At 46.1% G+C, this 71,010-nt stretch overlaps 1 protein-coding gene across 1 annotated transcript; it reads left to right on the top strand.

Annotated features, from left to right (window-relative positions):
- Positions 1-16,933: 16,933 nt before the first annotated feature.
- Positions 16,934-60,065, top strand: NT5C2 (5'-nucleotidase, cytosolic II). Its single transcript, XM_074158855.1, has 17 exons — positions 16,934-17,048; positions 28,340-28,413; positions 45,484-45,601; positions 46,998-47,093; positions 48,418-48,509; positions 48,682-48,739; positions 50,048-50,141; positions 51,151-51,204; positions 52,392-52,475; positions 53,206-53,247; positions 54,854-54,961; positions 55,298-55,364; positions 55,986-56,156; positions 57,002-57,053; positions 57,309-57,369; positions 57,926-58,102; positions 58,314-60,065. The coding sequence occupies exons 1-17, from the start codon at positions 16,948-16,950 to the stop codon at positions 58,569-58,571; spliced, it is 1,707 nt and encodes a 568-aa protein (XP_074014956.1). The 5' UTR covers positions 16,934-16,947; the 3' UTR covers positions 58,572-60,065.
- The last annotated feature ends 10,945 nt before the right edge of the window (positions 60,066-71,010 follow it).

Raw genomic sequence — 71,010 nt, 5'->3', positions numbered from 1 at the left:
AACTATTTCCTATTGTAATATGTCTGTTTTGTGCTACTAAAGAAATTGTTATTATTATGTGTCATGGTTATGATGCTCGTAGCAATGAGCTGTATTTTGCTTTTTAATCATTATGACTCCTTAACTGGAATGGTTCCTAAAACCTTGGACTGTGTACTCTACATAGAGAGCATGTATAGTGTGACTCTGCTTTCTTAACACAACCACTGAGAGAATCCAGCATGTACAATAAATAGAACTTAATGTACAGTAAATAGACCTTAAGCAACATCTGGAAAAAATTGCGTAGATTTTTAAGGTAGCCACTGTAAGCAATTGATAATCTAAACCCACCTACCTAAGTCTCAGGCATGTGTTTGCAGGGCTAAAAAGGTGCTTGGGAGACCTGTCTGTATGAAACCATAGTAGGAGAAATACATTTTTTCTATGACAGCACGAGGTTAAAAAGGGAACCTGAATAATTCAGCCTTAAAAAACACACAGCAGCCTGTGTCGGATCTTACTACTACCTGAGCGTGTAGCAGTGCCTGCACCTCACTGTAAGGTCAAAAGCAGATTTGCTCTTGCTTCCCGGAGAGTTGGGTCCCCAGAGGTGGGAGTAGTGACCGGCTGTGTGCCAGCCCTCTCAGTCCTGTCACTTTTTCAAGTCTGGTACAGGATGGTAGAGGCTAAACTTGTTGCTTACTGGTGACCTTAGCTTATCATCCTCCTTGCTGTGGGATTTACCAGCACAGCCAGCCCTTTTTTAGTAGTTTCATTAGAGAGAAAGTTCTGACTAAACTGGGGAGGCTGGAAACCCCACTGTGATTATCTGCGTGCTACCTTCTCTTAACACGTAAGCAAGAACACAAGTGGATTCTTACCCTGTGCATCGAACCAGCTAAAATTGCTTTAAAATCTGAAAAGGTGTGAGTCCATTAAATGCAGAGAGCAGGAGCTGCAGTAATTAGATACCTATAGAAATGATGCTGAGATGTCAGCAACCTGTTGATTGCTTTTTTGAAATTAAAGGATATGTGGGCACAGCTTTTGTAGGTGGATGGAAGAAGAAAAGGAGGCCCAAGGAGATGTGATTCTTTTGAGATTTGAAGGTGGCTCCAAAGTGAAGTAAGTTAGTAGAAACAAATGTGTGGGAGCAATGTACTCTAGTACTGCTTGTGTTGTACCCATCCTGGTGACATGGAGGAGACAGTTTCGGTCTCCAAAATTACCATTCCATCTCTTTTCACCACAAGTGATTTATTTAAAAACAAAGGTTCCTTGAAGTCATTATGCAGTCCAGTCTTAGTTTAATTTAGTTCTAGAGGATTCACAGCTCCCAGCTGCCTTCCAGATATTTTCAAACAAAGGCTTACTATTTTGCATATATGCTTGCTACAAGATTATCATTTAACCTTACTTGGCACAATTGGTTCAGAGGAAAGGGTAAACCAGAGATTTCCTGTACGGGTTTCTGCAGGAGGCTCTGAAGTAGAGTGGTTTTCCACTGTTTACTTAAGAGCAGGCCTTTGGATTAGCTGGCTTTGACCCAGGCCTTGCAGTGCTCCCTGTTAACATTGGCATAATACATAAAACACTTCAGATATGTTCTTGTTAGATTTTCAGGAAGCAAATTCTCGCTGAACCCTCCAGGAAGGTGCACTTCCCCAAAATACTTTCCAACTGAGGTGGTCCAGCTTTGGCAGTTACGGTGGCCAGATCTGGATTATGGGACCTTCTGGGTGGGTTGCCCCTTTCTTGTGTGAGCTGCTGCCATTGCCCCGGCAGCAGCTGCATCCCAGCTGCGTACCCTGGGTTCAGGAGGAAGCATTGAGCTGTTCAGGCAGTGTTTGCTGCTAAAGTCAGTATTCCTTATCTGCTTTGGAGAATGGTAGCTGTGGGTGGGAATCAACTTGTATTTTACTAGTTGGACCGTGCTCCTCTTGGCATTTACATCAAATGTAGTCCTTCTGGCCATGGCGTATAACAAGAGAAACTTTCTAATCGGCTTCTAAAATAACCTAGGAAGGAAAGTAAATTCAAAAGAGAGAAAACGGATGGTTTAGAATGAAGTGTACTAAAATCTCTAGACCAGCTGAATTCAGCTGGTGTTTGGGTTGATTCAGTTGGTGATGAGTTGCACATGGGCACGTACGGCAAATAATTAGGAACGTGGGGTCAGAGAAGAGCATGTGAATGTTCTGCCCACGGAAACCCGAAGAGGTGCTGAGTGAGATTTATGCCAGTGCTTTGTAATCATAATGCAGCAATTACCAATAATGACATCTAAGAGTAAGTGCTAGTAAACGTCAAGCTGCTTAGGTAATTTTGGAAGTCAGTAAGTAGAACCAGTTGCAATTAAAAAGAAACAATCTTTTTAGATGATGATTTCCTTTGCTTTCTCCATCTGAGATACCTCCCCCCCCCCAAAAAAAAAAAGGTGGGGGCTGAACATATTGGCAGAGGTATTTCAAATGTTTCTTTCTGATCTTTTCAAGCCACCTTTTTGGATATCACAAAGCAGTTCAATATCAAGACTATGCAAAGACATATGTTTCCTTTGAAGTGACAAGAAAGGGCTGTGAGGTTTGGTCCCAAGCGTTAAATCATGTCATTTCTGACATCCTCTGCAGTATTCACTCACACCTTTTAAGAACAGATACCCATGATAGCTGCATAGTTGTTTCTTTTTCATTGCTTGTTCAGTTCCACTTTCATAATGTTATTCTCTGTGTATGCTTTTAGGTCAGGATGGGAAAAAACCTTGATCAGTTGAACATAAATTGGAGGTGCTCTGAGCACCAGTGAGCTTGAGGCTCACCCTGGAAACTGCTCTTCCAGTTCAGTTCCTGTAGCGTTCCCATCATTGAATACAAGTGGCTGAGTGAAGCCGGGAAGAGGAATTTAACGTAGAAGCAAGCCAGACTGGTAAATCATCTGTTAGTTCTGCTGTCTGGAAACTGAGGCAGGAGTCAGATTTCATTTTCCGCTTCGTGTTGCAAGCATCAGTCAGTTGGTGCACCAGTGATGAAGGGCAGGTCAGCGAGGCAGTGCCTGCTTTGAGTCTTGCCGTGTTTTGGGATGCTGCTTTTCCACATTGTTGTCATTTGTTAAAAGAAGGAAAATAAAACGTTGCCTGAAGGGAAATACAAACACGTGAACAGGTTCCCTCTGAAGGGAGAAGTGGTCAGCAGACCAAAATTCCACCTGTAATCAAAAGCAGGGCTGCAGCTGACAGGGCTGGAATAAGCTCTCCTAGGGAAAAATGATAAAAATGAGCATTTACTACCTAAAGCTATGAGGGTTTCAAGTAAGTAGACACAAACCCCCTCTTCTCTGTTCTTCAAAATGCTTGCTCTATCTGAAAGCATCACTGCTAAGCAGGGACTAGCATACCAGACAATCTTCTGCGAAGTCCTTTTTAGTTAATAATAGGAGTTTAGCCTCTAGAAGGCATTAGCTTGCCTGTACCTTTAAGCACTTGGTGACTGCAGACATCCTGAGCAGAACGTGTCTCACACGTGTTCTGGTGTTCGTTAGTATCCTCCTTATAATGGTGTTGAAATGGGATGATTTTATAGAGAGTATGTTAACAAATGTGGGTGATATTTTATGAGCAAATTTTACACGAATTGGAAAGAGCTTACTTGCTGCGATCTGAGATGAAATATCCATCTGTAGCCTTCAAAAATTTGGGGATTTTTGTCACTTCTGATCCAGGGAGATAACACTGTGGCCTTTCTAAGAATTTGTTTAAAACACGTTTGTAATCTAACCTTTCCTGTATTTTTTTCACATGATAATAGGTTAGGTAAGTTCTTAACCTCTTCTTTTACATGTATTGTAACTTCTCTTGCAATATTAAACTGGCAGTTTTATGAGCCAAGGCCAAAAAACCCTGCTTGCTAAACCTGAGCAATCAGGAGGGAACGGATGATGAAAAACAAACAATGTTTTACTCATCTACCACTCATTTTTCTTCACAGACATGTAGCGAGTCGATATTAACAAAGACAGTAATAAAAAGCACTTTCTGTCCTCATAAATCGATGTGTGCTGGTGGGGTCAAGAACAAATATTGGAAAGGTTAGGACACGTAGAGAACTGTCTTCCCGTGTTGTGACGCTCGGAGCCAGGCTGGAATTTTTTTTCAATTGCTGTTTTGAAAGCAATTAGAAGGAGGCCTCATTCAGCACAGGAGGTTTTGTGCTGGCTGGGCGCGTGGTCAGCTTTTTTTTCTACCAGCTACAGCAGGTCAGGTAACATGCTGGAAAAAAAGGAGTCCTTCTCAGTGTATCAGGGCTGTCGTACGGCTCTGCTCGGGACAGACATTTTTCAAGGTGTCTCAGAACCCAGGAGATTCAAACTGTTCTCTCATCTGCAGCAGGAGCACAAGACTCTGCTGTTGAACGAGTCTTCAAGTAAACACTGACAAGATACTCGAGGTTGCCTGAAGAGAGAAGTCCCGACCAGAGGGAAGGTTCACTGTCAGGAACTCTTGGCACTGATTTTGGCATAATGGAGACCTCCTGACGATGCCTTCTTAGTTGTTTGTTAATGTTTTCTCACCCTTCAGGCTGACGGGTTTCTTCCAGGTCACAGCTGATGGGAGTGGGTCTGTCGCTTCATCCGTGTTCCTTCTGAGCACCCTCTATGCTGAGAGGAGTACAGAGAGAGCACTGTGTGTGTCCTCCTCTGCTCCTGCCAGAGAACAGGCTCCTATGTCAGCAGGACTGATTTCACCTATTAAAAGTGATGTGCTAAAGGGACAGTGGAAAGACGTTTTCCTCAAATGAACTCGGTGGTTTGTGTTTTGCTTGGACGGGGTAGTAAGAAGTTTCTAAAGAAAATAAGTTGATACAGTTGGAAAACAGTATGAAGTAGGCCTTTGGTATCACTCGATAAAGCTGGGACAGTTAGGTTATCAAAGAGAAGCCAGAGACTTAGCGAAAGCTCGAAGTTGTCACAGACGTTCAGTTATTTTACTGATGAATTATGTTACATAGGTTGCCTAAGAAATACCGTATGAATTAGCAGTCTCTTGGAAGAGCAGGGGAATACTGCAGAGAAAGTATTTGTAAAATTAATTTACTTGTCGAGTTTCCTGCAGTGGTGCCTTGGTACTACACATCTGTCAAGATTAAATGAGATTTGGGGGCTGATAACACCTAGGTGAGGACACTATTGTGCCCTAAGGGCAGACTTGTAATTTCATTTGTAATCAGGCAGACTATAATTACTATGTTTGCCTCTGATTAAAAAAACAGGTCAGAAAAGGAATGAGTTGTGCTCTGTGCGTGGAGGGGAACTTCACGCCGTAAGAGCACTTCCAGACACCTACAGAACATGAGTGTTCCCTGATTTTTCATCTTTGTGCTTGGTCGGTTGGTAGGTCTGTGTGGCTTCTCATCAGCCAGGGGCTGCTGTGTGGAGCTGCTTGCTAAGGAGAGAGCACAGGAAAGGTTTTGGGTACGCGCCTTTCTGATCTCCACCATGAGCGATAAGCACGTGTCCAACCTCTGGTTTGGGGAGAAAGAAAATTTCTCTGTGGCTCAGGTGAGGGGTACCTGTGGTTACTGAACAAGGAGGAACATAGAGAAGGAGGGAGTTGTACTTCTGGCCTTTCTGAGCGTTTCAGGAGCGTGAGAGCCAGCCCAGGAGCATTTTGATGAGCTGAGCCTGGATGCAGAAGACTCTTGCGGTTCCCAAGTGAAAGGCTACATCAGCCTCAGGGAAGGCTTCTTGGAAGAGAGATGGGTAACCATTATTAAGGACAAAAGTAGGAAGCCCATGAAATCTGTAGTAGGCTAGAATTCACGTGGAGCCTTATAAGTTAGGATAACTGAGAATAAAGATCCTCTTTACTAAATGATCTCTGTATTTATCTTCACAGTGCCCTTGATTGCTGAGGAGTATCGTTATTTTATCTTGTTTGTGTTTTGTGGACAAACAGCAACTGGAAAACTGGCTGAGTTTTGCATGTGAAGTCTGTGGCCTTGCTGGGTATTAAGGCTTTCTCTCCTTTGTCAGGCTGAGTTCCATAATCCTCAGCTCATCCTTCTTCTTTTGGAAAGCTGGGTTTATTTGTCAGTGATCTGCCTGTTACTGGTGGGTAAGGAAAAAGGAGGAAAGGCCGAGTGAGTATGTGAACGTTTGCTAAGCTTTTTCCTTAAAGAAGGTGGGAGAAGAGAATGGTGCTGGGGAAGAAAACTCTTAGCAGGAAAAAAAAAAAAAAGTTCTCACTGTTTTTGACAGAGCAGCTCTCAGAATTACCGGATCGTCTTCAGCTGTTGATCTCAGTGTTTATTTTCAGTAACTTTTTTTATGAAGGAGGAGCCAGTGTTCCCCAGTTCAAGTATGCCAGCTTCTTTACTCAGCAGCACGTCCCTTGGCAAGTGTTGTGGCCAGAGCCCTGGGACTGGGGCTGACCAGCCAGCTGGCTGTCCGCACCTGGCCTGAGCTGGGACCTCTTTCAGCCAAGGCTGGAGGGACACGTGAAGTCATGTTTCCAGCCTGTGGAGATGGTTCAGGTGCTGATTCTGTCACATCTGTTTGTGTAGCCCATAAACACATAGAGAGGGCCCATCCAGTATGGAAGAGGGTTCAAGTGTCTTTCAAAAATCATCCTTATTCTTCCTTTTACTTTCAAAGATTAGAAAAAAGACAGAATAAGTTTTCGGTATCTTTGCTTTTTCTATAAAATATTAATGAGGCAGGGACCGTGATCTTCAGAGACAAGAGGGTTTTGTTACCAGGAAGCGCAGTCAATAAGGAAAGCCAATAAGAATGTCCTCCCTCACCTTCAGTGTTTAGAAGATAAAGAGAACTTTTGGCTGTTTGCGTTATCCAAGCTGACCCAGTTGCGTGCTCTCAGGATGGCTGCGCTACGCATCGGAGTTGGGCATCTCAAACGCTTTGTTGGTTGCCACTGCGCTTCTGGGGAGGCCCATTAAAGTCTGTATTTGCTTCCTGAAACACAGTGGAATCTAATGAAAAGCGTCATTGTTTTGAAACACCCTGATCTGCTGCCAAAAGAGCTACTGTTGTATAATCCTTAATAGCAGGTTAGAGTGGCAGTTACTCCGTGCTTGGAAATCGGTATGTGGAAGGATGGCTTTCCAGTTTTCTCTGCGGGGATGGCATGTCTCATCTTGTTCTCTCCCTTTGGGAACTGTAACTCACGTGGAGGTGTTCAGCTCTCCTGAGTTGGTAACAGAGCCTCGCACAGGTTTGAGCACCAAGAGTGTTACTTAGAGGTGACAAGCTGAAGGGGACAGAGGGAAGTGGCAGTCTCCTTTGAGAAGGGGGAGCAACGCTTTGGCTGCTGAGTAGCCAGGGGTTATATTTGTCAACTCTTTCCAGTGAGTTTATTTGTTACTAAGGATGCTTCAGGTTGTTCTGATGTAAAAGAACAGAGTTGGAACAGAAAAGTTTATCTTAACTTTCCTTCCTGATTTGCAGAATTGAGTGTGTTCACTTCCATGCTGACGTTTCTGCCTTTCGTGCTGTTTCTGTTAACCTGCACCTCGGCCAGCACGCTGTCATGCTTCAGCTTCTTAGCAATGATATTAGTATTTGCAGATATCAGTCAAACGTTAAATTCCTGTTGTGGTGGGCATTTGCATCAAATCTTACCTCCCAATTTTCAGCTAAAACAAATATATAGGAATTCTTAAATATTTTCTTTAGGTTAGACTGTATTACAGCAGAGGGATCAAATTCATCCCTAGTTTTTACTCTTTCAGGACCCTGTGCAACCAGAGCAATTGCTTACGGGAAAACAGCGTGAGTAAAATATTTGAATTATCTTACGAGTTTCTTACTGGAATTTAACAGCTGGAAACAAAAAAAGCAGTGAGAACAACATCTTCTTAGCCAGGTCCGTGCTTGCTATTGGCAGGCGCTCGGTTGGCCAGCAGTTTGGGAACCTCTGCAGCAGAGGTTGCTGCAGGCTGCTGAAGACCTTTTTCCAAGGAATTGAGTTTCCCAGGGCTGTTAGGGTGCACACTTCATGCTAGTGTTGGCTCAGAAGAGCCTTTCTTTGTTCGTTCACCCTCTCTCCAGGTGAAACCTATCTCTGGAGGTTTCTTTTCGATCTTGTTTGTGCTTCAGTCTCTTATTCACTGATACAGAATCACAGAATGATACGGGGTTGGAAGGGACCTCTGGAGATCATCTAGTCCAACCCCCCTGCCAAAGCAGGTCCACCCAGAGCAGGTTGCACAGGAACATGTCCAGGTGGGGTTTGAACGTCTCCAGAGACGGAGAGTGAGGAAGAGTCACCTGAGGCATGATACTCAATTTGACTGACCCTCTGTGGAGCTCAGGCTGTTTGACTTCTCTGCATTAATTCTTGACTCTGTGAAAAAAGGCTGATTTAAACATCACCCCCTCCCTTTCATTTAGAGCCCTGTGGTGATGGAAAAACTACTTCGGAAATTTGTTGTTTCATAATTAACTGTCCTCTCTGTTAATATTTATTTGTGTGGATTTATTTAATTTCCGGTCATGGGCTCTTGTGCTGTCATTGCTAGACTGAGAGCCCTCCACAGTCACGCTGCGTTCCTGTGCATAAATGCTTCTAGACTATTTTCAAATCACCTGCAGAGTCGCTCTCTGTAAATTGGCAATCTTCCACTCCAGCCTTACTCTCTTTCACAGCTTTATTCCTTCCTCAATATAATCAGTATCGTTCTTGAATGGGGACAGCTGGCTGAAGACAGTTTTCCAGCAGCGCTTGTAGCAGTGACAAAGAGGCTCATGGAGTCCTGCTTGGTAGCCTTGTACATCCAAGGATCTTACTTGACCTGCAGTTGCAGCATTTCTTTGAGAGCTCATGTTTGGTGGTGTAGCTTGTGCTCTTCTGGATCAAGTCTCACATTCCTTATGTATAACCCTTTCCTTTTAGCGGTGGGACAATACGGGGCACTCTAGGCTTAGGGAAGTGGAGAACCAGCATTGCCTCTGACAAACTGTTCATGTAAGAAGCAGTATGATGGAAACGACCTAACTAAAGTGGTAATTCTGCAGGAAATATTGAGAAGCATGAGCTATATGGAAGCTAGAAAATATGCTAATTAGCTCACTGGAGAATTGGCGGTTCCTGTTTCAAGGCAGTAAACTCAGTTGCAGATAAATGAGGAGACTGGATCATCTCACGGTACTCAGAGAGGGTCAGATTTGAGGTTTGCTCCTCATAGCATTGTGGATTTTATAATATTACAAATTCCTTTCTAACCATCCATAAAATCGATGATAATTAAATAATGCTTAAAATATTTTAAATAACTAGTGCTCCTTGCAGTTCCTGAATGAATAGAACTCCTTGGATAGACATGGATGGTCACCCAAAGAAACTCCAAATTTATCTGTCTGTATTTTTTGGTGTGTCTAATGCATTTGGGTCCTGGATTATTACTGGAGCTCTAGGCACTGTGCAGCGACTCTGTGGGTATGGCTACCAGTAGAAATAGTCTGATAAAAAAATCCGAGCAGGGGTTTGTTAAATATATTTTACAAGGTATTTTGATATATAGCCATTAATATAGCATGGGGTTTTATGAGAGAGATAAAATTCAACCTGAAATTAAATCAAATCCTATAATAAGCCACATGAGTAGCATTCTCCTTTCTTATACCTTACCCGTTGAGAAGTAACCCTTGAGTTACCGTCGTCTGTCAGTCAGACCATAGTCAAATAAATGTGTGACTAGGAATGCTTTACCAATTTCACTAAAAGCAGGCTCTTGGAAAAGGCAGCTTCGTTGATGTCAGCACATCTTTGTGCCCAAGAGAATCAGCTGCCCCCTTCCTGTGGGAGGACCCAGAGCCAGCGTCTGCAATTGCAAACTTGGAGGTGGGAGGGTCAGTACAATCTATGGGGCAAGGAGAGTGTTATCAATCTAATGTGATCCAGTGGGTCTTTGTATACCGCAAGCGGGATCTACTGTGAGCTCAATACACGTCTGTGGTTAACCTTAACAGGTTCTTAACAGCAAATCTCTACCTCTTTAATACCCTGTAATGGGCGTACGGAATTATCCTGCTTAAAGCCAACCTCAGGTATTAATTATCTTGAGCACGCTTTGAAGTGTCTCTTGAAAGTAATTTAATATTCAAATAAGAAGAGCATATTTTGTCCTTCCTGCTATCATGAACCTGAAGCTTTGCTGTCAGAGGGGCAGCCACCCAGAAGTGGAAGTTCTTCAAGTGAAGAACTTAACTTCAGTAACAAAGAGAAAAAAAAAAAAAAAAGGTCAGTTTTCTGATTTAGATCATTTACAAGCTTCACTGCTTATATTTGGAAACTGTGGGCTTTCCAGTGTTGCCAGAGATCTCAAGTCATGGACATACTAATTTTCCAAAAGCATCACTAATTGAAAACACCTTTTAGAAACAATTTGCTATTGGTATCAAGCAGAAGTGTTGGCAGTAAAACACAAGAGTGGTTTGATTTGTCATCCCAGAGCTGTGGGGGAGAGGAACTGTGTGAAGGAACAGAGCTGATGTGTAAGGCTGCAATTCAGAATAAGATTGGAGCATCGTTGGGCATCCATGCAATCCCCGCAGCTTGGAGCGAATCAGAAGCTGCTGCTTTGGGGCATGTGTCATGTGTAAGTACAGGTAGTTCTCAGTCTTCAAGAATTCGTAGACGTGATCTAGATACCTAATGTAACTGATGGTATGCAACTGATCCAAGACCATGGCTTGGATGGGAGTACTCTCCACTGGGTTAAAAACTGGCTGGAGTGCTGGGCCCAGAGAGTAGTGGTGAATGGAGTTAAATCCAGTTGGTTGGCCGGTCATGAGTGGTGTCCCCCAGGGCTTGGTATTTGGGCTGGTTCTCTTTAACATCTTTATCAATGATCTGGACAAGGGGATCAAGTGCACCCTCAGTAAGTTTGCAGATGACACCAAGTTGGGTGGGAGTGTTGATCTGCTGGAGGGTAGAAAGGCTTTGCAGAGGGATCTGGACAGGCTGGATGGATGGGCTGAGGCCAATGGGGTGAGGTTCAACAAGGCCAAGTGCCAGGTCCTGCCCTTGGGTCACACCAACCCCATGCAGCGCTACAGGCTGGGGGCAGAGTGGCTGGAGCTGCCTGGCAGAAAAGGACCTGGGGGTGTTGGTCGACTGTCGGCTGAACACGAGCCAGCAGTGTGCCCAGGTGGCCAAGAAGGCCAACAGCATCCTGGCCTGGATCAGGAACAGCGTGGTGAGTAGGACTCAGGAGGTGATGGTCCCCCTGTACTGGGCACTGGTGAGGCCCCACCTCGAGGGCTGGGTCCAGTTTTGGGCCCCTCACCACAAAAAAGACATTGAGGGGCTGGCGCGGGTCCAGAGAAGGGCAACGGAGCTGGTGAGGGCTCTGGAGAATAAGTCTGATGAGGAGAGGCTGAGGGAGCTGGGGGGGTTCAGCCTGGAGAAAAGAAGGCTGAGGGGAGACCTTCTCGCTCTCTACAACTCCCTGAAAGGAGGGTGTAGCCAGGGGGGGTCGGTCTCTGCTCCCAAGTCACAGGCGATGGGACAAGAGGAAATGGCCTCAAGCTGCACCAGGGGAGGTTGTGGTTGTGTTGAAGAGGAGACTGAAGTGGTTGTGCAGCAAACAAGGGAATAGTTTGGGAGTGTGGGTGCAACACGGGAGAGCCAGGGGTGAATGCAGGGTTCGAACAGGGAGCAGAAGTCAGGCGTGCTGAGGAACATGTAGAGATTTGAGCTTGCTAAGACTTTACCAGTCTAGGTTTATTCCTACTGTGCAATTTAAACCAGAGCAGGTATATGAAGGCATGCTTATATTTATGAAGCTGGCAATGTTAAGCATGTAATTACATTTCATATACTTTTTAGCTGACCTCTCAGTGTCTGCCAGTTGATGCTAAGTATTGAAATTTGAATTTGTGTTGAAGTGTGCTGTGCAAGGAAGATGCAACGTATCTCTGCTGTTCATCCTGACAGCACCAGGAACTCAGACTGGTTTTTAGCACAGAGACTGAATAATTAATACTTCTGCATTTGATTCTCACTTGCTCTGTGTTACTACGCTCAGTCCTGGCCACCTTCTGCAGTCCATCCCAGGATGTCAGAGGATATGATGCTAACCTGGGTGGGTTAGCTGTTCCAAGTGTCTAGCCTAAACTAGATGCAAGCTATTTCTGCTCTTGGTGGAGGGAGAGGGACGCTCCTGGAAAGTGAGTCACTCCCTTTTCTTAACATCCTTACATGGACAGTCCTCTCAGCTGCAGAAAAAACCTGCTTTTCCCCTCCCTGTTTGTGAGACCATGCCATGACCTGGACCACGAATTTGATTCACGTTTTGAACAAACCAACCCCGATCCCGCTTCCCTTCCTTCTTCCCTTTCTCAGGGTTTTAACATGGTTCATTCCTCCCTTGCTGAGACCCCACGAAGCCACCTGCAATGGAGCAGCGTTGCAGTGGGGAGCCAGGAGCCACTGCAGGCTTGGCAGGGGCACCACGAGACCCGTCTGTACGTCCACAGCCTCTGACTAAAAGCAAAGCTTCTAAAGTATCTAATGTTAGGTGTGATGATTTTACTCCCTGTTTGCTTTCTACTATGCGCATACGCGTGTGGGTCGTACTGACAAGGTATTAAGGATTCTTGAAGCAGAAGGTGTGAGAAGAGACAGATGTTGTGCGTGGCAAATTAGTGTGAGTACGCTACAACGTGGGGATTGGTTATTGATGCTTTTGTTTCCTGCCACATAAGCTCTCAGAGAACAGCCTAGAAAAAGTGGGACTGTCACTGCTATTTTGTTCCTGTCTACATTCAGCGTGTGTGCCTCTGATTTGACATTGCATCATCAAAGTGTTAAAATCAGAAAAAAATACACAAAAGTGCATTTTACCTGAACACATCAAGTATTATCAGGTGCAGAAATTTCTGACTATTTGTTTGTCAAAAAAAGAAAAAGAATAGTCAAACTTGAAGGGGAATGCTTCTGGACATGTTATTTTATGTGTATGAGTACTTGAAAAAAAATGCACTATGGATAATACTTGAAATCAGCCCAAACCTGACAAAAGAAGCAAATGCACTTATTTCAAAATATGTGCTAAAAATCTCATGTTCTTTTGGACCAAAGCATATGTGCTGCATAGTAGCTCTGTATCAAAGCTTTGAAGCTGAGATTTTAAATACTTTTTCAAAATTAACCCTGTGGCATAAATGCTATCAGATGCTTAATTAAGACTGTGCTAGTAAGGAGCATGTTTGCAATAAATTATGGGGAGTTGTTCTGACATGCTTTATCTATGTAAAGATTTCTATTTTTATGTGAAGCTATTTACAGGTTATTGATTTCAAAAATAGATCTGTAACTAAAGAAAGATGCATCGTATTTCAGTTGCTCGGAGTTGAGAATCTTGCCTGGCTGGCTGCCTGCTCTCTTAGATGTTTATTCCGGTGGGTTACAGGTGCATGGAGTGATTCAGCCCTTCTTATTTTTCTCTCTCTATTTGGAAGAAGGAATTTGTATTCAGGGATCAAGTCCCGTATCTCTTACCCACGCAGGTAGGCTGATTTTCACACCTTTAAAGCATCAGAACAATTTCATTGAGGTCCATGAGACTTTTTGTGTAAGACGTTTGGGTGGGGAACATCCATCCCAATATCTACATCCATCACAATGTCTTTTGTCAGTTGTTACTGTTTTATTTCAGAGTGGTAAGCTCTTGTCACAGTGCCAGCAGAGCCTGCTAAGCTGGAAGAGCGCCTTTGAGTTCACGTAATACAAAACCCCAGCATAAGATTTTTTCTATTTTATGCTGTGTGAACATTAAAAGAAAGATTTTAATAGATAAATCCGGGCAAAGCCTGAAGGTAGAGGTAGTATCTTTTATTAGAGCAACTGATAGAGTTTGAAAACTTAGACAAGCTTGTGTGCCCAAGAGCTTGTCTATTTTTTCCAGCCATACCAGTTGGTCTAATAAAAGATACTGCCTCTGTCTACAAACCTTGTCCTGCCTATGAACTCTGTTCGTCACAGCTACAGCAAAATACTGCTAGAATCTTAAAATAATTCAGGCCTTTCTTGCTTAATTATGGAAAGTCAGATTTTTGTGGTTTCCTCAGGTCTCAGCTTTTTGAATCCCAGCACAACAGAATGATGCAGTCTGGTGTCTCCTACTTCAGGGGAGAATTTATCTCATAGCAGCTCAAACTGCTTCGCTGATCCCTCATTTTAGAAAGGATGTTACTAAAGGTAACCTGCTAAAGTTCTTCTGCCACCTGGATTTTAGGATATTTTGTAGGATACTGTTCGTGAACAATCAGATGTCTGGCATGGATGGCTGTTGGGGGCAGTCCTGTCCTAGTACCTGTGTCAGCATCTCTGATGTGGTGTGATGGTGATGGGAAGCAGATGAAGTGGGACGAAGAGGCTGGCAGAACGGAAAGTCTCTGGCTTTGGCTGTGGGTGTAAATCTTTGAATCTTGCTGTGTGTCTGGCTGGGTAAGCAGAATAGTGTGGCGCTTCTAAATGGCAGGAAGCTTGGATTTGGACTTGTTTCAGCTGGAAAACTTAGGCCCAGATCTGTCTAAGAGTCGTAAGACCAGCCATGCAACAGTATTTTCAGAGCTATTAACTTGCCTCTAAAAGTAGAGGCCTTAAATGTATATGTCTTTTGGATCTGAATCTGTAGCCCTAGGTTAGTAGCTTTAAAATAGCTCCAGATAAGGCCAAGGTGGTGATGATCTGGACCATCTTGAAATATCCATGGGGCAGATGATTTTCCACCCTCTGGGGACACAAGCCCTCTCTGTAGTTTGCAGTCTCAGGGTGGTACCAGAACCCTCATCTGCTGAGCTGGAGTCTGTCCCTCTGGCGTGGGCACCGCTCCTCTCCTGAGGACCCTCTCCTCCATCAGGACTGCTGCAGCCCTTCGGAGCGTTCCTGCAGGCAGTGCCCTGCCTTTGAAGTGGAACGGGTTGATGCTTGCGGGCTGTTCAGTTCTGTGCCCTGTGCTGCCTTCCATCTGTCTTTGGGCATGGCTTAAATAGCTGGTAATTACTTATAAGCCCTTGGTGGCTGGGGCCTGGGTTATTTTAGAAGCTGCTTCTCCCTGCATGCCCTGTTGTGGAAGTTGGGGCTGGCTGGAATGGCCCGTCGCCCTCTCGCTGCGGTGACCTCCTCTCCTGGGTGTGTTGCAGGGAATTCGAGGGGGGGAGAGCTCTCGGCTCTGGCATGCGGTCCCTTGGGCTGCCTGCCAGGGCCTAAATTTGGTGACCTTTAGGATGTAGGAGAAGATGCATTTGTAAACCTTGGTTATAGTAACTGGGAGACAAGCAGAGAATGCTGGGGGAGGGAGGAACATATTTTTTACAGAGAAGCTGTTTGCCGTCTGTTTGATTTTTATGACCAGCAACTAGTAGGTAAATAAACTAACAAGTGGTGTGATGATTGCAACTGTTGCTCTTTAATCAAATTAAACTAAAAAATTACACAGATTTCCCCTAGGAGAGCGAGCATGCATGTGACTGCCGAAAGTGCCATGACTTCTAACACTGGCTTGGACGCTGGCTTTACTCTCTGCTGAAATTATCTAGTTTCTCTTCTGTAAAATGAGGGCAGTCATATATATTTTAAAGGTGTCTAGAAATGGTTGCTGTATCATTACCCATGTAGCTTGCAGGTGGTTTTGTTTCCTTTAAGGAAGAGCAAACAAGCCAAGCCCTGTGGTCCAGCAGTTGTGTGGGTTACACAAGAACGGTCTCATGTTATACCTAATTTGGTATAACCGTGGGATGCATCTCCCACCCCTTTCTTCACACCAGCTCTAATGATAGCTTTGCGGCAGGTTGAGCTGGGTTCAGCCTGCTGACCACTGGCGAACTACCCAGATTTTGCTTGCTTTTGGTCAGTTAGTTTTGATGGGCGAGGACTTGGAATGGTCAGCTGAACCAACCCACCGTGGGGCTGCTTCATCCTCAAAGGAACTTCTTCACTTTGAGGGCAGCAGAGCCCTGGAAGAGGCTGCCCAGAGAGGTGGTGGAGTCTCTGTCTCTGGAGACATTCAAACCCCGCCTGGACACATTTCTGTGCAACCTGCTCTGGGTGGACCTGCGTTGTCAGGGGGGTTGGACTAGATGATCTCCAGAGGTTCCTTCCAACCTCATATCATTCTGTGATTCTGTGATCCCACCTGATGCCAGGGACACAGCAGGACGTGTTTGGCTGGAGGAGGGGGAAGCATGATTGCCCCAGTGTGCTAATAACACACTTGGGCAAGGGTACCCCTGTTTCCTCACTGCAGGGCCTTCCTGACAACTGTCTGTTGGTTTTGACAACAGACTTGGTTTGTGAAGATCTGCTGCTGAATATTTGCATCACTAGTGTTACAGGTTTGCAGTGTGTTCTTGCTCTGTCTGCTGACCTGCAGAGGACGAAAGATTATCTTTCTACTTCCCTTCCAATTGTTTCTGCTAATTTAGCATCAGTTTGAAGCTTTGTCTCTGCTTAGAGATCAAATGAGAAACAAAGCCAGAGACAAGGCTTGCTATTTTTACTGTGTGGTAAAAGTGGCAAGGTCAGTCCCGTTGGGGTTTGTAGGGTTTGCCCTGCCTAATTTATCTAATGTATAAAGGGTAGCTTTTCAATCCCTTATTGCTAATGCATGTTAGTAACTCTAAGGTGAAAAATACCCCTTTTCAGGAATGAAAACTGTTTCTAAATGCATTTTCACCACAATGGATAGGAATGTCTTTGCAGTTCCAGCCTTATGGACAAGCCTTCTCAGCTCTCTGTTTTGACTCCCTATCTCATGAGACCACTCAGAGGAAAGCATCTTGCTCGACCTGCAAACTCAGATCTTTCCAGCGGGTACTTTGCAAAACTTCCTGAGTGGCGTTGCATCTCTTCGTACCAGGAAACAGATTACTTTCTGGTGAAACAAACCTTGAACTTCAGCAAGCTTTTCTCTTCTGCCTTTTTCAGAAATAAATAAGCATTTGAAGATGACAACCTCATGGAGCGACCGACTCCAGAATGCAGCAGATCTCCCTGCAAACATGGATGGGCACGCTCTGAAAAAGTACCGCCGGGAAGCCTATCACCGGTAAGTCGTTTGTGTAACCCCACAACTGAAGTGCTGAGACAGAGAAACCAAGCATAAACCCATGTTTCTTGGTTTTTGCTTGTTGGTAAAACAGAAAGATCATTCTCACCTTCCTTGCAGAAGTGTTAGTAGAAGAGAACTCAGAAGATAGCACAGTATTGACCTGCAGGAATTTACAAACAGTAGAGTTGAGATACATGTACTAGAGTGATTGAGGGTTTGCTTTCTAAATGCAGTTGAAAGATTAATCAAAGTTAGATTTTGGGATAGAAGCTTTTAAATCAAGGAATACTCCGCAGCAGAAGTGTTACAGTAATTTTTGCAGTGTGCACTGGGAGAGCATAGCCTTAGACACTGGAATACACAAATACGAATAAGGAGGAAATCAAATGGGAGCAGAAATTAAGTGTTTGAGAATTCTATTTAGTATGGTTAATTGTGTACACCGCAGCAGCACGTAGAAGCACTAGACAAGATCTCAGCCTCCTGGTCAGTGGTAGGTGTGCGTGCCTAAAACCATCTTTGCTATAAAACAATTACAGTCTAAATAAACAAGATAGAGTACAGAATAAAAGAAATGTTATCATTCTCATTTTACAGTTTGGGAATCATAGTACAGACACTACATTGTTTTCACACGATCACACTGGAGGTTTGGTTTTGGCTCTTTGGAGCCAAGAATTTAGCCACCAGCTCCCAAGGTTCCAGGCGTAGACCATAAAAGATGGATGCAATCTGTATCCTTATCAGATGTCTGGACTGTTACAGAGTTAAAAGCAACAGCATCTAGTAATTGTCAGTATTCTGTTTGTGGGAGGTGTACTTTCAAAGTTTAGCTTTTTTAATTTGAGAAGTCATGCAGTGTGATGAGAAGAGTATATTCAGCAGGAGTTGGGGAGATGTATGTCTGATATAGAAACAGAAGAAGAAGTCAAGTTTCCCAACCTCATGCTTAAATGCCGTGTTGCATTTGTGATTCATGTACGGTGGTATTTGTGAGGAAGTGTTTTGGAAGTGTTAGATGTATTTTGATTCTCCAAATGGAATCTAATTAGAGAAAAACGCCTTAGCATCATATGATAGATCAGGTTGTGCAAGTTCCAACATCTAAGGCTAAGTAATGGCTCCTGTGATGGGTTTTTGAAGCTTTCAAATTTTCAGTGAATACATTTGGGCACATCTTAAGTGGTGGCATTATTTGAATCTCTGTGTGTCAGCTGGGTTGTCAGATATGGAAACGTCTAATGAATGTAACTATATATAGCACATAAAAGAGAGGGATTTTATACCATTCCCTGGCAAAAAGTCTTCACCTTGAAGTCACTGACAGGTTTACCTTTGTGTTATAATTCTACCCGTGACTTTAGGTGTGTTACTCCTGATTTAGACTGATGGAAATGAAGTAGAAGTATAGCCTATTTATTTTTTTCTGTAAATATTGCTTCAGAAAAACATTTGTTATGGATAGGTGCTGACAGTCTGCTAAGTGTTGTACAAGATCCAAAGGAAGCAGTACTTGTCCTTAAGAGCTCACGCATTCAAGTCCTTGTCATGTTTACCCTTACTCATGTAAGAATTCTTTACTTTCAGAAAAACTGATCGTTTTAAAGAGACTTTATATATAGCTACCCAAATAAATAAACAGTTTCAAGCCTCATAGCCTAGTTTATATAACATTTCCACCTGTTTGCAGTCACTGATGATCCAGTATCAATAAAGTGAAGAAACAAGATTAGCGGTGAATAGCCCAGACTTTATAAATTCAAACAAACTAAAATACATCATTAACCCTACAAATCAAAACAACTGATCGGTAAGGTGAGAGTGCACTCATATAAAGGAGGGTTTCCACTTGGAGCTGGGATCTGCTAGTCCGAAAATAGTCTGTGGTACAGTTTGAGTACCCGTTTTTAGAAGCTAGAAATGTCTTATTTGAAACATATTGAGCAGAAGTGTTGCTAGCACTTCAGATTTTCATGGAAAGCACAACATTGGAAACACATTAAGGGGAGGCACATTTTTGTTTTGAAATTACTATGCTCTTTTAAAACGCGAGAGAGGGAAGGAATGAGAGAGAGGGAGGGAACAGGAGAGAATGAGAGAACATGATGCCAAGGCTGTAGTATAAATCTGTGCTATTAATGGCTTTGGTGTACCAGTTTCATGGGAGTTATTTTGATAATCCAGTATTGTAAGAATCTGAAACAACCTCATTCCAGAGGTAGTGTTGTCAGATTTCTATTTCTGGTATTTTTGGTGATCTTTGTGTTAACAGATGTGATGTTACTTAAAAGATAAGTGCAAACTTAACATGATAGAGTAGGACTGAAGTTATTTCCCCTTGTTTTATATTGTTTAGTATTACATTTTTATATTCTTTTGTATTTTTTTAGTATATTAATAATTGTTCAGATGTAGAATATGTGTGCTGGTCATAGCCATCAGTTCTAGGGTGGAAATTTGTTTCATTGAGGTCCGTTGAGCTCTAACTCTTGGTATATTGCTGAAGCACTGTCAGTTTTATGAAAAATTGAGATATAAAAGACACGGCATTCATTGTCAAGATTCTTTTCTTTCTCTTCCTTTCTCCTTTCTCTTCCAGTCTCTCTCTTTTTTTCTGTCTCTTTTTTTCTTACTCTAGCAGCTAAAGAAAAAAAACTTGACAACATGAATCTAATGTGACTTAGAAACAAAAACAGTGAAAAAGAACATGGAATTTAAAACTATTGCATTTTTTTACCTTAAAGCTGGTCCCAGTGATTTTATGGGCCCAATCCAGAAGGCTGGAGGAGCTTGGCCGCATTTGCAGATGAGCATAACTGGGGTTAGCTTTTGATACCAATGTCAGAAGCCCAGTTGGGCTCCAGGTCATTCACTGGGATTTTCTAAATGCTGCTAATAATGCTTGGTTTTCTGATGTGTGATACTTAAAAACTTGTTTCACTCATTGTTTACTTCATGTTTACTTAAATATCACTGGAAATACCTAGACCAATTGATTTAACTTTCTGGTTCTAATGAGCTATGCCAGATTTGAAATGATGGAATTGTAATGTTAGAAGCAGCTTAAAATAAGGGGAGAAGTTTTCAATCCAAGCAAAATAATGTACCTTAAAAATGAAAATAATGTTCTTGTGGGCATGGAACCTTTTAAAAACTTTCTAAAAAATTAGCTCTGAAGATGCCACTCTAATAGTCATGTTTTACTGTAGTTGTTCGTAGTAAGAATGTGTTTTTTCAGGTGTTGCACTTCTCATTGTATCATACTTGATGGATGGTGGTTCAACATGTAACATTGTTGGCAGAAATCCCAGCTGAGACTGGTTTGACTGGTGTAATGCATACTGACTCAGAGTATGATGACTATATCATAATCGTGTCTGAATGCCATAGGCAAGAATGTTCAAATATTTATAGCTGTTTTCCTCCCATGGCTGTCTTCCTCCCAAAGTTTTTGCTTGCTGTTTGGATGGGTTTGTATAACTGCTTAAGAAATTACGGTATTGGGGTTATTGAGGAAGTAAGCGAAGCTTGAGAGTATGAACGCGTATGCTCTGCTGTAGAGTTCAAGGGCCATAAAAGCGACATCAAGCCTTAAGAAAAATCTGTAGGGGAGGAAAAGAGGTGGGGTTTTATCTTCAGGGTATTTCTGATGACTTTAACTAAGACTTTCGGTTAGCTAGTGTTACCATCAGCCACAACCTCGTTATACAACATTGTTGGCGCCTGTTGGAGGTGAGGTCTAAAGATGAATTAATATACAAGCTAGATGTTATTCATTCTCTAGCAGAGGTCATTGGTAAGAGGATACTGCATTGCTCTGCTATTGGCCACATACATTTTAATTCAGAAATAAAATGGATGTGTAGCTGTTAGGTGGCTTTTCCTTAGTGTGTGTGGTTGTGAGGCCACCTCCCTCATGAGCTGCTTGTTGACTTTTCTGGGTAGAGGATAATCACTAGGTCATTTGTTCTGGAGGAGTACTGTCATTTAACGTGATTGTAATTAGGCAAGAACTAGGTTGACTCTGAGCCACCAAATTGCCCTAGTGTCTATTTTTTAACTTGGAGTGAGTACTTCTAGGCACCCTCTGGATTATCTCACATAGCTCTTTAGGGTTTAAATAGCAACCACATCTAGTTAAAGCAAATAATGGAAAAAGTTGGTGTTCCATCCACTCTTGTTACTGACAGTTACCAAGATGCAGGAAACAGGTATTTGCATTTACTTTTATTTTGTGATTTTGGCTTAACGGGGCAGAATGGCTGAAGGTGGCCTTTTTGTTAAACATACAGACTTTGGGATGCTTTTACCATTTTTGCATCAGAGTAATTTGAGACTTTTCATCCTGAACATGGGGTTTCTGTTGATGTTTTCTTGCTCTGTTGTTTACTCGCTAGCACTGGGAATGTGGCATCGTGATTCCTAATCCTAATTATCCCGTTGACCACTCATAGAATATTGAGTAAGTTGCTTCGTAGTTTTGTGCTTTCAATTTTGTGCTCGAATTTGCTTTCAAAGCATCTTATGGGGGTAACATGAGTTAAGTGATTTAAGCTGTTAATGTATGCTGAGATCCTGCTAAAAAAATGATATATACTTTAATAAAGACAAAGTAAAAGGATTACCGATCAGTTGTTTTGATTTGTAGGGTTAATGATGTATTTTAGTTTGTTTGAATTTATAAAGTCTGGGCTATTCTCCGCTAATCTTGTTTCTTCATTTTATTGATACTGGATCATCAGTGACTGCAAACAGGTGGAAATGTTATATAAACTAGGCTATGAGGCTTGAAACTGTTTATTTATTTGGGTAGCTATATATAAAGTCTCTTTAAAACGATCAGTTCGTTGAGGTGGCAAATGAGAAAAAAGACTCTCTCAGTCTGAATGCTCTTTTTTCATCCGAGCCGGTTGGGTAGGCGACGTGTGGTATGTCCATGTAACTGTGAGTGAGGTAGCTCTGTAGGCACTGCTGGCAATGGTCTGTCCCCATGTGTCTCTCTGCAGCCTCCCTGGACTCGTGGGGTGGCATGTGTGTAGCGGAGGGCAGCATGTGGCTCCCTGTGTTTATTTTGCTTTAGTCCTTTGGACGTTGGAGAGAGGAGGGAGTGTTAAGGCGGCAGAATGGGCGAGCTTATGAGAAAGCAGAACACTTGCCAAATTAATAATAAAGAAATTACATTAAAAATGTCCCATGATCCCTAGCTTTAATGGTTTCACAGAGCAGACGGGTGTTATTTTAGGATGGAATCCCATATGTGAGCTTCTTGGCACTTTGCTGTTGCCTGGGTAGAAAACCCAAACAATGGAAACAGAAATGGCCAAGGCTATCTCCTTCCATCTGATTCCTGCTGAATTTCAGAGGGAAGTGTTCATAGTCGTGTTTCTGGATATAGCCTCATCAGACTTTTAAGTTCCAGTCATAACCTGATTTTCCAGTTTTCTGTCACGATAATTATGCAAGGATGGTTGTGAAATTGCAGGACACTATGTTGGAAGTGTTACTAGAAATGGCCAGGAAATTTTGATGCCCTTCTTCGGTCTCCCCTATCTGATACTATTTCATCTGCCTAAAGTCATCTCAAGCCCAAACACTGTCTCTGAATACAATTACAAACATACTGACCTGTCAGAATATTCCTTTTCAGTTGGAGAAGGAATAAAATGGAACTCTGAAAATCTTAACATTGTAAAAAAAATGATCAAAATGCTATGAAAAATAATAATAATATTGGTTATTACCTGCTTAAAGAGGCAAGACTCAGCAAAAGAACAATTACATTGGTTTTAGTAGTTTAAAGCAGTTTATTTCTTATCCCCTCTAAGACAGGTACCAAAGCATCCAGCACCTAAAGAGAAGACATTTTGACATGTATTAGTATGTTCTTAACCTTGCTTACATGATTTGTGTAAGGTCAGTGAGGGATTCATCCGAGTTCACTGCTGTTGGTGGAAGTCACCTGTGACCAGAAGTATAATGTCATGTAGTGAGACGTCTCCCCCATCCACACATCTGGGGATTAGCAAATAATACTGAGAACATCCAGTTGTCATAGGAGTAGTGGGATTTTTTTTTCATTATTAGCGTTTTTAAAGAGGCTATGGGGAACTTGGCCATGGGAGGCTATTAAAAACTAATCCATTTAGTTCCTTTTTATTTCTTTTTAACTCTTCTAGCTTGTGGAAACACGGAAGTTGTCCATAAAGTGAAGATTAACCAAACTGCCTAAACTTTGAGGAAGCAGGAATCAGAGCCTTCTGGCTAGTTAGTCCCTGTTTCGTGGCTGGCTCGAGCCCAACCGTCCACCAGAGTCTTTTTTAAACACACATGTAGGTCATGCTTAGCCAGCTACCACTGTATTTGCTGTTCCGCTCAGCACTGTTGCAAGGTTTTTTTGTATTTATTTAATTTCTGGTGAAACATACTGTCCTGACAAAGAATGCTTCTGGCTGCAAGGTATTTCTGAACACATTTGGAAAATAGTTATAAAAGTGCTCCTTTCCAGAAACCTCGCCTCACATTGTTCATTTTAATTTTCTCGCTATGAGCAGTTGTGAGCCGGGTGCCAAGTTCCTCCTCAGTTGTATAATTCTGTGCATTTTGTTTATTTTGTCAGTCATATTATGGTAATATTATACATGCAAATTTCATTCAGGGCACAGAATGCTTTTGGGATTTTGCACAAATAAAATGAAAACATTTCTCCCTCTCTGCATTCGCTCCTCTCCTGTGTTACTCGAGAAGAGTTGGGATTTAGGTTCCTGTCTCAGAATTGATTGACAAGAACAGTAACAAAACCGAGATCAGTTCTCTTGCAAAAATAAAAAGGACTGTGAATTGTAGAGTTGGGATATCAGGGCTCTGTGATTCTCTTTATGCATGCTCAGCAGTTCCTTCTTCCTTGTAATACAACACATTTTTCTCTTATCCAGCACAATTCGTAGAGCTCAAAAAGAAAATAAATACTGTCATCGCTGAGAGCCTTCTGCTGTGGCCAGGCTGCAGGGTTTAATCTTTGAGGAAGAGCTCGTTAGGGAGGAAGTGTGTTTCATGGTTTCCCTTAAACAGCTCCTCGAGTCCGTTTTTCTGAAGGTGTGGATCTGTGCCAGGCTGAGCCACCCCAACTCCAGGCTGAGCCACCTCAAATCCCAGCTGTGCCACGTGCTGGCTCGGGGAGCTGATGGGGCTGGATGGGGTTCCTCAACCGGCTTCCCCACAAAGTACCCACACCTTGGACTGCTCCAGCCACGCTGCTTCCTCCAAGAAAGCCTGGTTTTTCATCAGGAAGGAGAGGTGAAGGCGGGAGAAAGGGAATATCTCTTCTGCTCTGGTTGCAGAGAGGTGTGGAGCTGGGGAGTTGGGTTTAGGCAACCCCCACCTCTGCCTCCCAGCACAAGGAATGGAGAGGGAGTTCTTACGTTATGCCTGTGGTTTGATTTGTCTTACTGCCCAGTGCTATTAAATTTTGAGATCACCTTAATTTTTAATTCCAGTGCTCCTAGTTAAAATTATTATTTTCTGAGTGGAAAAAAACAAAATCAGGGGAAGGGAAAGTGTGATTTCTTCTGATTCTGGCAAGTGGAAAAATTATTCTAGATTAAAACTTCCTTGCCTAAAAATGTTGGGTGATTTTAGTTTTTCTCTTATTCTGACTTCTATCTCGCCTGTTTGTAATCTGGAAGCTTCTTTGATTTTTGTTTACCTAGATGAGCTATAAAAAACTTGTCATCTCACCTTTTCCTTTAGAGACCAGAGGATCTTTTCTCTCAGGTGGTTAGGGTTCTTAGGGTCTTAATGTTGGTTTTGCTTTATAGTCATTAAAAGCAACTCTTGTCATTTCTCTATACCATGTCTTCTGTGGAGACGCTACATTTTTGGAGCCAACAGACACATTTTACCGGTGTTCTTGGAATCAGGCTGATTGTACCTTCGATTAGGATCTAAGCACAGCTTCGAAACGGGCTAAGTCTCAGCTTCTGAAAAGCACCTGGCTCTTCCCAGAAACTGTCATGGTGATTTAATCTCACCTTTTATCTTTAGTTTCTGGGATACTGCAGATATTTACTACTTTGAGTAAACCCCCTGAATTAAGATGGTCAGCTTCTGGGAGTAAATATTTGTAAATATCTACTTAGCCCCTTGTGTCTAGGGGGGCAGTGAGCATGGGAGATGTCTTCCTTTATCAGGATTTAAAGTTGAGGTCCTGCGTGCCTACAAAATAAAATCTGGCTGAGCCTTCACAAGAGAAGTGAAATGGGTTCAATATTTTTTTTGCCACTGTTTAGTCCGCCATTTAATTTGCCAAAGCATATCCAAGTTTAAATTGATGAAAATGTTCTCATTTCCTGTCCTCAACATGTTGTGTAATAACCTTCTTTAGCTTTTTTAAATATTTGCTCTGTTTCACTCCAGCACCGGTGAGTGAAGTAATTACCACGTCAAATCAGTCGGTAGGATGCCTTGAAACCTGCCAGGTCCTGTGCACTGTTGGGGCATGATTAGACTCTGCCACGTAGGGTTTCTAGGTCATAGGCAATATTTACGAGTTGATGGAGAAAGAGAGATCTTCACCAGCTGTTACCAAGAGGGGGCTGGTATAGTAATTTTCATGTTTTAGTCATAAGACTTATTTTTGGAACACAAATACACTAAGAGATGTTGTTCGTTTCATTGCCTTCAGTAAACTTTTCCAGATCTTCAGCTTGTAAATACCCCGAAAGCAAGTGATGAAAAAATGTCAGAGGCTTAGAGATCTTTCCACGGTTTTTGGTCAGTTTGGTGTCGTCATCATCTAAACATAGGCAGGCTGGACTGGAAGAGATCTCTTGGGTCACAGCTCCCTTGTTTTTGCCTTTCACAGACACTGTCGTATTACCCTTTTTATAAGCGCATTTAGCTCTGTCCTAGTGCTTGGTTTTTGCCTGTTTTCAAACGTTGTAATTCTGAAAGGACGGAAAACTACGCTCTGGGGGCTAAGCCTAAAGGCAAGGGCAAAATTGGGCTCCGCAGGTTGGACAAAAAACGTTACTAGCGTCTCCTGGAGGTATGTTATTCCTTCCTAAAACTCTTCACTTTCAGAAACAAATGGCACAAATGTAAGATCAGAAATGGTGTGCTTGAATTAGCTAATAAATAATGCTTCCTGGCATCAGCAGCGACAGAACATAATCATCTTCATTATACGACGTGTGAGAGTGTGGTTAGTACCAAATAGCATTTTGCATTGGCCTCTTGAAAATCAGAGCTTTCTTGATGTTAAAAGGCAAACACAGATTCAAACCGCAGATTTGGATAATTTGCTCCACCTACTCCAAAGCCAGCTATTTCAGGAGTGAATTTTAGTGATTTACGATCCCATCTCATATTTCCAAAAGGCATTTCTTGACCAGTTTTTTTCAGTTTTTTTTCCCCCATCGCTTTGTCTTGTTTAGGTAATTCATAAATCTATCAGAAAAGAGCGTCATCTAGAACCTCTGAGGCCCCTTTAGTGACAAGCCCCATTGTCAAAGGCAGGCTCTTTGCCAGGAAACTGTGACTCCCAGAGAGAGTGTGCAAGGTTAGGGGGAAAGTATACTATTGCCAGAGAAACTGTATTCCAAGTGGATTTGTGTGGAACAACAACAATATCCAGTGACTGGTTAAATTAGCCGCAGATGTGTTTTCTAGAACACTGTCCAAGGAGATATACAGTACTTTAAGGCTTGCTTCAGACATAATCATCTTCTGAAGTCAAATCAGATCCAAGAAAAATTGCATCGGTACTAGGGAAGCTTTAAAGGAATTGTGTAATATGATTCAGACAAGTAGATGAATCAGACTGCTGTGAACTAAACAAGGAGCACATCGGTGAGAGATGAGGTAAGACGACTTGCATAGAAGTGCGATAGTTTGATGGTAGCAGTTTGCTGTTTAAAATTCGAGCTGCGGCGGATTGACACGGGCAGTGAGAGGGACCCGTTATGCCGGCCACCTGCCCGGAACGTGCGTGCGGAGGAGAATCTCCCCGTGGTTTCTTTCAGCTTTTCAGAACGTACGAGTGCTTGGTTTTGCACTTGCCGTCTCCGTTGCTGTTATTGCTGTCCCTGCGCCGCTCCTCCTACGCGGCAGCGCTGCCGATTTCAGTTCTTAAGAGGATAGTTACTCTGCTGAGGGCAATGCACTTATTAAATATTTGGAGAATTTTTCACGTACTGAAATCAGAGTACAGGTGACGGCTCTGGGGCTGTTCTCATACAGGAGAATTTTGTCTCGGCATCACAGCTCGAGCAGTACGTGGGATTTCTGTTTGAGATCAGTGTTGAGGAGCTCAGCTTCCATCCCGCAGCCGAGTTCTAACTCTCCTTCTTAAAGTTCAGATAAGACAGAGGGTGGAGAGGAGTCCTGTTGAATTACAGATTTGCTATATGGTTTAAAGTTCTGGGGAAACATAAGCAGCTTAGTTACTGTAGTAGTTGGAACATGAAGCAAGAAAAGCTTTCGTTGTATTATCTGACCTATTTCTTCACAATGTTATTTACTTGAATTAAATTGAATATGGTATATTAAAATGTTGTCATCAAAAAGGGCCTGGAAGTATTCGGCTTAGATTCTCATTGCGATAAGCATTAATAGTAAAAGTGGAATTTAAAAGATAGCAGTTTTGTCGAGGAGTTGCAGGTGAGTTGAAAAGAAAAATTTTCAAAATAGAAATAATATATTCCTGTGGATGGAGCTTTATCTCAGTCGCTGTTTTCCAGAGCTTTATTAAATGCTTTTAACACTAGTGGTGTAAATGTGGAAACAGATCTGATTAGGTTTGCTTTAAATTTCCAGATATAGTTCCAGAGAGGGCTGAAATGCTATGAGCATTTATTCACAGAAATGTTATTTTCTTTTCCTTTCCTTGTTACCTCTTGGTAATAATTTGTTTTAATCAAGCAAATTGTATTGCATCCTATCCACTGCTTCCAGTTTCCTCTTACTTGAGCTCTGAAATCTGCTTCAGGAGATTTTGCACTTCTATTCTTAGGAATTTTTGCAGGTCACATGCAAAGCCGTGTGTGTGTGTGCATGCATGCGTGTATGTCTTTAGACAGCATACCAATAATTAGAATAACCCTGCAAAGTCATGGCTTTGCTTCAGGAGAACTCATGGCAAAAAATGAAACATGCCTCCGCTTTCAGGTATATTTTCTGATTTCGACCTAAGAGAGCCAGACATCCTGTCAGCTGGCAGAACATGCTTGTTCTAAAACGTGATTATTTTGAAAATGCTCATGCCTACAGCTTTATTTCTTCTCTCTTTACAGGGTCTTTGTAAACAGAAGTTTAGCCATGGAGAAGATAAAGTGCTTTGGTTTTGATATGGATTATACACTTGCTGGTGAGTATCTTCTTAATTTTTTTTAGTCATTGACTTAGTTTGGAATATTGCCTCTTTTTGAGCAAAAAACAGTTACTGGTTGGGCTACTCCAGTTAGCAGGTGCTGTTTGTATTAGCAAATATATCATTCATTGCATTTTCATTTTACGTGTTTCCCTTAAATTTGTTATCTCCAAGCTGTATTTGGTCACAAGCCATGTTGCTGTAGTACAGTTTCAAGTAATTATGGGTGTCAAGGAAACCGAAGCTTAGTCAGTCTAATTGCTTCCTTAGATTCCACTATATTTTGACATTGTCCCTGGTGCAAGCTTGGCTTTGAATAACGAGGCGATTTCTTTTATCCTTGGTGCTTATGGTGGGCTACACCTTTAGCCAGCAGGTTCTCCTGTGTCCTGGGAGGGTCATTTTTTAACGACCTTTCCTCTTTCCCACTCTTGGGTTGGCCACATCAGTGACTCATTTTGAGACGAGGCAGGGCAGGGTGAGAGTCTCATGTCAGCTCAAGAAGTTAATTTAGAAAGCTTTGCCCATTCTTTATGGCAGATAAGCTTTGGGAGGTTGCATAAGACCTTTTAGTTTCATAAATTGTTTTGCATGACTTCTCCATCTTTCAAATACTCAGCAGGCAAGTCCTCTGAGACTTCTGATGAAGGGGGGGTAAAGTTACCGTTTTCTGCATAATCAGACTTGCGTGATGTTACGTATTTTGAGGAAGGAAGATGTAAAAAGCCCGCTTCCACTTTCCTAAGTTATAGTATCACACAGGCTGTAACTGAGGATGTCATGTACAATCCTGCCTTCTATCTCATTGCCACTTCAAGATTGTGGATAAAAAGCTCCTATCACCCTTGATATTTCAATTTAGAATTGTTGTGAATATAAACTGAGAAAATGTGAGGTAGTGTGTCAGGGTCACCTAATAATAAGTTAATGCAGAATGTCAACTATGATCATCTAGTTACTGTGTTTACTGAGGAGGAATGAGAGATGAGTAATGTGGCAAGGGACAGCGGGGGGGTCACAGGAGCCAGGGTCAGTGGCTGAGCAAAGGGCAGGGAGGTTTCCATGTGCTCAGGGTTCAACCAAAGCCGCACGGAGCAGTTTTGGAGGCTGTGGCGGGTAATTGCAGTTTATATTTAGATCACTCGCTTTGGTTCTTTTAAGCAGCTATCCATGAGGCTGTAGTTATATATAAAAGGTTTGGTTGTTCAACACCTTATTTAGACATCTGTTTAAAGTTCCTGCCGCTTTTTAAGTCGTGAAGTGTATCGTCGTTAATCTGTGCTGGATCTGACTGCAGGCGCGTGCTTGCGGTGTTTGTGTTTCCCGGCTGTGACAGCCTTGTGACAATGCCTTTAAGGAGCACAAAATGGTTGTTCAAGAACAAATACTTAAAAAAAAAGAAAAAAAAAAAAAAAAAGAGTTGTGGGTTTCACTTCCGTATTGGAAAAACAACTTCTGTGCCTTTCGCAAACTGGCGGCATTTCCCAAGGACTCGACTGATCCCAGTGGGGCTGGCGTGGAGCACGAAGCGTGTTGATAACTTGCATCCTGACAGAAGGAGAGCTTCAGCACTATCCTCACTTCTCCGACTGCTCATTTTACTTGTGTTGCTTGTTCTTGTAAACACAGAGCAAATGTGTTGTTATCCACAAAATGATGCTCGGTTTGATGAGAGGGAAAAATGTGAACGTTTCAAGCATCCTTAAAACAGTAGCCAGGGACATGGAAACCTGGGGCTTCCAAGGCTGGAAGATCACAGTGCTACAATATAAGCAGGCAAAGCTGGTGCATTCAGGGGAGCTGTGATAGGGTATGGTGCAGAAAAAGAAATGGCATGTGGTCCAAGCAGGAAATTGGAAATCTGGACTGCTCTGGGGTAGGCCACTGTCCTATGACTTCTTCCATGGTACAACAGAGATAATAGTTGCATATTATTTTACAAGGAGTTGTGAGAATGTAATTAGGTTGGAAAGCCTTTTGCAGATGAAAAGCATTATGCCTGGTAAGTACTATTACTCTTTCTTTCACTTGACTGGGAAATTAACATACAAAATTACCTATTTTTCTGATGTTTCAGAGTCATCCTTTCTTCTCCATGTGGGCTTTTGTTATCTGACCACTATTTGCTACATATAACTGTCACACACAAGAAAAATTACTTATTCATTGCAGGGACTTTAAGGATTGTAGTGTTAGAATATGATTATGATTATAATTAATTAATTGGAAATGATAATGAAGAAGTGGGGCAAGTGAAGTATTACATTAGTATGTTGTAGTGCATTCATTAGACCCTGGTGTGTTTTCTGTCTGGGCACGTTACCATTTACACAATCTTTCACATGGACATGCTACTGACTAGAAAAAAAACACAAAAACCCAATGTAAAAAGCTAGTTTATCTGTAATTTAGCATCTGGAAATGGTATCTGCATACCAGATGGTGCACGCTGAGCATAAGCCTTTTGGACTCCATTCAAGACATGTAAATAGACCAAGTCAGAAGAATGGAACCATCTCCAGTGTCATCAGCTCCTCCTATAGTTTTCTGCATTTGTACTTTCAGATATTGCTAAGTCACTTTTCTGTAAAGTTGTTTAAAAATATCCCAAGCACAATCTTAGTATTCAGTGATTGAAGGCAGTCAGAGCCATTGACCCTGCCAAACACCATATGCCATGTCCTTTCCCCTCTCTCTGTCATGAACTTCCACATCAGAAGTAAACCGATGACATTCATCCCATAGCTGACAGTCATACGCTTTGACATCTCAGAAGAAAAATGATTATTTTGGAACACCCTGAATTATTTAACTTGTGAAGAGGCGGTTGTGGTAGCAGTAAAAGAAAACACATTGTCACTCCTCTCTTTTTTTCTTCCCAAATCAGCAGCCACTGGTAGCACCAAAAGTTGTGCTTAGGAGGTGGTTCGGTACCAGAGAAGTCAGAATCACTTGACTTATTTTGAACTTTAGAAGCTTGAGACAGTTTTGTACTTTATGAGTTTAAGTACACAAACCTGCGTACATTAACACTGTTCTCTGTCTAGAATAATCTCATTTTGGTAAGGACGTGGCATTTCCATTTTGAAGTATATTGTAACAGCAACTACACACATGCTGCAAGTGATCGTGTATTCTACGACTAGGATGACTGAGAATGTCAGCTTGCCAACTGACAGCAGTTTTAGTATCATCGTGTTACATTGCACATAAAATACAATTTCATGCATTGTTTTATAGGGTAGTATTTCTTAGCCTTATTAAATTAAAGGACCACTTAACTCGGAATTGAAAAAATTCAAGGCTGTCTGATACAGCATTGCCGAAGTGATTTTGTTTGCTTCATGTCAAAATTAGGTTAAACTTTGAATTCTTGTTAATAACTTCTATGTTCTCTCATTGTGTTTGTCTCCTTGCATAGGGTTGAGAAATGCTGTTAATGGGTGGGTTGGACAAACAAAGTCTTTTTGTCTTGAGAAAAGAGCTTGAAGGTTTTAGCCTTCTCTTCTGAGAAATTACGGTCATTAAATTGCTGAATTTGTAGCCACTGTGATTACAGCTAGAATTAATTTGATTGCTAGGAGCTCAAAATAAAATGAAAGCAAATTGAAATGACTCTTCATGGGTTTTAGATTCCTTGTTTTCCCATCAAGGATTGCTGTTGCATCCTCATGGGGTGAATAAGATCCCTTACATGTATGTGAGCTCCCAAGTCTCCCTAGGTCTGATACTACACTAATACTAGAGGCTCAGAAACCTGTGTTATATGAAGCTGACTGTCCCCTTCCTGTTCAGTCTGTTTGGTTTGCTTGTGTTAGTGAATCATGTTTAGCATATAAAATAATGTTTCCTTTAAGCTAGGGGGTGTTGGGACCAATGTCGAAGGAGCAGGAAGAACAGCAGGGTTTGACCACGGTTTGTGTGCGTAGTTAAATAGTTGCTGCTTAAAATCTTGGAGGGCTTGACGCAAGCAAGAGTCATGAGCTATTTCAGCCCTTGCTGTTAGCAGAGGTTAAGACAAGTTTCTGTGATGTTACACAGCCTTTCGTTCTCTGCCGCTGCTGACTTGCTGCCTACCTTCCTGTTTAAATCCGTACAGTAGAGAGTTTTGAGGGTCCTTTTGTAGTGCGTTTTTGTTTGCGAAATAGTAGTTTAGTTTCTTACCCAAATGATTCATCTCTGTTTATTCATCCTGACTGGCCAGAAGACCAGTCGTCACTAACAATTCTGGTCTGCCTTCCTGTTTTACTAGTACTGTCAAAACTGCCCGTGCTTTGGTAAAGGAAAATGTTGCATGTAATCCAAAAGATTGACAGCCTTCCCTGTTTTGTGTTTACCGCAGACTGCAGGAAGGAAGATAAAGGTGTGTCAGTAGAGAGTCTCCACTGCAACACTCACCTGAGACTAGGAGCTGGTGAGGCCCGTTGGAAATGCAGCAGAGAGAGATTGGTTTCACACAGCATTTTATTTGGCTGCTTCCTTCTCAGCGTGAGCTACACTTGTAATTAGTAGGTCTGGATCCAAGTAATGCAGGAGGCTTTGGCATTGCTAGGTCTTAAATGGGACAGGTTGCACAATGAGGTGATGGATAGATGTCCCTTGACAGGAGCAGAGCTAAAGCAGTGGGGTTCTCAAGCTGGTTGTAATTTCACACCGGGCCATTGGCAGATGGAGAGGGAATTAGTAAGAATTACAAACTCAATTGTGCTTGAAAAGATTCTTCTGTGACTGCCCTTCTTCTCCAAAAGTTACGGCCTTGTTGAAAGTTTTATCTTCTGTCTCTGAGGTAGGTAAAATGTAATATCAGTAGGCAGGATGCTTTCATTTGGAATGCTTTTCCTGTACTTAAATCCCTGCTGCTTCCATCTTCTCCAGAAATCAACAATAAAATTATCATCAGCTGCTGAAAACTGTTTCAATAAAAAAGAAGGGGAAATGAGGCTTGAAAAATACTGTTTTTATTGCGTGCAAATATGATTAATACAGCATAATCTGATTGGAATAGATCTTGTGTCCTAGAAACATTGCCAACTTAATGCCACGATTTGGTGCACTGCGAAGATTCTATTGCAAAATTGCTTATGCTTTCAGCTGTAGCATTTCCCCTCTCATCACATGGGCAAAGAAATGGGAAAGAACAGCTTTAGTTTTTCCCAACTTACTCCGAAGCCCGACATGCGTAAACAGGTTTTGCCCCTTCCTCAAGTAGGCGTTTGTGTCTAAGCCATCTTTGAAGTTTGGAGGACGGCAAAATTTTTCACACCCACATCTTGTTTTTGAAATGTTTTTCTTTACCTGTTGACTCTGGAAGGTAGGATTGGCTTGTTGCTGCCTGTGATTTGGGAGAAAAGATGGCAGCTGAATTGAGAACGGGGTTCTTCAATCGATCTAGTCTTTTTGCTGTAGCTGAGTTGTGTCAGTTTTTCTGTGTTTCGGTTTCCACAGCTGAGAAACGGGACTAACAAATTTGTACCTCGCATAAAAAAAATTTCTGGATTGCATAGATGACAAACAAAGTATAAACGTGGGAGTTTTCTACATGAAAGATTGAACTGAATACTTTAAAAAGCTGTTGAGCTTGTAATATAAACAACTTCAAAGAAATGTTTCTTCTCCTGTTCAGATGCTGTTATTGTCTGCTTATTGGTACTGGACTCCGATACAAATGTTCTAACGAGACTCTCCTGCTTAGGTTAAAGGTTCGTCTTTAGTTTCATGATGATGTAAGGACTGCAGGCTTTGAGGCTCTTTTTGGGGAGACACCAAGCAGTTTTGCTTCGTTCCCAGTTCTCTGGCTAATACAATTCTTCGTGTCGTACAGAAATAGCATGGCGGCCAGAGAAAGGAATTGGTAGCTGTGACAACAGTAGCCTTCAAACTGTCCTAGCGATAAATGAGATGCCTTGACTATGGCACATCTGCTGTCTGCCTTTTCACATTTGCACGTTTCCAGTTTAACAGGTGCAGATTTTGCAGATTTCAGAGGCTGGTTCAGCCATTAGTGTCTCAAAGCTGAAGGCAGACGGGGAAGCTAAATTGCTCCTAGTATGCTTTGAGCTGGATGTTTTATCAAATACCAGTGCAGTGCTATTGGCCCTGCTCTCTTTGTGTTGCTGCTCTTCGGGGTTTGGCCATTTAAAGCTGTGTAATGAGCAAACCCAGGTCTGGAGCTGTGGGATCTCACATGCTGGCATTGGGAATGAGGAGTGGGGAGAGCATGTGTCGCTTGCTCCGTCCCAGTAAATCACTGGCTGACAAACCGCTAATCTGCTGTCTGTGGATTCTTGAAGAATGGGAGTGTTAGAAGCTGCTGAAAGAACAAGCCTTCACAGTGTAAGGGAAGTTTCAAAAGCTGCTATATTCTGTTTTCTTGCTCTTAAAAACATGAGAATAACACCAAGCTGGGTCAGCAGCAGGCTGTTAGTATACCGTCGGCCAGTTCTTGTCTTTGCCAGACAGATGGAAATACGACAGTATTTTTCACTCTTAATAGACCTCCTTATCCAGTAATCTTAATACCACAACACAAGTACTATTAAATTGCAAATACCCTTGTGATGACATGAGCAGCTTACTCCGTAGGAGGAACCAAAGCTGAGAGTACAGAAGGCTTTAACTCTGAGATCATGGGTGCTATTGCTTTGTGAATGCCTTATTTTAGCACACTACAGAAAAACTTCTGTATGTGGCTTATTGACAGCACAGGCACTTGAGTTACATATAAGCCCAGGCTCACACTCTTAAACAAGTGTGTAGCTTTTGAGGCTCACTCTCTTAAGTGAATATGGAGAGAAATAAGAAGCTGGATTTTTTGGACACTGATACACCTGAGTAATGCCTTAGCTACAGTGTATAAATGGCTACTATACCTTTAAGTCATTTTCTTTTTATTTCTAGATGGTAGCAAATTATGTTTGAACGTGAAGTCCAGGCAACTGTTTCTTCCCTGTTCAGAAGTCTTCATTGAAGAGCTATGCCCGTATTTTGGCACAGTAGTTTGTTTCCATGGAAATGCAGGGATATTTCCAGTGTGGGATTATGACTCCCAGTGGGCTGTATCTGAGAGAGGTAAATTGTGAAGGCCGCTTGTTAAGCACAACAAAAAGATTCTCTTGTGTCAGGGAAACCATAAAAAAATCCCCATAAAAGAACAGGTGACTGTGTAGTTATCTTTAAAATATTATTCCAGTGCAAAGGAATGTTATGCCAACTACTAAAATAGACAAACTGAAGTTTCCTTGAAATGCAGAGTCCGTCTGAATTGCTTCTCTCAGCATGCAAAATGTGACCTCAGTGCTGTTGTTGTTACCTCGAGCCATGCATTTTTATTCAGCAGAAGAAATCTTTCCAACACTAAGCTGTGTTTTGCCAGCCTCTGAGGCATATCCAAACAGCCCAAATCTTTGTTACATAGAAGGCAAACAAAGTGCAGCAGCAGAAAGCTAAAAATATCTGGAATTTACCAATGAGAGCACTAATAAGCCTGCTTTGGGAAGAGTTAAAGCTGTTAAAGCTGATGATACTTGACAACACTTTTGTTTTTAAAAGAAGTAGAAGCACAGCATTAAAAACAACCTGAAGTGTAGACCCAATTCAGAGCCGAGCCGAACATCCAGTACTGTGTCAGTCCTTGAAGCAACAACAAACCCTGTCTTTACAGATCCTTTTAGCATGCAGAGTGTGAGAATAGGAGCTGATACGGTTCCAGGTTAGAGGTTTTAGAGCTCAAAGCTGTGCTGTGCAGTTGGGAATGTTTGCGGGAGCGTTAGAGGTAAGGAATTTTCCATCGCTCTTAGGCTGCAGAGCTGCTGTATGGGCACTGCTGTGGAGCCTTTGTGCTTCTCTACAGGTTTGTGCTGGTTTCCACCCAGAACCCTCTATTTGGCATTGGCAGAAAAGGGTGCTGGGGAGCCACTGAAGCTCAGATCCAAAAGATTTCAACCCTCTGATGATGAGTGACTCTTGCCTTGCTTCCTGTTGTCAGATTTACTGTCAAAAACATCTGTGGCCACCAGAGGCTTAGTGCAAGATCTGGCTGTTGATGCACAGCGGAGCAGCTTGTGTGTTAAGCATACGAAAATATCCCGGGACACACCTGGCGGTTTTGTCAAGGTCTTGTTTGCTGATCACTACAAATACGTAATTTCTAGTGGAATAGAAAAGGTACATTAAATATTGAAGTGGGCTTAAAGCTCAGCTTTGTCTTAGTGCACAGAACACTGCTGTGTTTGAAGAGGTTTCTTTGGGTAAACGAAAATGATCAGTATGACAGCAGTTTCTTCTCATTTCAGATTGAAAAATTGAATCAATTAAAAGAAACAAAACATATTGTTGCTGCCCATTTTGTTTGTTTGGTACTATGAAAATTCAATTTAAATATAGGCTAAAATACTACAGTTCTGCTCTGCATAATACAGTACATTTTTATTTATGGCCTAGCGGTTAAAATCAAAACCTAAGAGTCAAGAGGACTGGGGTCTGTTTCTGGCTGTTTTTCAACTTGTTTTGACCTTACACAAATCCTTTATGGTCGCGGTTCAGCCGAGTGCATAAATAAATAGCAAGTCAGTGATTCATCACCTTGCTAATTGAAAACAGATGAGTTGTCCCATGGGTTTCGTTTAAGGTTTCTTGTGATTACAATTAGGCACGTTCACCAGTCCCTCAGTTTGTTTACAAGCTCTGAGCTCCCAGGTCGGCACAGGACAAACCTGCACGACTCCATGGCCCTGTTTGCAGGGAAGCACACAGCAGGCACAGGTTTCCACGGGCAGAGATGAGCTGAAACCCATGCTGTACCCAGCCAGGGCTTGAAAAAGGAGTGTCTGTTTTTCCCGATGGATGCTGTGAAGTGACATGTCTGCAGTGGCCGTGGCAGGAGTTGAAGGGTCTTGAAGGGTTGAAGGACTTGACGGGTCTTCGGAAAGAGAAATGCAAGTCAAGGGGAGCTGGAGGTTTGTGCTCATCCCCGCTCCCGGGATTGCCAAGCCAGCTGAGTGTGTTTGTACGGAGGCTCCCGCAGTACAGGTACCTTTGCAGGGTTTCCAGTTCTCATGGAAAAGAAAATCCTCTGCCGTATTTCCAGGGTGAAATGGCAGCACCCTGCCAGGCTGCGCAAGCCAAGAGCCAGTCTGGGCTCCCGTCAGAGCTGAGCCGTCTGACTCCGCTGTCAAACCGAAGGGAAGCTAACATTCAGGTTTGAAACTTAAACATGACATTTCAGATTCCTTCCTGTGTAAGGAATGAATTATTTTAGCACAGAGAGCAGTGTAGCTCAAAACGTTACCGTTTCCCTTTCGTTATGTTTTAATGACAGTGCCTGACAACACCTCCCCTGGTTAGAAAAGACCCCGTAACACAGAAGCTGAAGTCATTAGTATTCTAGAGCATAAATCCTCTTCTTCTCTAATTATATATGAAAACTGGCATTGCTCGGTAATGAGTTACAAAGATAGTAGATACCCTGAACGGAGGGTCAGTATGTAGAGGTCAGATAGCATTCTTCATTACTTGGTTACTTCTGGGGATCCTCAGACCTCTGGCCCTACAGCTCAGACAAACTTTCCTCAAACTATGGCAGTATGTGGAATGCCTGCCCAACACTGGGTTTAATCAGTATTAATTTAATTATACACGTTTAATTGTTATTGTTGCGTCAGTGGGGTTTATTTTTTAATTAAATCCAGTGTCCCAAACACCTTCAGGACTGGTCGCTCACTGTTTCCCTGTGGATTCTCAGCTGGAGTTGCAGGTCGGGGGATCAGAAGTGCCAGGGAATGAGTATTTGGTGCTTGCATGAAATAGTCAGCGGTCTGGTTGGTCATGGAAGGGTGACTGTCACAAACATCTCAGTGGTAGCTGGGTCTAAACACCCAACTTTGGGGCTACACGCAGAGGAGATGTTGACAGAATGGAGAACTCTGGGGGTAGATCTGTCCTATTTTGGGACACTAGTCTAGAATCTCATTTGATAGACATTGTTGAGACAGAATAACATACTGTTATAGGGGATTGGATTGTAAAAGGGGATCTTGGTCCTCAGGGCTTTAACTAAGCACTTTTCCTCAGCGCAACATTGATATAAATGTATTTCTAATACATACTTGCATTATTTATTTGTGGTGCAACCCAGAATATGGATCAACATTTAAAATGAGCAGCACTTTGATGCTACTCTTTAAAGTCAGGTTTGTGTAATTTCAGAAATGTATTTGCACAAGCTTAATTATGCATGTTGTGCCTGAGATGTATATAAATGTGGGTACTAGCTCCCCACCTGTCCCTGTATGTCCCTAACTCTCTGATTTGCATGCCTTACTCGCTGGGGAATAAGCAGCAACTGAAAGAACCTGTTTCTACTTATTTTACTTTCGTTTCTTCAGGACCTAACACAAAGTCATTGGGCTGCATTTCCTGTGCTTCAGAGAAAAGGCTAAAACCCTTTGCATAATCTGTCCACCTTTTAGCTTATCTGGCTTTGTGTGACCTCTGGAGAACCCAGATATTGGGGAAAATTTCTGAAGACTTAGTGTTTGTTAAAGCTTTTTGCAACCCTTTGGAGGTCATCGCCTCTAGTTTGAGAAATTCTGGTCTTATCTGAACACCTGAAAGTTAAAAGGCAATTAGTTTCATCTGCCAACAGCAGACTAAGGTGTTTCAGTTCCCAAGAGACTCTCAGTGGCGGGGCCAAGGATGGGGAAGCCCACAGCGGGGACAGGGCTCTTAGCACCTGTGTGGGGAATCATAGAATTGTCTGGGTTGGAAGGGACCTTTAAGATCATCTAGTCCAACCATCAACCTAACTCTGATAAAAACCATCACTAAACCATGTCTCTAAGCACTATGTCAACCCGTCTTTTCAATCCCTCCAGGGATGGTGCCTCAACCCCTTCCCTGGGCAGCCCATTCCAAGGCTTAAGAACCCTTTCCATGGAAAAATTCTTCCTGATATCCCATCTGAACCTCCCCTGGTGCAACTTGAGGCCGTTTCCTCTTGTCCCATCACCTGTGACTTGGGAGCAGAGACCGACCCCCCCTGGCTACAGCCTCCTTTCAGGGAGTTGTAGAGAGCGAGAAGGTCTCCCCTCAGCCTCCTTTTCTCCAGGCTGAACCCCCCCAGCTCCCTCAGCCTCTCCTCATCAGACTTATTCTCCAGAGCCCTCACCAGCTCCGTTGCCCTTCTCTGGACCCGCTCCAGCCCCTCAATGTCTTTTTTGTGCTGAGGGGCCCAAAACTGGACCCAGCCCTCGAGGTGGGGCCTCACCAGTGCCCAGTACAGGGGGACCATCACCTCCCGAGTCCTACTCATCACGCTGTTCCTGACACAGGCCAGGATGCTGGTGGCCTTCTTGGCCACCTGGGCACACTGCTGGCTCATGTACAGCTGACAGTCGACCAACACCCCCAGGTCCTTTTCTGCCAGGCAGCTCCAGCCACTCTGCCCCCAGCCTGTAGCGCTGCATGGGGTAAATGAAGGAGTTGAGCTGGTACGTGTCCAAAAGATCCGAGCAGGTGATGCACCAGCTGCAGAAAGTGGCTGTGCCCGTGAAGTCCCCTGCCAATGCAGGGGGGGTTCTGGGGGCACTACGAGCACCTTTCTCTGGGCTGCTCTCAGCTTCCAGCTGGGAGGGAAGGCAGGTGAGGAGTTGGCTGATGGAAGGGGTGGAACTCCTTCAGGAGATGCTGGGGTGTCACTGCAGAGCACACTGGCAAAAGAGGGTGACAGATGTGGAAAAAACTGGAGTCAGGGATGAATGAGACTTCAGATCATTTAGTAGTCCTCACCCTGCCTCTCTCCCCACAGGAGCTGCTCACTCTGCGGGCTTCTGTTGGTGTTGCAGCAGCCTCCTGTGCTCATCTTTCCCTTCCTAAACCAGGAGCTGCTTCTTCCAAGCTGCCTCAGTGGTGTGGGAGATGATCGTGTTGTCACTGTTCTCAGTTCAGGGCTTTTACCAGCACCACATCTGTAGTGGTGGGGAATAAAATGGCTAGGCGGGACTGTCTTGCAGGTATGCAGTTTGGGACAGCAAATACATCTCACAAAAGTGACAATGGCTGAAGCAGTGCAAAAAGGGGCGGTTATTATACCTTTAGCTCCTGCTTCTCTCCCATGATGCATGATGAGATTGTAAGAAGCGTCGACATCCTCTGGGAGAAACCATGTTACATCTTCAATGAGAAGCTGTCTTGCCTGAATTTGAAATCTTTGCGTGTGTGGAGGAACAAGAAAAGAAATGGGCACCTCTTGAAGGGCTTTCTCCTCCCCACAGCTTAAACAGAGACATCACATGCACTACAGCCTTCCCCAGCTATTCATTTTGAAACAAAACAGGCTTTTAACACTTATTTTCACAGGAGCCTTCCAGGAGGTCTTCATACTTCTGTGGGTCAACATCATTCCAACTCATTCAGCTTTGTGTTCTATGCAAACTGGATCTCAAAGTTATTCCTGATTGAGCATACCTGTACGTCGCAGAATAGATCTGGTGTCCTTACCGTGTGTGCTTGCGAATGGTGCAGCACTATGTGCAGGTTTGGTACCGGTTTATCCCGCACTGCTTTGCACATAAAAGCCCAAGCGTAAGCGTGTGAAAGTCTACCATTGAATTTAGACGTGCTGCGTCAGACCGACCCGGGGTGCGAGGCTCTTGCTGGGAGCGCCTTCAGATGTAGGGCAAAATTCTCTTCTCACATTCCCGGAGTAGCTCCTGACTCAGTCTCCTGCTCTGACACGTGCAGGCATTTCGTGGCTTGAAAGAGAGTGTGTGCCCTGAAAGGAGTAATCTGTCACCCACTGAGGAATGGACAATAATGGCCAAGTCCCAAAAAGAGCACGAGACCCTTTCTTGAACCGGTTGCTCTGCGTCTGAGAGAAACTCGAAGGGTTTGTGTCACTCGGGCAATGCGCTTGTAGCCTCTTCCTCCTAATTATCACTGAGCTGATGATCTAAGACTGCTTTGTGGATATGAGGACAGAATTTTGCCTGCAGGATGCATGATTACCAACTGTGCCTCCTCTATAAATCAGCTGTAAGTGTATTTGGAATAGCTGCCAGGCCGGCTTCTGAGCTTACCGGAGGACAGAGCTCCAGCAGATACGGTCCCACATGGCACAGAGCTGTTGGCAGTTTTAAAATCAGTCTTGATTTTTTTCTTTAACAGGGGAGCCCAGTGTAACTCCGTCAAGACTGGAGTGACACTCTGAATCTGCATCTGCCTCATGTGAGTTAAAATCCTGGCAGCAGCATTTTGCATAAGCTGGAGCCTCTGTAGAGAATTTTTTTTTTTTCTTTTTTTTTTTTTCCTTTTCAGGAAGGCTATAAAATTGTTACTGTCTGTGTCTTGGCAGCAAAGGTAAAAACAATCACACAAATGCATGAGAATTGCATACCTTACTGCACAACCCCTGCTCGTTCCAGATCGGCTTCCCTCCTAGCACGTACCGTGTCAGGGCCGCCCGCACTCATCACAGACCTGAAGGCTTGCAACGTTCACTCCCTGGGTACTGCTTTTTACCTTTTGATAGTTATAACGTTAAGCCAAGTGATGGTGTTAAGGGGAGGCTGAAGTGCTGTCAACTGGCTTCTGGTTTTTTTTTAAAGCTTTGGTTGTTTTTTTTTTCCACCCCGGTTGCGTAATCCAGAAGCGCTGGGTGCCGATTGCCCTGCGTCGCTGAAGCATTTGCCTGTGTTGGAACACAGACTGTTGAAATAACATGGTCCTCTGGAGCTGGGGACTTGGCACAGTGGCAGAGACACCACCATCAAGTAGTAAGAAAAAGAAATCAGAATAAGACGTGAATTGTGCTTGGGTCTTACTGCGCTGGGCAAGGATGCTCTGAAAATGGGTTTGTGTCTCTGCCTCCTCACCTGCCACAGAGTTGGGGGTACTTGAAGACTGGGCCCTTCTCAGCTGGGTGAAAGAGCTGAGCACAGGGGACACCGCATGGCAAATAGCCGAACTCATGGCATCGCTGTGGCACACAAATGATCTCCAGTTGTGGTCTCGGTAACCAGCTCTGAGGGAGGTGGATGTTCCAGGAAAGTTTTAAACTATTTTGTCATCATGCAGCTGCAGAAAAAAAATCCTGATGTGTCTTCTCTACTCTTTTTCCCCATGGATGCCTGAAGTCACCAAGATATAAGAGAGCTTGCCCAGCCCCGAGTACAATATTGAAATACGTTTTTTCATCTAGTAATGCATAGAACTGGGGCATTTTCCCCGAAGGTGCTGCCACCGTTGGAGCAGCGTTAGCCTGTTTGGACTTGATCTGAAGGAGGTGGATCCTTTGTTTGCCCGGAAGCTGATGTTACTGAAACAGGCATTCGCACAGCTTACGAGAAACGTCAGGGGGTTGTGGCTCGTACCGATTGATGCGGCATGTGCTGTGGTTAGAGGGTGCTGTCAAGGTGGGCTCAGTGAGCTCTCAGTCTGTTCCCAGCTGTGTTTCTAATTAAGGGGAAGTTTATCTTGAACAGTAAGTATGACGGTAATGAGAATGTTTATTGTCTGTTTCCCATTTCCAGGAGTCCAATTTCCCATGTCTCTGGTTAGTTTGTGTCTCAAGGAGAAGGCTCTCATTTTCCAGATAACTGTGGAGTGGTAGAAGAATAGGGAAGGGACCTGAGGCATGAATGAGGTAGTAGTTTAGTTTTATTCAACGAGAAGCCAAGGAAGCAAAATCTTGAGCTTGAGAGGTCAGGGGAATAACTACCCCCCAAAAAGAAACATTCAGATTAATCCTGTTGCTGTTGTGCCAAACAGAGACTTGGGATGATGAAGGCTGAGGTTGATAATTGTTCTTCAGCTTTTTTCCTACTGGTGCTTCAGCTTGTTTCCTTAGACCCAGAGAGATAAAAGGAGGTCTGTAGTGATAAGACAGAGAGGCAAATACAGAAAATAAAAAAAATTTGTGAGCAACTGGCCACGTGTCCCACCACAGCCGTTCTTTGGTGGATTGTTAACAAGATGCACAGGTGGTTTAACAGAAACCCTACCATTTCCTTGGAAAGGTTCTGCTGAGCTGTTCATGAACCACTTCTGCTTCTCCAGAGAACTTCGCCAATGTGCTCTTTGAGATTCTTTTTGTTTAGGCAGCATCACCATGGTTGGTGAGTTCAGAAAGAGCAGGGTTTCCTTGGAGAAATATTTTGCTTGGAAGTGATATTTTTGTGGATAAGTTGGTAACATGGTCAAATTCCCAGGAAGCTAATTGTGCAGCAGCTTCATGGGCAGAGTGGAGGTCTGGAGACTGCTTCACATGATGGGGAGCTTTGCAGCGCTTTCACCTTCTGAGAGTATGTGCAGGTATTTATCACCATTTCCCCTGGGAAGTGCCTTTACTGTCCTGCATCAGAGGAATTCCTTTTTCCAGATGGTGCTGTGGTGTCACTCTCACAATGTTATTCATTACCTAACTGCCTTTTGCTCCCTACAACCCTAGCTCACTCCCTAGAATTGCCTTGTCAGTCACAGCTTTCTTCATTAGCTGTATTCTTTGATTGCTTATTCCTATCTGTAGCTCAATCAACCCCTCCTTTCCTAAAGGACAGAAAAGACTACATGCATTGAATGTTGTATCATGTTGTTGATGTTTGCCATTGGTATAATAATGCTTGAAGATTTTGATAACTGTTTTATTGATTTTAGTTACCTGTTTAAGAACATTACAGGTTTGATTATTATGTTTTTAATGGGGAAAATTAACTCTTGGGATTTTGGTGCTTTTTAGATTATTAAGAGAAATAGGAACCCTCTGTCATGGTTACTATGATCCGAGTCTTTTGCCAGTCTCATTTCTTCTATAGTCCATGCCTTTTTAGTAGTTTTGTAGTATTTTATGTATTTGTTTTCTCCTCTCAGATTGGGCTTCTGTATTCCAAAGTACATATGCGGTGGTGATTACCTGGGCAATATAGGCAATGTGTATTAATATATATATATTAAGGTCCACAGATGTGCTAGATCTCTCTCAGGAAAAGCAGTCAGTCTTCTAACAAGCTTGCTGTGTAACTTGCACATTTTTGTATTTTCCTCAGCTAAATTTGAAATATTCAAGTATTTGAGACAGTTGGGCCCATTGAACCCATGGTACCCTTCATTGCAGTCAAGGGTTGTGTTTGACCTTGTTAACATCTTAGGACCAGTTTAAGACAGCAACATAGAGCAAGTGTAAACACACAGTCAGAGAAACACAGTGATTTCCTTTTAAATGTTAATTTAATGATCTGATTAAGCGGTAACATTTCCAGTATGTGGGAAGGTCATTGGCAGGAAGAAGACAGGCCTGATGGTAGGAATGACTTGGTTGAACAAGTTCATTTCTTCTGCATTGAGCTAAGGTGCGTGCCACAGATGAGGAACTCCTCTGAAATGTGAGAACAGTAAGCTTGCTTAAAAGATTAGCATTTTGATGCACAAGGGTAATAGCTAACAGATTTTTACAGTACCATTTGGTATTATTAACAAACAAATCATATCTTAACTTGACAGCTCTACCTTTAAGCTAACTGAGTCTGCAGCAAACATAAATTCCCCCGAGAGGAAATCTGGAGACAATACTACGTTTTGGGATTGTATCCAGAGCAGTAACAGTAGCACAGCAGTGATGAATTTCAGGCTTTCTAACCATGAATACATGTGTTCCCAAAATTTATTGGTTTCTTCATCAGCTTTGCGAAAACACAGCAAACCAAAACCCTATCCGAGCAGGTGGAACAGGGAACATTCATGCATCTGTCTGAAGGGACTGCAGGGAGAGGAGCTACAGTTTGAAATACGTTTTTTCCTGACGCAGAGAGCTGCGATAGACTGAAGGATATTTCTCCTGGTGCACTCTGCTGCTGAAATCTGAACTGCGGCTCCACTCGGCTGCAGCCCTGGAGTGTGAGCTAATTCCACCGTGGCTCTGGGCTGGGGGACCTGAGGCAACGAAGGGCAGGACCGAAGAAGGGAGCGTGTGATGTGGAGGAGGGAGGAGGGCGAACGGGTACATTACTTTTAACTGCCTTCTTGTTTAACCCCCTAGCTGTTTTCAAATTTTCTAACTGAAATCTCATCTTGGTACAGTGTATAAATCCCCTGAATACGAATCTCTTGGATTTGACCTGACCGTAGAAAGATTAGTTTCCATTGGATACCCTCATGAGCTGCTCAATTTTGTGTATGATCCTGCATTCCCTACCAGGTAAATGACTAACAGATACCAACCCAGCCTGCTCGAGGCCTTGAATATTTGTTCTGTAAAGTTCATAGTCAACATGTGAGGCCAGGTTTTCAGAGTTGTACCTGTGAAGCCTGTGGTTCACCACAAATGATGGGGAAGGGAGCAGACTGTTCCAGTATGTGGAGGGCCTTTGCACACATGAATCCATGCCAGCAAAGAGGGAGTGTGCAAGAAAAGAGGCTTGCTGAAAACGTGGTCAAAACATAGCCTTTCAAAGCAAAGACAGCAGAGACACAATTGGATTGGGTGTTAAATCAAAATGGAGTAGAGCCATTGCTGTCCATGAGGCTGCTAGAATGTCTCAGAACATTTTTCTGTAATGATTTTAATTAACGGTGTCCTAGTGTGTAAGACATCCTGAGAACTAAGCTGACAGTAAACAGCAATGAGAGCGTGACCAATCCAGTTCACTTGTCTGGATGACTCAAATGCTGAATGCAAAGTTATTAAATTCTTACATTTTGCCTTTTGGTAGCAGAGGTAAAAAGGATATTGCTTGTTTTAAACAAGGCTTTTTATCTAACTCTGTGCCTTGAAGTTGTTTCCCTTTGTGCCTTTGCTGGATTTTGCTTTTTGACTCCTTTGGAGCTTCTTTACAAAAGACTGGACCAGAGGGTTTGTTGTTCCCAGTTTTCAGTCCGGCAGCCTCCTTCCTTCCCTCCTCTCAGCATGTTTTATACCGAGACTGTTGCTGAGTGTGCCCATGCCCGTAACAAGACAAAGAAGGTTTGCCCTTCACGAACCTGTGATGAAGACTCCATTAAATCCACTGCCTTCATCCCAGGGAGGGGACGGAAAGGATGCCTCTGTGGGAAGGCTGCATTCTCCAGGTGCAAGCTACTAGATAAGCGAGAGAAGAGTTTTGCTGGAGTTGGAACCAGGAATGTGCAACTATTTGTTGCAATAGTTACATGCCCCATCTGGCTCTGCCTGTGACAGAGCGATGAAAAAGAGGGGAGAAATTCCTTTCTCACACCTCACTCTTCCTTGCAGCCCAGCAGGGCTGTCAGGGAACCACAAACACAGGCGTCAGATTCGTGACCCTGTGGAAGAGTCCCACGTCTTCCCTGGTACACGTGTAGCTAAGCCTCTGCCGGGTTAAACGGTTCCATTTTCAAGTCTATGGAGAGCGGATCGGCCGTGCCTTTCACCTGGCAATGCAGGGCTCTTGTTGCTCACCTGCAGCCAGGTAAAAGGGACAGGAGGGACCCTGTCTGCATAAGTAACAGCAACTCTGTTCTGATGCCCCACACCAAGTGAGCAGGCTGTTCTAGAGCTGATTTGAAAAGAACTGCTATTAAAATGGTCACTGCTTAATATGCTGGCTTCTTCATATCTTAACTTGCTTTCTTAACAGAGGCCTGGTGTTTGATACCCACTATGGAAACCTGTTGAAGGTTGATGCCTATGGGAACCTCCTAGTGTGTGCACATGGCTTTAATTTCCTCAGAGGGTGAGTGCCGACTCTTGGCTGTTCTTTTTTGGCTTAATACACCCTTTTGTGTCACTGATCCTCAGGGCTTCTACTGTCTAAGGAGTCAGAGGGGCTTCACTAACAGCAGATGCTGTATTGGTGTTCCTGCAGCTCCAGAATTGACACTGAGGGTCCCAGACACACCAGCCCAGGGTGTTTGTAGAGGGAAAGGTCTGTGCTGGCAGAGGCACATCTGTAGTGTGCTGGGAATGGAAGAAGAATGTTCTGTGGGAAGGGGTTGATGGGATAATCTGGGTGCCGTTCACTATCCTGGCACAGTTTAACATCAGCAGCTTGTCAGTTTAAGACAGAGCCATTGTGCAAGGGCTCCTGGGAGCAGAGAGGACCTGTGCCCTGTGAGACCATTAACTCCACAGCCGTTGCTAAGAGAGGTCAGGGGCCTGAGCTGGCTTGGAGAAGGAAGAAGCTTGCTGTGGCCCTTCATGGTTTTGACCTTTGAGGGTGTCAGAAGTGAGGCATCGCGTGCCATTTCCTGCAGCCTTCCCTGGCTGCTTGTGTTTCTCTTGCCCCAGAGAAGGTTCTTTAGGAAGCAGAGGGGACCACAGTGCTATGTGCCTGATGTGTCCCAGCAAATCCCCTCATATCCCTGCTGCGAGGGCGGATGGATGGAAGGCCAGCACAGGCCAGCTCAGGGGCCCCAAGGTGACAAGCCATGTCATTGCAGGCCTGTGAGTCCTTGCATCGGGAAGCCAAAGTTTAGAGAAAGCCCTTATATATGCACTCAAGTTCCTCTTTGAGTCAGAGGGGATCTTCAGAAGCTCCAGAAATGAGGGAAAACAGAATAATTAAATGACTTTAGTCATCGCCACCCTGCTGATTAATTGCAGAGGGCCCCAGGCAAGCCTCCCGCAGCGCAGCCCTGCGCTCCCCTGCTGAAAGCTGCTCGGGGGAGTGTAAAGGAACACATGGAAAGTGGGGGAAAGTTTAAGATAAGCAAACATTGAAAGTGCAGATGATTTAAGGCATCCTCATAGCCAGCAGTATGGGGCTTAAGGTCGAGTTGTGGACTCTCGACCACTCTGTTTCCCCGTGTGGGCTCTGCTCTGTTTGCTGACTCAGCGATGAGGGCTTTGAGCTCTGCTGCAGCCAGCGTGGTGATGGGAACGCTGGTGGATGCAGTTTGCTCTTGCGCTGCTGATGCACGTGGGAAAGCTGGGTGTTGATTAAAGCACAACAGACTTTAGTTAATGGACCCAGCTACAACTATATTTTGCACGTCAGCACATTTTATCCCCTTTTTTTTCTGTGTGGTTTCATTCTTCTCCACCTTATCTGTTCTCAGGCCTGAAACACGGGATCAATATCCAAATAAATTTATCCAGAGGGATGACACAGATAGGTTTTACATTTTGAACACGTTATTCAATCTACCAGGTGAGTCTAATATGAGCCAACAGAGGCCTGATCAATAATCTATTGCTAATGTATTATTCAATTATCTGTTTCTTCTTTTTGGAAGAACTTTCTTCTTTCGGGCACAGGGCCCGGATTTAGCTGGCTGTATGATGTTATCCTTGTTTTAAAATCTCGCTTTGTTTCTTTACAGAGACCTACCTATTGGCTTGCCTAGTGGATTTCTTCACTAACTGTGACCGGTACACTAGGTACGTATTCCCTCTGGTTCCAGGTGCGGATAGTACAGTAAGATTGTTATTATAAAGAGCAATACAGCAGAGATGGAGATGTTCTTAATATCAGTGGAGGCCTTTCAAGTGGTTTTGGTGGAGAAAAGTTCAGGCCTCTTATTCTTTTGAAGTTAGGAGAATTTAGCGGTGACAAGATGGTCTATGTGTACAGCAGAGACTGGTTATGAGGATCTCCTTCACAGGGTGGGTCAATATCGCCATACTGACTGACACTGGTATTTGGGCCAGCTTCTAAGACCACACACTTATTACAGGGTGATTACAGGCACCAGACAGCTCATTTTGAACCTGTGTCCATTGGAGCCTTGTTTGAACTGAAAGACTAAATCTCCTCAGCCAGTTACCACAAGTCCCTCATAATTGAGGACTTTGTTCACTCAAAGGTGAAATGCTCAGGCACAGGATGATGTAAAAGGCTGTTTGTGCAGTGTGAGTATTTACCTAGCTTTCAAATAGGTATAAGCATAAAAACAAGCTGAGGTTTGAATTGGCAAATGTGAATGCTGCTGTGCTGCTGACTAATGTCATGGGTCATCTTTGCATATTATTTGAGTGGAAGGCAAAGGTTTAATGGGATTTTACTTGAGAGCAGAGGAACTGTTTTATACCAACAATCCATCAGGTGAAGTGTCCTTTCTCAGGACAGGCATGATGATTGCTGTCATAATAAGTGCAGCTCGGTTTAATCCTTGATTTCTTCTGATGCAGGCTCTCATGAGTGTCTCAAAGATACCTCCACAGTATCTTGTAGAGGAAATTTCTCATGTTAACTCATAACTGTTCAACAGTAGTTCCTCCCCTCAGCAGCGAGTGTTACATGTAGAAGATTTTCATGGCACCCCTTTCTTCAGTGTTGCAGAGAGGGAGAAGGAGCAGCACTGTGCTTACTTTCTCAGTGCCATTCATCTCTTGTAAAATGCTGCAAACTGCACAGTCCCAGTCTTTTTTTCCTTCTTGTAATACTGTGGGGGAGAAATAAGAGTTGCAGTCACAGAAAGCTGTGGTACTGCTGTGGTGGCACAGGCCCATTGTTAGGAAGTCACATCCTAAAATTTTAAACAAATGTTCTTGGGTAACATGCAGATCCTGTTAAACTCTGGTTGTAGCTTTCTTTCAAGTCTGAGCTGCAGTAAAGTAGTAAATAAGAAACCATTATGGTAAGATGAGAACACAAGCTCCAGACAACATTTTGAACTGTCTCTCTCCTTGTCATGTTTCTTACCTGCTGTGATTGGCCGCTACCATCTCTATTCTTTCTCCTCACAGCTGTGAAACGGGATTTAAAGATGGAGACCTCTTCATGTCCTTCAGGAGTATGTTCCAGGATGTCAGAGATGCTGTTGACTGGGTTCATTACAAGGTGATTGCAAGAGCTCCTTGGGACGTGTGTAGTTGTAACTGAGTTAGAGGGACTTGTTTGTAAGTCATGAGTTAAGATGTGTTATTCCACTTTTGGGCAAGAGCCCTGCTTTGCCGCCTAGTGAGCAAATAATAAATTGCAGTTGTATGTGAGTAAGCCAAGATCTCACTGCCCTCCTGGTACTGGAGCATATCTGTCTTGGCTTCCTCTTACTTTTTATTATGCCCAGATTCCTATACTGTAATTCATGGGGTTTAGAACGTGATGCCATGAGGGTATTTGCACGTACAACACAACTTGTATGTTGCCCTAATTAACTAAAACAGCATTTCACTGTAAATGGTTTACTTTGGTACTATCTTACGTTGTCTGAAAAGTACCTGGATTAAACAGAGAAATGCATCAACTCTATTTAGAAAGGTGAGGCAGTTCATCTTTTCCACACACTTGTGCACACATTTAGAGTATAATTTTGTGAGCGTTAATATCTGGTTAAATACCTGATTTTCTTGTTCTTCCTCATTCAAGAGGTTTGTTGGGGTGGGATGGAGAGCTGTCACAGGAGAACTCTGCTCACAGTTGTACTTGTGGTGGTCCTTTTAGCCATGCAGAAGTCAGGAGTCTATTTTTCTTTCCTTATGCAGTGTTGTGTGATACATGTTGGAGTTGACCTTTGAGTAAAGCATATTACGGTCAGTGTTGGAGACAGGTCGTTGACTGTCTTGTTTGGTATGGCAAATCTATTTTTTGTTTGTTTCTATTGTATTCCCTTCTGAAAGGGTTAAAATGCTGTTGAAGTGGATTATTTACCATGGTGAGGGAATCGATGGATCACAGAGTTTGTGATGGTCCCTGCTACTCAAAGCCTCTCATCTCTAGAGTCACTGGTTCAGATTCGCCCTGGTTTGTACTTTCACAGCATTTTAAAGTGTGAAAGTTGGCATTACTTTGATGTCTCTTACATCATAAGTTTCCATGACCTCACTGGATTCTGTTGTTTCTATTTCAGGGATCGCTCAAGGAAAAGACCCTTGAGAATCTGGAAAAGTATGTGGTGAAAGATGTAAGTGTGAAGTTACTTTACTTGTGCTGTGTGACACTCTGTACTGAATAAGCAGGCAAGAAATAAACATGCTGATTTGCTTTACTAAATCACAAAACAGATAACGCTGTGATTTCTATTGTAATAACCAAAGACAAAGTGGAAAGTTCGGAGGCAGCCTTTATTCTGAGCCAGTGATCCACATGATTTCGTATTCACGTGCACGTTTTTTACGTAAAATATAAAAGCCAGAGGAAACGTTATCATGGGACCCAGGTGAATACTCTGGCAAGCCTCGTGTTGTGTCTTTTGGTGGTGAAAGCAACAGTTGGTCCCTGGCCATGTTTTCTCTCCAAGAGAAAGACCTCTTTTTAAAAGCAACAAGTGAGCATCTTTCTAGGTAGAAGTATTCCTTTGCCATCCAAGAAAAATGTTACATGCGTTTAACCATGAGGGACGGAGGGAAAGATCCTGAAAGGCTGACCGATGTCCAGTGTCTTGATAGCCCCAAAATGTGTGTTCAGCACATGTAATTGAGCAAGCTCCAGTGCTTCCCTTATTTTTGCCCTCTCTGCAGTGTGCAAAGCCCCCCTGGACCACTTACCGCATAATTATTCTTTAGTTTAGATGGGCTCTGTGGTAGAGTATCACTTTAAAGCAGTTAACCTTGTTTCTAGTTACATGCCTGCAAAATTCTTAGGAAACCGTTCTGTGAGGTAATCAGCTGCTCTGGCAATGGACTGAGATTTACGATTCAATAAAAATAGCCCTAGGAATAAATTCTCCCTAATTTGAGGTTGGAATTATAATGCGCTCCAACTTGTGGAGCTCGTGCGAGCTCGGATTTCACCTGCCTCTGGGCCCATTTCGGGAATGGACTTGGAGCTGGAGGAGCTGCTCCAGCGTGCCTGGCACGAGGCAGATGGGTGGGAGCAGCACAGGGTGCCTGGCATTGTGGCTGGCAAAGGCACCGCAGCCCAGCTGAACCCTTCCTCCTCACCTTCCTCCCCTGGGCTGTGCTCTGGAGGGGTGTTAGTGTGGACGGACCAGCAGCTTTCCTGGCTCTGGCCAGTGCAAAACACATGAGTTTGCTTGCTTGATGGTTTGAATTGCTTTGTTTTGTCACTTGGGACCTTAGTTGAGAGCGTTTTGCCCATGATGAATCTCTGTAACTTTTGTGTGTGACTTGTGTGTCCCTTGGCTTTCAGGGGAAGCTGCCACTGCTGCTCAGCCGCATGAATGAAGTTGGGAAAGTGTTTCTCGTCACAAACAGTGACTATAAATACACAGACGTAAGTGCTGCTTCAGTTGTTGTGTTGGTATATAATGGAATAAGCAAAAGCCAGCCATTCATTTGTATGGCTTTTGGTAGGACATCATCTGGTGGAGAATCAGGTGTTTTCTAAGGCAGATCTAGGATGGTTTAGTGGTGAATACAGGTTAGGTCTCAAGTCATCTTTTGTAGTCCTGGTTCTGCTGCTGACCTAATATGGGCCTGGCCTAGGTCCCTCTGTGCCTGCCTCAGTTCCTCAACAATTAAAAGGCTGAAAGAGAAAGTGCTACTCATTTTAGATTTCAGCATCCTTTAAAATGCAGAACTTCCCTTTCAAATGAGATAGTCCGAGTACAGACAGGTCACCAAAGCCATGGTCCTGGAGAGGTCCAAGAGGCAGAGAGGGCTGTAGGAATAAACATGGTTGCTTCAGGTAAATGTCAGGTTGTTGCAACACTGCTAATCCAAAGATTTATATGCCGTTATAAAGCATTGCAAGATACACCTGAAGCAGTGTGCAGATTTCTGAGGCAAATGTGTTCTTTGATTATAAAAATTACTGGTTTAATACCTGTCACTTTAAATTCCATCCATTCATTTTATCTCCAAATCTTACACTGACTTTCGTGTAAATCCTGAAAATAAAGTTCTGTAACCTGAAAAGATAAAAGCAGAAAAGTACACTTTTATAAACTATACAAATGTATGTTTAAAACTGCATCTTTGAACACTTTCTTTCTGTTTTTCAGAAAATTATGACTTACTTGTTTGACTTTCCACATGGACCAAAGGTATGTGATTTCTAGACTGCAGTTCCAATAGAAACTGATGTGCCTAATTATCTGTGTAGCTGCAAAGTATTTTAATCCCGCTTCATCGGCTGCATGGGATTAGTTGCTTTAATCTGGTTAAAATACACTTGCTGTTTTGTGTCCTATCTGAATGGGATCAAAGCAAATACAATATAACAAAAAGAAAGGAGGCATCATCTGGTCTCAAACAATAATCTGTGTTAATGATAACATTATTTTAGTGATAACGCTTTTTAACTGTGGCTTTTTGCAGCCCCATTTCTTAGAAATCTTGCACAATGTTTTAGATCTTGTTAAAAAAAAAAACAACCTTGATGGAAAAGAGAGAGTTTTATAAAACAGCAGAAACATTTATGGCTGATTGTGCCTTGACTATGGTAACTGAAAGTTTTAGTCATGCTTTTTCTGGTTTTCTGAGGAAGAGAGGTTTATGAGATCAATTTCTACTGTTTTCTCAATCTCCCAGTGGGAGGCGCTCTCACACTCAAAAGATGTGTTTTCACACTGATAGCCCCAAAAAACTCCTTGCTGTGGTCTTGATCTCAGAAAGGCTGGAAGTTTGGAGCAGAAAGGGCTCTTGAATGCCCAGGGTCCTTCGGGCAGGGCTGTGATTCAAAGCTGGGCTCTGTGGAATAGAGTCCAGGCATTTTCCCACTCTTCACCGAATGTACCAGTATGGACTTGTGAGGCTGAAGTCGTGAAGTCGCATGTGTCTAGATCTATGCAGGATGTCATCTTCAGAAACAGTGACAGCAGTGTCATTTCACAGAATCACAGAATTGTCAGAGTTGGAAGGGACCTCTAGAGATCCTCTAGTCCAACTCCCCTGCTGAAGCAGGGTTGCCCAGAGCACATCACTCAGGGCTGCATCCAGGCGGGTCTTGAAAATCCCCAGAGAAGGGGACTCCACACCCTCCCTGGGCAGCCTGTTCCAGGGCTCTGGCACCCTCACCAGAAAGAAGTTTTTCCTCCTATTTGAATGGAACTTCCCATGTTCCAGCTTGTGCCCGTTGCCCCTTGTCCTGTCACTGGGAACCACTGGGAAGAGTCTGGCTCCATCCTCCTTCAACCCACCCTTTAGAGACTGGGAAGCATTAATAAGGTCTCCCCTCAGCCTTCTCTTCTCCAGGCTAAAGAGTCCCAGCTCTCTCAGCCTTTCCTCATCAGGGAGATGCTCCAATCCCTCCATCATCTTTGTTGCCCTATGCTGGACTCTTTCCAGCAGTTCCCTGTCTCTCTTGAACTGGGGAGCCCAGAACTGGATGCAGTATTCCAGTTGTGGCCTCACCAGTGCAGAGTAGAGGGGGAGCATCTCTTTACATGACAGCTGTGCTGTGACGTGGATGTTCAGTGCAGTACTGCTGTCTCACACCATGTCCTCAGTCCTCACTGCTAGGCTGGGTTGGGATGGGCTTTAGGAGATGGCACTGGCAACCCAGCGTCATGCCACAAGAGGCAAGAGCTAGGGGATTTTGATGTACCAGTGATGTCACAAGGTTATGGCTATGGACAGTGACACTCCAGTTAAATTCCCTGTGATTGCTTGTGTTGTGCCTGATTCTGAGTTTTGTTGTTGCCTTTGCAGCCTGGGAGTGCCCACCGGCCATGGCAGTCCTACTTCGATCTGATCCTGGTGGATGCGCGAAAACCCCTCTTCTTTGGGGAAGGCACCGTGTTGCGGCAGGTGGACACGGTGAGTGGCACGTGGAGGGTACCTCTACAGCTGGAAGGGCTCCTGTGTGGCGTTTCTTAGTGGCAACAGGCAACACAGTGTTTAGACAGCACCTGCCCTAGAGGTGGTGGGCTGCTTCTCCTCTTAGTGATTCCTGAGCAACCCCATCACCTGAGGCACAACAGAGCTCGAGGCTTTGCTGGCTTTCCTAACATACCACAGGTGGCAATAGGGAAAGAATGTGGAAAGCCACCTCTAGGCTGGCTGGCTGGGAGTGAGAGAGGGACAAAAACTAATAGGACAGAAAAGACCCAGACCATCAGCTGTTCTGTACTAACGCAATGTCTCCTTCCTCAGGTGACCGGGAAGCTGAAGATTGGTACCTACACTGGCCCGCTGCAGCATGGCATCGTGTACTCGGGAGGTGAGGCGAGAACCCTTCTTGTCCCGTGGAGTGGCTCTGACATGCCCTTCTGGCCTTCAGCCACTCCTGCTGAAGGCAAGGTTGTTTCCCGAAGTGTGTTGTACTGTGCCCTCCACACCCTGCACCTGAACCTCTCCATCATCACTCCTGCCCAATGCAGGGAGGAAATGGACCCGTTCCTCCTCAAACGCCCTTTTCTTCCTTGCCAGGGAGGGTCTGGGAAGTGCCACTGCAGTGCTTGTGGTGGAGGGGGAGCTGCAGCTGACCCAGTGCAATGTTCTCAGCTGTCCTTACAGTGCTGCCACCAGTGTGACTAGGCTTGGAGGGTCCCCTGAGCCAGGCAAAGGCAGCAGGTGGATGCACAGGGCTGTCCGTGACACCCAGGGCTCCGTTACTCTCACATGGGGTGGGAGGCAGCACAGCCCCTCTGCTGCTGCTGTTCATGTGGGGGTGTCCGTGGGCAAAGCTGCCTCTGAGTGAACTTCCATGTGGGTGGCCCCCACCCCGGGCTGCCATGGCCAAGCAGGGCTGCTATGCTTAGCAGTGGAGGTTTCTGGGAGGAAAATGCTCCTGCTCTTTTCCTATTCCTGACCCTCTGAAATGACACCATTCTTCTCTCAGGCTCTTCGGACACAGTCTGTGACCTGTTGGGGGCCAAAGGGAAGGACATCTTGTACATTGGAGACCATATCTTTGGAGACATCCTCAAATCCAAGAAGCGCCAGGGCTGGAGGACCTTCCTGGTGATCCCTGAGCTGGCGCAGGAGCTGCATGTCTGGACAGACAAAAGCGGTCAGCAGCTGGGCAAACCCCGGGCCAGGTTTTACTCTTGCTTGCTTGGTGCTGCACCCGAGTAGGGATGCACGGGAGAGATCACCTTTTATTGCTGCTCCTCCTTTTGGCCCTTTTTCCCCGGGTCTGGGTGTTGGTGGCAGGAGCTGGGGCAGTTCTCCGTGGGCTGCCCTCGGGGTCCCAGTCCATTCCTGTGCTCTTTCCCAGGCTGCTTGCCTGCGAGCAGCCAAGTGCTGACTTGGCTGAGGGAGAATCTGCAGCTGGGTGGGGTTGAGTTGTTCCTCATCCATAACCCTGCCCCAAAAACTCCTCTCCCTCTGCCGTACGGAGCCGTGGCTTCTCTGGTAAAAAGTGTCTGACAAGACACCTGGGTTATTCTCCCTGTAATGCCAGAGCCATGACTGCTCTCCCATCTGCAGGGCGTCCCTGCTCACCAGCTGCTTCCTCCTCCTTCCTCTCGCTCCCTCTGCTGTGCTGCTGCCAAAGTGCTGTGTGTTTCCCACCCTCCAGTGCTACTGCTTTTCTCCCAGGTTTGCCCTTTGGTGTGTAAATAGGTCTGGGGGTTATGCAGGTTGCCCCATGGCTGGTTGGAAGGTTTTGGTGAGGGCTGTAAAGGTTCAGCTTAAAAAAAATAAAGGGGTAACCAGAAACCAAGCCCAAAGCTTGGCTCAGAGCAGGATTGAACCCTCTCCCTGCACAGTGGTGGTGAGATGCCATGTTTCTTGGTGCAGTGCCCCTCTGCTGCCATGCAAGGGGAGTGGGCAGGATGGTTGGTTTGCTTTCAGCCCTTTTCATTTCAAGAGTTTAAACTTACCTTTTTCCCCTTTCTTTTCTGGATTTTCCAGCCCTTTTTGAAGAGCTGCAGAGCCTGGACATTTTCTTGGCCGAGCTATACAAGTGAGTATTTCAAACAGTGACAACTTTCTTGCTGCCTCTCCCAGCCTAGCGACAGCTAACGAGCGGCTCTGATGAAATGAAACCCTGGGGTTGGGTTAGCGGCACTACTGCCGGAGCTTTGACTCAGACCTGGGCTCTGCCCCTGAGACAAACCTTCCCCTCCAGACCAGCCTCCCTCCCCCGAGCCCCCATCCCACAGCATCTGGTTCTGAAAGGCTTTTCACACCTTGTATTTACCTTCTCGCCTGTAACTAGGCATCTGGACAGTAGCAGCAATGAACGCCCCGACATCAGCTCCATCCAGAGACGCATTAAGGTACCAATCATCAAAATCCCTTTTCATCCTTTTGGATCACAAAGGGCTTGACAGCCCAACCCCGGCTGCTCAGCCCTGAAATGCTTTGCTCTGCCTTTGGGTGGGCACGGCAGGCTTGGCAAAGCCGTTCTGTCTTTGTGGACGCAAACGGAGGAGCTTCTCAGCTCACTGGTGTCACTGGAATTCCTGAAAGGCAGCCTGGTCTGGAATAGGGTCCCTTTCCTCATGCACACAGCAGCACTGACTGACGGTGCTCACTGCTGCGGAACGGGGCGCTGGCACACGCAGGCTCGGAGGGGCTTTAGCCTCTGGTTCAGCCAGCCCTGGGGTGCCAGCCTGGGGCAGGTGCTGGCCCTGAGCCCACTGCTGCCTTCCCCTCTGTTAGCTGGGACTCAGCTGGGCTCTGATGCTGCGGGATACGAGCACAGAAAGCCTTGCGGGAGGTCCCTGCAGATCTCACGTAGCCCCCAGCCCTCAGTGTGCTCTGCTTCGGTGTTGTCGTGGCTCCGCGCCGCTGCCTGCCCGGCCCAGGATCTAACCTGCCCTTTGCTTGTAGAAAGTGACCCACGACATGGACATGTGCTACGGGATGATGGGGAGCCTCTTCCGCAGTGGCTCTCGGCAGACCCTCTTTGCCAGCCAGGTGATGCGCTACGCTGATCTCTATGCAGCCTCCTTCATCAACCTCCTCTACTACCCTTTCAGCTACCTCTTCAGAGCTGCCCACGTCCTGGTGAGTAGCAGACCCCGGGGAGATGGGCAGGGGTCCCAAAGGTGCCCACGCTCGTGTTCATTAACACTTCCACAACCCGCAAGCACCAGGAACGGCAGCTTGGTGGGTTGTGGGGCGTTTGATGTGCTGCAGGCCAACAGGTCCTGTTCTGGGGTTTGCTTTCTATCTGTCTCTCACCCCTTGTCATCTCCTCTCTCTCTTACATGTGTAGATGCCACACGAGTCCACAGTGGAGCACACGCACGTCGACATCAATGAGAAGGAGTCACCGATGGCCACGCGCAATCGCAGCTCAGTGGATTTTAAAGATTCTGACTACAAGCGGCATCAACTGACCCGTTCCATCAGTGAGATCAAACCGCCCAACCTCTTCCCCCAGGCACCTCAGGAAATCACACATTGTCACGATGAAGATGACGATGAGGAAGAGGAAGAGGAGGAAGAAGAGGAGGAAGAGGAAGAGGAGTAAGAAGGAAAAAGCAAAGCATCTCTGAAGACAAACCGTGACTCTAGCAGTGATCAGGAGCGAATTCCTTTGTTGGGGCCCTTGGGGTGATGGGTTGGGGGGGTGTTGATTCTTGCAAAGGCACAATTTGAAAGCATTTGGAAACTTTTACAAATTAACACTAATTAGGAGGAGACCCTTGTTTTCAATTTTGCAGACGGTTCAAAAAGCTGACGGATTCTGCCTGGGTGGCGCGTTCAGGTCGGACTGCCCGCCTGCGCTGTCGTGCCGCTCCCATTACATTCAGGGATGCTGCACGTTTCTCCCTTTCCCATGTTGCGTTTCATTCGATTGTCATTTGAACGGCGTCCCATGAACGGTTTTTGCCATTCGTTACGTTTGTTGTGGAGAAGGAAGGGATGTGCTGGGCCCCGCAGGAGACAAAATGATCCAAATCCTCCTGCCCGTTGGGTTGCTGCCCTTAACTCTCTGCTTCTGGGTTACAAACTGCCCCCTCCCCGTGTTAGCCTGGGTGTTGCTGCGGCTTCCAGCGTCCCGTTTACCTTCTGCTTGGCGTGAGTTTCTCGTTGTCAGTGGTTCGATTCCTCCGGCCATCACAGATGGTGGTGGGATTCCAGCTCTTGCGTATCTGCAGCTGTACATGTTTCGGCTTGTAGGACGCTCGTTACCCTCTCCCAGTGTTTTCAGAGCTCTCTTTCATCATCGGCACGTGATGCATGATTTCCAACGCTTTTCTCAAACCGCTGAGCCGCACACTGTGTTCTCCACTCCTGTAGTTTCAGCAGTAAATATTAACCCAGGAGCTTGAAGCTACTGCTTTAGCGTTACGTTAGTTGGTTTGTTTTCCTACTGCCTGTTACTGACCTTTCTGCTCGCTCAGCTTTAAGAAAGTGAAGCGCCCCAAAGACAATCCCAGCCACCACCTGGAGTGAAAGGGGCTGTTATTCCAGCGTGCTGCCGGGCCACGCGTGTCTGCCCTAAACTAGGAAACAGCACGTGCTACAGGGCCGGGCTGGAAACTCCCGTCGGGCTGGCGGCTGCCCTGGGCTTTGGCCTGGCTCGTCGCAAGCTGTGGTGGGCAAAGCTGCCTCCCCGGCCAAGGGTTGCCGTGTGGGGACCAGGGGTGGCTGAGGGTGCCCTGCGGGGATGGGCAAGCGGTCCTTGTGCTTGAAAGCCAGCCCGGGGAAGGCGTGGGGCCTGTGTGCAGCTGAGCAGCGGTGCCCTGTGGTTTTCCTCCGTGTCATGGGTGCAGCCTCCCTTACTCCAGCCTGTGCCGTTCGCTGTGAAGGGATTACGAGGGCCCTCTTGTAATGAATTCGACTGTTGTTTCAGTACCATAAACTCATTTAATCTTTTTTTTTTTTTTTTTTCCATTTTAAAGTACCTTAGGAGAAAATAAAATAAAAAAAAAGAAAAACCACACCACCAACATCGGAGCAGGAAACACTGCTGCTGCTGTAGTGGCAGTTGTTCAAGTCAATAAATGATGATGTTTCTAAGAAATGCCTGGTGCTTTGTGTCGCTGAGGTGATGGGGGCTGTGCCGGAGGGAGCAGGGAGAGCCGGAACGAGTCTGTGGGGTCCCAGCTGGATGGAGGCTGAGGGAGAGGGGAGCATCTCTGGGAACTGGTTGTGTGAAGCATCGCCCAGCAGGGGTTGTGGGTCTGGCTTTAAGGGCTTGTCTGGGGACGGGTGGGCAGGAAAAAATGGGGTCGGGGCACGGGGCTTTTGTTATCCCCATCAGCTTCAGCCGGGAGACAGGGGGAGACAGAGAAACATTTTGGCCTGGATTTGGAGAGTGAGGAGGGGCTTTTCCGTGGCGGGAAGGGCAACACCCCCACCCTGCCGCTAGCTCCAACACTGCACCCTCCCAGGCCCGTTTCCCACAGCCATTACCAAGGGTTGCTCCCCACCGCGCATCACCCGTGCCCAGGGTGGCACTGGTGGCACGGCACGGCCCACGGTCACCAGGCGCTGCAAACTGGGTTAAACGGAGGAAAATACCTAGGGAAGGCCAGTGCGGCCAGCATGGGCTGGCCTAGCCAAAGGCTGTGTGTGCCCTGTGCCTAATGAGATGGGGACAGCTCTGGGGACAGCCCACCACTGTGCTCAGCCCTTGCCTATAACCAAATCAGGCCAGATGAGGCCCCACCATCACAGCTACCACCGAAGGATATTCAGTACCCAGGGCCCAAAGTGCCAAATAGAAAAGCAGCACTAAATGGCTGCAGGTGGCAGCCAAAAACCAACAGCTGACACTTCAGGGATTGCTAAAAGCCCCCGAACCAGCCCCGGGTCCCTGACTCATTGATTTTGGGATCTGGAGAGCAGGTAACATACACCCGCAGGGATGGTGGCTCTAGGAGGGGTTTGAGGGAGCTGTTCCCGAGCCCTTTCACTAAAGGCCATGCTGGGCTTTGCTATGTTTAAACCTCATTTCTCCAAGCATAACCACTGGGATTTTTTTTTTAAGCTTTAGCTCAGCAGCTGGGAGGGCGAGCGGCTGCGGGAGGGGAGGTCTGGGGAGCTCTGTGCATTCCTCCTTCCTAACCGGTCGCCACAAATAGCTCACTCCCAGCCCAGGGCTATTTCTGACTGCGATGGGGAGAAGACTCTTCAGGGCTGGAGCAATGGAAAGTATTTATTTGACCCTCACTCGATGGTGGGAAAGCGGCGGGCAGAGCCTGACGGACACACAGACACTGCTCCCTGCCCGGCCTGTGCCCCTCTGCCCATCCTGCGCTGGGTCCACCATGGCGGTGCAGTAAGAACCCACCAAGCAAGAGCCAGGGTGAAGCCTCTTGCCCCGGCTGGCACAGGGGACACGGCCACAGCCCTGTCTGTTTTCTAGCCCACACGGGCTAGAAACCTCTGCACCTCTGGCCGGCACCAGCTGCCCCTTGCAGGAAGCCGGTGGCCTGGCAGAACCTGTGTCTCCAACCGCTCTGCCGAGACCCCAGGAAAAGCCAGTGAGAGCCATGGCTGCTGTGAGGCTCCTGCTGCGTTCCCCGCAGCCCCTTCCCTGTCCCCAGGGATGGCCACAGTGGGAGCCCGGCGAGCACCGGGGACAGGCCTCATCCCCTGCCCTGAGCGCTCCTGGCCTGGCTTCTCCAGCACCGGCCGCCCGCCATCACTCTCCAGAGACGCCCCGGGGACTCGCAGTGGCTGCGCCGAGCAAACTCGGCCAGGGCCAGGAGCCTGAGGCTGCCCTCAGTCACAGCCCCGCCGACATGGTGCGCTGGGCACTGCCAGCGAGTACTTCACAGTAACTAGAGCTGCTCCCAGCTCCTCTTCCTCTTCTCCATCATCTCTCCGCAGGGAGCGAGCAGGCCCGCTGCAGCACAAACCCAGCACGATGGAGGATGCAAAGCCCTGTGGCCGTCTCTCGACACAGCTATTGCAATCTTGGCACCTGAAGCCTCGGCCACAGGGCAATTTTGTAGGTGCAGAGCCACCAGCACCCCCCCCACCACCACTCCGGCCCTGCACAAGGGTGCTCACCACCAGCAGAACTGCCCTGGGGCTGGGGGGGAGCCTGCGGTAGGAGCAGGGGTTGGCCCAGGCAGAGCCCTGCAGCAGCAGCCGGGGTGGGGGGAAGGTAAAATGGTGTACCAGGATTTAACACCCTGGAGGTACAAAAGGTGACCTTGAGCATGACTCACAGAGTCACAGAGTGATATGGGAGTTGGAAGGGACCTCTGGAGATCATCTAGTCCAACCCCCCTGCCAAAGCAGGGCCACCCAGAGCAGATTGCACAGGAATGTGTCCAGGTGGAGTTTCAATGTCTCCAGAGAAGGAGACTCCACCACCTCTCTGGGCAGCCTCTTCCAGGGCTCTGCCACCCTCACAGGAAAGAAGTTCCTCCTCAGGTTTAGATGGAACTTCTCATGTTCAAGTTTGTGCCCGTTCCCTCTTGTCCTGTCCCTGGGCACCACTGAAAAAAGACTGGCCCCATCCTCCTGACACCCACCCTTGAAGTATTTATAGGTGTTGATCAGATCCCCCCTCAGCCTTCTCTTCTCCAGACTAAAAAGACCCAAGTCCCTCAGCCTTTCCTCGTAAGAGAGATGCTCCAGGCCCCTCATCTTTGTAGCCCTCTGCTGTCCCCTCTCCAGCAGTTGCCTGTCCTTCTTGAACTGGGGAGCCCAAAACTGGACCCAGTGCTCCAGATGGGGCCTCCCCAGGGCAGAGCAGAGGGGGAGGATGACCTCCCTCGACCTGCTGGTCACACTCTTCCTTATGCACCCCAGGATGCCATTGGCCTTCTTGCTATGTGATAACTGGCCTTCAGCTCTGTGGGTGCCATCCCTGCTGCTGCAGCGGCCGGGGCCCAGCCCCGCAGCCTGGGTGCTGACGGAGCTGTGAGGACACACACAGAGCCTTCGCTTCAGGTGCTGCTCCTGCCCTGCTGCCACCGGGCAGCCTGGACCTGGCCAGTCATCACCCGTCCCGCCTCCCCACAGGGACCTGCCTCTCCTGCCCTGCTCCTCTCCACCATCAGAACCAGCCCTGAAGTCAGCCTTCACGTTAATTCTGCTACATCCTGCTTGCAGCATCCCACCGTCCTCCACCTGCTGCCAGGGACAGGCAGGGGAGCAGACGTCCAGGACCTGCCGATAATGCTTGTTGGGGCGCAATGTCCAGGGGTACAGGGCCACCCTGCAGCACAGGGACAGGGACAGAGGCTGCTCTGGGTGCAGCAAACCCCCCCAGGAGGAAAGGGCAGTGCAGGGAGAGCAGCTGTGTGAAAGGGCTGCCAGGAGGACAAAATGGGCACATGGCATGTCCCGCAGGAAAGGGTCGGCCGTTCCCCCGCCGGCACGGAGCTGGACGTGATGCTGGGCAGGGGACTAAGCAGGGGCTCGCTCTCCTGCTCAGAAACAAGTCTCTGTTGTCACTGCCAGCTCTGCCCAACTCCATTCCCGAAGTCCCAACACCAGAGGAGCCGGCAGCGGCGCCGAATAATGCAGGGGGATGGACAGACTTGTTCCTCCAGCGACTGCCATCCAACAGAGCCACCATCGCCACCAGCCACGTCCCTCGCTGGTGACCCCCCAGTCACACCCGGCCTGGCAGGAACACGTGCTGTGGACGGACAGACAGATGGCATCTACGCTTCCGGACAAACAAACATGATATATAGAGAGAAGGTTGTAAATAAGGGGTTTTTATTAGTGAAAGAAAAAACGGCCCTCACCCTTGAGGGAGCTTCAGAAAGCCAAAGTCAGCTGCTTGCTGTTGCCACCAAGCTTCCCAGCTCCTGGAAACCACCGGCACAGCCCTCCCCGGCTCCAGGGGGCCAGACCCCGCAAAGCAAAGAGCAAGACCTGGCTCTAAGGGGAACAGGATCCGGCCTCTCCGTGGCTCTTGACAGCTGAAGAGGAGATTAAAGACCACTGACGTGCCCACAGCAGAGACCTGGGGCTGGGATCGCCGACATCAGCCCCACCACCCGCGTGCCAAAATCCGTCCCTTGGAAATGAGGGGGGAGCATGGAGGAGGGAAAAATGCATAAACTGGAATGTTCAACAGAAAAAAAAAAAATCATCATTTATCTAAAAAGAATAGAAATAAACAAAATGCTTTTAAACAAAATCACAAAATATACAAATAAATCTGGTACAAAATAAATAGGAAAGATTGGAAATCTACAACAAAATTGGAATAATTATAAAATTCATTCATATGACAATCAGGATATGAAACGTATACACTTCATTCAGGATTTCAGTTGTGCTTATTCAGGTTTATGTACACACATGGAAATACTGTAGTCAGAACACTACAACTCTGGAAACCCCAAGTCATGTACAATATGATACAATTCGCAAAGACCACGTAGGATGGCAAATGAGACACGGGGACGAGCTGGCCGGGTGGCTCAGCGGGGTCAGGTGGCCACCAAAACGCACTGCGGAGGGAGAGCCGCCACGCTTCCGAGCCGGGGGGACCGAGGCCGGGCCAGCAGCGGCCGGGAGGAGGCTCGGGGCAGCCAGGAAGGACCCAGCTGCAGGAGAAAGGTTTGGTGTGAGACCTCCGGCTGCCGAGCACCAGCAGCTCATGGCTTCCAGGAACGCTCCTCAAGTATTTGGGTTTTCCAATTCAATGTTTGGCATCCGGGCACCAGCCCCGTGATTCAGGTACCGAGGTCGGCTCTGCAGCCGTGTGTGCTGGAGAAAGCACACGCCAAGAGCTCTGAGGTCCCTCGGCAGGGCACGACCCCGAACCGCTCGTAAACCACCCTTGTGCTTGGGAGAACATGGATCAAATGGGACCGGAGCACTGGTGCTGGGGTCCTGGTGGGTTTCCACTCTCCAAATTTCGTGTGGTCTCTAAGAAAAGTACGAGGGAAGCGAGTCCTTGAGCAGCATCTCCTACCCTTAGCATGAGGAATGGAGACGGGACGGCCGCAGCATGGCCTGGTCCCAACTGCTGCACCTCCTTCTCTCGCCTCCCCGGACACCGAGCCAAACCACGGCGAGAGGAGCAGCGCAGCCACGGCCGAGGCGAGAGCAGCAGCCACAGAAATCCACATTGCACGATGCAGAAGGACAGAGCACGTACCCTGGGTAAAAACCCGCCGGCCAAACCGGCCCAGGTGAGCCTGCCGGGACCTGAGACTTTAAAGCAGGGACGACGCTGGAGCCGATCCAGGCACGGCCAGTCTGTCACTCCTGTGAAGAGAGGAGCTCGCTGGGAGTCCCCTCCATGCTCCCACACCGATCTTTGGGCAAATCCAGAAGGCATTCAACATTGGCACTTCCAACTAAAGGCAATGATCCAGGCTACTCATCTGGCACCTACAAGTTTCTCACTTCACTTTGGGAGGATTTAGTACAACAGTGATGCCCAGAGGACAAAAAAAACCCCACCTCCTTTTATAAAGCTCTGCGGCCTCCGAACAGCTGAAACGGGATGCCGGGCTGCTCCGCCAAGCACTAAATGCTGGGACGAGCCCTTCCTGCCCAACAAACCCTGATGTCAACCAACTGCTTCCCGGAGGAGAAGACAACCGAGACATCAAATCCACCTCTGGAGCATCGGAGCCGCCCGCAGCCTTTGCGTGTTCCCGGCACACATTCGGCTCAGGACAGCTGACAAAACTCAAGCCCAACAGGCAACTTCTGCCAAGAACGGCCAAACCTCTCCTGCTGGGGGAGAATTAAACATCAAGCACTTCGTTAGCCAGAAATCCACACCAGAGGGGCGAGAGCAGCCGGGGCACCGTCCTCTGCAGGATGCCTGCCATCGGCCCTGCTCAGAAGAAAACAGGGCCCAAAGGAGAAACCTCAGGAGAGAGCAGAAAGATGTTTTTCAGCTGGAGACAGAAGACCAGCAGCTTTGAGTACCGTACTTCCAAGGTGCAGAACCTTATAGAGCTTAACCTCAGGATAATGAGAAGAAGAAGATATCACTTTGACTGAATTTAGTGCTACCGATGCGTGAAACACCTCTCTCCACCGCCTGTACCGTGCCACGGGCTGGAGGCACCTTTCCAGCACCCTCTTCCCATCCCTGCAGCTCAGGGAAGGGCGCTGGGATAACCCGGCATCCCAGGCTTTCCTCTAGGATTCCCCTAGGATCCAGGCTTTGGCCTCCCCAGGTTCGGCCTCCAGCTTCTAACGGAACAACAAATATGCACAACCAGACCGGAAAGTTCAACCGTACCGCCTCGGACCCCCAGCAAGTGTCCCCTCGCCTGGACACGGCCCCAAGGGCACAGCCATGACACTAACTGTGGAGGAACGCAGCCCGGCGTGAAGCCAGGCGCCAGGACAAGAGCGAGACACCCAGCGGGATGGTCCGGGGGGCTCTGTGGATGTCTCCGAGTGCCCTGTGCTGCCGACGCATGAGGCCAGTATCACCACAGAGATCGCACCAAGAGACCTGCAACTGATGGGCCAAGTATAACAACAGAGCAGGGATGAGGGCGGCTTCCCAGCCCAGCTTGCAGCGTAGAGCTTGTCCTCTCTGCTGGTCAAGTCAGGACGAAGGCTGCTCTTCCTCCGTGCCATGAGAAGATGCCCGGCTTTCCATCGTGGTAGTTAAGCTCATTATTTCACTGTTGGGCCAAACCAACCCTCAGTACCAGGTACTTCTTTGGGTCTATGTAGAGCCCCGGTGTGGGGGCGGGCAGCAAGCCCGGGGCTGTGTCACACCGAGCCTTTCAGCACGTGCTGGTTTCCTGCTTTGTGCCACCTTGGCACGTGGCAGCGCCCGGTACGAACGCAGGGACCCCTCAGCGCTGCTCCGACACCTTTGGGATGAAGCCTCAAGTTGGCATCACGAGAGGTACCCTCTGCAGCATCCTTCCCCGCCCCCCTCCCGCCCCAGTTTGCTACTGGCAATCCAGACACTGGATAACTTGACAACTGGTAAACAGGTACTAGTTTTAAAACCACAGACGTGTGTATTAGGTATCATATAAAATAGGGTACATCTTTCACATGGGAATGATTTCTATGGATAGTGTATGTCTGCACAAGGGAGATGCATGTTCCAAGGGGTCCTGGAGAACACGGTTGTGTTCTCCGTCCCATAAAATACTTACACAGGGTGCTCGTGAGGAGACAGCGCTGCTCTTTGCCATCCACCCCCCCCACGCCCCTCGGCTGAGCTCTGCAGAGATCACAGGAAGCACCACCGCTGCCCAAGCAGCCGCTCGCACAAAGCTACTACCTCTTTGGTTTTTTCTTTGAGCCGATCTGAGCCAGAGCCCGACACCACCGGTGCCGAAATCTCATCCTTGTCTGAGCTGGGCCCTGAGGGCTGAGAAGCAGCAGTGGGTCATGTCCATGGGCCATCATGGGCAACTCGCCCTGCTCTCCCTGAGCTTTCTCCAGGTCTGAGGTGAGTGCAAAGGGCCATATCCTGAGACTCCTACTCTTGCCAGCTCCACCCGCATGAAAAGGCACTTAAAGAAAAGAAGAAGAAGAAAAAAAAAATAACCCTGCGATGAGTAAAAGGAGAGTAAGTCAGTCCAGGGAACAGAGAGGAGGAACAGAACAGTGAGCACATCACGAATGAGCGGCTGACCCCTCTTCCAACGGGGCCCAAGAACTGCAATCCTTGAGCAGCCAGCTCCAGCTGCCCCACACAGGTCTCAGCATCTTCCCATCCCTGCTCGGCCGTGCGTGGGGGCAACAAGAGTGTGAGAGGGAACTACACACGACTACAGGTTCGGACCAAAGTGGAGAGCGGTGGAAGAACCTGCCCTGTGGAGCTCACTCTGCTGGTGCAACTCGATGGGGGAAGCACCTCGTCCCGCCACACCAGCCTCCGGACCCCTGCTCCCGGCCAGCCCCGACACCCTGCCAGCATCCCTCGTCCCTCTGTGGGATACTCCATCCCAAGCTCCACCAGGGCAGCGGCCTTCAGCTGCGCAGGGATTCCAGGGAGTGGACAAGCCGGGAATAAAACAAGCAGTGCTTTGTAAACTCCGGAGGGTCTGAGCTTGGGGTCCACAGAGAGGCCAAGGTTGGTTTGCTAAGCCCACCCCAAGCCCCTCTCCACTCAGAACTATAGCGTGCTTCGTATGATCTCCACGTCACCAGAGTCAGTCTCGTTTGGAGAGAGATTCTCATTGGAAATCAAGAACATTCCTTCACTCTTTACAAAGATTTGGCAATACACAGAATTAAAAAAAAAAAAAAAAAATCATAGTTACAACAGATTCAGGTTCATTTCATTTAAAGGAAATTCAACCAACAGGAGTGTAAAAGTTATAATTCACAGTTGTGCATTTTAAGATATTAGTGTTGAAAACCTCACTTCAAAGAACTCTTGTGCAAAATTGTATTGACAGTAGAAACCATGGCTAGATGCCCCCCCCCAGCCTCCCCCGGCCAACGGGCCACCGTCCGCCCCTCTGCCTGCACCCGGAGGCAGAGGGACCAGGGGAACAAAGGTGGCAGTAGGAGTTGACATAGGAAGATGCAGTATCCTTTCTACGAGTCAAAGCCTTGCCGAGGTCTGAGGTCAAGTCCAACGATTCCCAAAGCCACCAGCTGGTGCCCTGACGGGCAGCCGTGCCACGTGTCCCTACGGCACTGCGGCACGGCACCTGGCATCCCAGCCCACCTGAACGCAGGCGGGCAGGCAGCGAGGCAGAGGGAGCAGACCTGCTCTGGCAGGACACCCCCCGCGAGGGCACGGACTCAGACACCGGGGCATCTCCATCGCAGGTGGGAGAGCCAAGCCCCGGCCCCGGCAAACGCCGACCCCGAGCTGGGCACCAGGCTCCTCTGCTCGTGATGGTTCCCACCGGGAGGGCTGGGAACCCCTTGCATTTGTTAAACAGTAAAACTGTAAAAACCCTGAGAACAGGGAGACTGGATTTTTTTTCCCCTCCGGGGAGAGGACCACGCTTTGCTCTTCAAGCTAATTAGTAGTAGCAGCTCCTAACCCCTCTGGGTCAGGTACATATTTTCCACATGAGACACATCTATAATCAACTATTTTTATGGAAATTATTTCACTTTCCATTATTGGATCTGTACAAATGATGAAAAACAGTCATGCAAAAAATTGCCTGCAAATTTTGGAACAGTGCAGCACGGGCAGAAGCAGGAGGTATTTGCTTTGGGATCACATGGCTTTGGTTGGAAAAACTGGCTTTTTTTTTTTTTTTTTCTTTTTCTTTTTTTTTTTTTTTAAAAGGGAAACAGACTGAAACAACCCCATAACCTGCCATAAGAAGCAGAAGTCACGATCCAGTGAGCAACCTCGTCCCAGAGAGAGAGCTGCCTTGACTTGAGCCTCCCCTCCTTCGGCAGGCTTGACGAAAGGGATACTGCACCTCAAGCTCACCGCCGCCTCAAACGCCTCCCACAAACGTTTACATTCAGCAACGCTCCACAAAACCCGGCGAAGCGAGTCCCTCGCCGAGGACAAACGCTGCAACGTCTCAACATTTCGCTTTGCGAGAAAGGTGCAATATCGGCAGCTCCCCGGGAACGAGCAGGGTTGTCCTGGCTTTAGCAACACAAGACTAATTTATCTTCTAATGCTGGGGAAAACTGCACTTTTAGAAAACTGTAGTGTCTGAATTTGTGAAAATATTTACTTTATAGCCAGCCAGGCTCCGTGGGATTCAGGGTCTCAGTGTTTTTGAGCCTTTCAGGTGCAGGGATGAGGAGCGAGACCCGGGCACTTGACCCCAGCTGGCCAATAGGATTATTTCATACCATGAACATCATATTCAATATAAATTATAATGTTTGTTATGCAGTTTTCTCTCTCGCTCTCTCTCCCTCAATGGCGGTGGGTCCAGAGAACTCCTTGCCCCAGTGCCGGACCCCTGAGCCCTTCCCTTCCTCCCGAAGCCGTAGCACTCGGCTTCTTGCTGATAGAATGGGCTGAGTATAACCCTTGTGTATTTTATATTGGTATCGGGATCAATACTGGTTCTTTAGCATTATTAATGTTAATTATTTAGTCTTATCCTACAACCTTACCCTAAACCTATTTATATTTCACCCCTCGTGTTTCTTTGTTTTGTTCCCCATCTCCCCTTCCCGGGTGGGGAGGGGTCACCGGGTGACAGAAGAATTGTCTAAATGACAACAAATTGACGTGGGTTTCTCAAACCGTAACAAGGGTTTAGGTCAGCCCGCGCCGACGCTGAGCTGTGTGCTCTCGGCAATGGCGGGCTGCTGCGCACCAAAGCGAGGACGGAGACTAAGGAAACACTTTTAAACGGGACTCAAAAGAAGTTAAGAACAAGCTAAATGCGAGAGTAAGGTTTTGGGGACCCTGTTTCCTCCTCACCGGGTGCACAAGTTGGATACTGTGCAATTTCTATGCCCCCTTGTGGGGACTTCATCCTCACAGGTGGTTCCAAGGAAGAAGCACGCCTCTCCTATCAAGGAGGACAGCAAAAATTAGGGCTGCTTTCCGAAGCCGAATGAGAGGGGAGGAGAAACACAGGCAGACCCAATGGGCTCTGACACCACGTGCTCCGGTTCCCTGTGGGGAGATCCTGCAGCAAAATATTGCACCTTTCCAGCCACCATTCGCAGAGACGGGCCGCGGGAACTTGCAGCGAGTGCCTCCCCCAGCCCGGGAGCAGGAGAGACGGGGCAGACGCGCAGGCACAGAGAGCTCCAGCAGTTGCATTTGGGGCTGGGGGCTTCTTTGAGGGTCAGATTAACCAGGTATGAAGAAAGGAAGGGAAATGCTACATAGCCAGGGGCCACGGAAGGGTCTCGAAACAGAGAAACCGCAATGCCTGATTTATTAATCACTCCAGATAATGAAGGCAACATTCACATTTTGTTTGAGACAGCACTGGAAGGGGAGAGGACCCCCGATGACTTTTTTTTTTCCCATTTGAGGACTTAAGACTCCACCTGTGGGAGTGGGGAATGTGTGATGCACAACTGCCACAGGGTGCCTCTTGCTTGCAGCCAGTCTGCAGTCAAGTTTTTGGGGAGGAGGAATC

This window comes from Numenius arquata, chromosome 15 (genome assembly GCF_964106895.1).
Source record: "Numenius arquata chromosome 15, bNumArq3.hap1.1, whole genome shotgun sequence".
Taxonomy (NCBI): Eukaryota; Metazoa; Chordata; class Aves; order Charadriiformes; family Scolopacidae; genus Numenius; species Numenius arquata.
This window is presented reverse-complemented; position numbering and strand designations above follow the sequence as displayed.

Excerpts from the sequence above, each read along its gene's own strand:
- NT5C2 (XM_074158855.1), top strand. The coding sequence starts at position 16,948 with ATGACAACCTCATGGAGCGACCGACTCCAGAATGCAGCAGATCTCCCT. Across the intron at positions 47,094-48,417 it reads GGCTTTAATTTCCTCAGAGG|GCCTGAAACACGGGATCAAT; the intron begins GTGAGTGCCGAC and ends ATCTGTTCTCAG. Across the intron at positions 51,205-52,391 it reads AAAAGTATGTGGTGAAAGAT|GGGAAGCTGCCACTGCTGCT; the intron begins GTAAGTGTGAAG and ends CTTGGCTTTCAG.